The sequence below is a fragment of the Lepus europaeus genome, chromosome 14 (genome assembly GCF_033115175.1).
Source record: "Lepus europaeus isolate LE1 chromosome 14, mLepTim1.pri, whole genome shotgun sequence".
Taxonomy (NCBI): Eukaryota; Metazoa; Chordata; class Mammalia; order Lagomorpha; family Leporidae; genus Lepus; species Lepus europaeus.
Genome location: NC_084840.1, coordinates 14,451,044 through 14,523,132, shown reverse-complemented (window position 1 = coordinate 14,523,132; position 72,089 = coordinate 14,451,044). Strand labels below are relative to the sequence as shown.

Sequence of the window (72,089 nt, the reverse complement as noted above, 5' to 3'; positions counted from 1 at the left end):
GGCAGTAGCTTTACCCATTATACCATAGCGCTGGTCCCATCACTTCATTTTTAAACTCTACATATGAATGAGATTATGTGATATTTGTCTGTTTGTACTTGGCTTATTTCACTTAAAACAATGACTCCTTTTTAAAAAAAATTATTTACTTTTTTGAAAGTCTCCTGTTCCATCCATTTTTGCAAATTATATGATTTCATTCTTTGTATGACTGAGTAGTGTTCCCTTCATCAGTGAAAGGTCTCTCTTCTTTACCCATTTTCTTTTATGTATTTATCAGTAGTGAAAAGCAGCATCTTTGTCTTGTTCCAGATCTTAGAGAGAAAACCTTCAGATTTTCCTATTCAGTATGATTTTAGCTATTGACTTGTTTTATATGGACTTTATTATGTTTAGCTATATTCCTTATATATCTAATTTTCAGAGTTTTATCATGAAGGACTGTTGAATTTTATTACATGCCTTTTCTGCATCTATGGGGATGATAATATTGTTACTAGCCTTCATTCTGTTGATGTAGCATATGTTGAACTACCCCTGCATCCCTGGGATGAACCCCACTTGATCATGGTGAGTAGTTTTTTAATATGCTGTTGGACCGCTTCTCAGCCTTTTGGCTAAGATCAAGTGTAAGATGCTGTTGGATTCTATCAGTGAATATTTTGTTGAGGATGTCTATAGTTACATCCATCAAGTATATTAGCCAGTAGCTTACATATTTGTGTTGTGTCCTGTCTGGCATTGATATCAAAACAATGCTGGCCTCAGCAAACGAGTCTGAAAGAAATCCCTCCTTTTCTATTTTTGAAATAGTTTAAGAAAAATTGATGTTAATTCTTTAAATATTTGTTAAGATTCAGCAGTGAAGCCATCAGTATTTAAAATTATTATTTCCTCTTACTGGACTGGACTCTTTATCATTCCTTATCTCTCTTTGCTGTTTTTGAGTTAAAGTGTATTTTATATGATATAAATATGTATGCTCCTTTTTTCTTTTGGTTTCCATTTGCATGGAATATCTTTTTTTTTTTTTAAGGGAAAGGGCTTATTGGGGAAAACCCAGCAGACCGGAGGGAAGGGGTAAAGAGGGCAAAAGAGAGAGAAGGAGAGTGTAAGAGAGAGAGAGAGGGAGAGGAGAGGAGCTAGCAAGTAGAGAAGAGAGAGACCAGAGAAGAGAGAGCAAGCAGGAGAGAGCAGAGAGCAGGAGACAAGGATCTGCATGGAATATCTTACTTCATCCTCCAGTTTCAGTCTATGTATGCACTTAGAGGTGAAATGAATTTCTTATAAGCAGCATACAGTTGGGTTTTTTTTATAATTTACTTATTTACTTGAAAGGCAGAGTTACAGAGAGGCAGAGAGAGAGAGAGAGAGAGAGCGAGTCTTCAATCCACTGTTTCATTCCCCAAATGGCCACAATGGCCGGAGCTGCACCGATCCTAAGCCAGGAGCCTGGAGCTTCCTCTGGGTCTGCCACGCAGGTGCAGGGGCCCAAGGACTTGGGCCATCTTCTACTGCTTTCCCAGGCTGTAGCAGAGAGCTGGATCAGAAGTGGAGTAGCTGGGACTTGAACCGGTGCCCATATGGGATGTCGGCACTGCAGGCAGCAGTTTTACCCACTACACCACAGCACTGGCCCTACAGTTGGGTTTAATCCATTTGGTTACATTTAGTTGGAGAATTTAGAAAGTTTACATTAAGGTAATGATTAATAGGAAATTTCTAACTACTACTGTTTTGACACTTGTTTTGTGTTTTCATTTAGTTACTTTCTTCTTTCTCTCTTACAATCTTAATTTGTGGTTAGGTGATTTTCTCTAGTAATCTACTTTGATTCATTGCTCATTATTTTTGGCAACACACTGTAGAATTTTGCTTTGTGGTTACCCTATGGCTTACCAAAATTTTTTTTCGATTGTAACAAGCTATTGGAAATTATTAACAATATAACATGGATTATCACAGAGATAGGTAAAGAGACAAACAAAAATCAAGGAGATAAGAAAAAATGCTAAAGGCCTCTACACTTGGGTTCCATTCTACCCCACATATTGATTTTTTTTTTTTTTTGACAGGCAGAGTGGATAGTGAGAGAGAGAGACAGAGAGAAAGGTCTTCCTTTTTGCCGTTGGTTCACCCTCCAATGGCCGCTGAGGCCAGCGCATCTCGCTGATCCGAAGCCAGGAGCCAGGTGCTTCTCCTGGTCTCCCATGTGGGTGCAGGGCTCAAGTACTTGGGCCATCCTCCACTGCCTTCCCAGGCCATAGCAGAGAGCTGGCCTGGAAGAGGGGCAACTGGGATAGAATCCGGCGCCCCAACCGGGACTAGAACCCGGTGTGCCGGCACCGCAAGGTGGAGGATTAGCCTGTTAAACCACGGCGCCGGCCTGAATTTTTTATATCACATTTTACCTCTTTCCATATTCCTGTGTTGACATTTTAATGTAGAAATTATGATTTGTTTAGTCTTTGTACTAAATATGTGAGTGGTTAATGTACTATGTTTATAATATTAGAGCATTCTGAATTTGTATAGATACTATAGCTACTCTTTTTTTAAGATTTAATTTATTTGAAAGACAGAGTTATAGAGAGAAGACACAAACAGAAATCTTCCACAGCTTGTTCACTCTCCAAATGGTTGCAATGGCTGAAGCCTGAAGCCATGAATTTCATTTGAGTTTTCCATGCGGGTGGCAAGGGCCCAAGCACTTGGGCCATCTTCTGCTGCTTTCCCAGGCCATTAGCAGGGAGTTGAATCGGAAGTGAAGCAGCCGGGACTCAAACCAGCGCCTATATGGGATGTCAGCATCATAGGCAGCAGCTTTACCAGTACACCACTACAGCTCTCTTGCCAGTGAGATTTCTATATTAACATTTTATTTTTACTCACTAGCCTCCCTTTCAATTTGAGAAAATCCCTTCAGCATGTCTTGTAATACATGTATGGTGGTAATAAATATTCTCAGCTTTTGTTTGTCTGGAAATGCCATATCTCTGCCTCATATCTGAAGGATAGCTTTACTGGATATAGTATTCCTAGTTGGAAATGTTTTTCCCCCTTATTATAAAAGTCTCATCTCACTCCCTCCTGTCCTGTAAGATTTCTGCTGAGAACGCTGCAGTCAGATGAAATGAGAGCTCTGTAAGTGTTTTTTCTTTCGTCCTTTCTCTTGCCGCTTTGAAAATCTCTAACTTTGAAGAGCTTGACTATACTATTTCTCGCAGTTGATTTTATAAGTTGCATCTGACTGGTGACCTTTGGCTTTTCTGTACCAGGATAGCTGTGTCTCTTTCTAGGTTTGGGGAGTTCTCTGTTATCTCTTTGTTTGGAGGAGATGAAGTTGGGAAGATGATGTTTACCAAGTTCCCACACCTTTTGCACATGCCCCCCTTATCTCTGCACTCCCGTATCTCTGTCTGTGATAACAGGTGTCATGGTAACCAACACGTCCTCCTGCTTGTCTAGCTGCCTGTAAGCCTGTTATGTAATGGTTTGGCTCTGGGCCACGCGTGTCTGTAAACCCATATAAGCACCTGGAGGCATGGCTGGGCATGGTTGCCTGTAGATGGATGTGGCCATGAGTGTGGTTGCCTAGGTATGGATGTGTGGTTGTATGCAGCTATCTGTAGATGTGTGTGGATGTCTGTATGTATGTCTGTCTGCTGCCTTCGGCACATTTTGTCTCAAAGTTTCTGTAATCTTTCTTCATGCTTCTTGATTCTTTTTCTTTCTTCTCCTTCCAATTGTGTTCTTCCAAATAGCCTGTCTTCAAGCTTATGGATTCTTCCATTTCACCTGTTCTGCCATTGATACTTCTAACACAGTTTACATTTTGCTTTGTGTACCTTTCAGTTGAAATTCTGTTTGATTTTAATTGCTTTTCCCTATCCATTCTCTCTGTAAGAATATTTAAAAATTTCTCAGTGTTCCCTTGAAGTTCACTGAATTTCCTTCAAATATCTATTTTGAAAGCTCATCTAAGAATTTGAAATTTTCACTTCCTACATGTTTGGTTTCTGGTATTTTATTTTGCTGTTTAGGTGAGGTCATGATTCCCTGGAAGTTCTTGATTCTTGTTGTATATGATGCCATCTCTGTGTGAAGTGTTTGTTCTAGTAATCTGGCTTCATTTGTGGTTGTCATTCTACAAATTCCAGGCAGCTGTTTCTTTTTTCTGAGCCTATGGATATTTCTGCCATTTCAATACTAGATAACATCCTAAATCATGGTTTGTTCCAGGTCTGCTTTTCAATTTTTCTTTCTTTACTGATTCAGTTCTATAATACTGTCAAGTTCAAATTTGTCCCAAATCTGCAGTTTATGTGTTGCTCAGAATGAACTGAGGAAGTGCCTATAAAATGGTTAGTCCATCTGTACAGGACTCCTCCTGGGCCTGTGGCAGGCTCAGAATCCTTGCCCTGTGACCATCACACATGGATCCCACTGCTCATTGATATCACCATAGCTTGAGTCACCATAGCTTGGTCTACCTGTTGCTAAGTTACACTCAATGCCTGATGCTTCTCTTCCCAGCCACTGGCAGTGTGGACTGGGGCATGAGACTTGATCATATGGGACCATGAATCTCCACTTGGTACTGAAGCAGGTCCAGAGACTGGGAACAGAGACCAGTAGAGTCTCCTCAATGTTGAGCCTGGCACTGAGCCCAGAAACAGCCCTTTCTTTCCTTGTCAGCTGCCCACAGTTGTAGGAGAGTGACAGAGGCAGCTCTTCATCCACACAAGCAGGTACTACATCTTGAGGGTACACACTACTGCCTGAGGTCAGCAGTGACACATGTTGAAGTGGGTCGATGCCACAGAGCCCTGGTCTCTGACGCCAGGCAAGTCTCTAAGCTCGGTCTCTGAGCACAGACGGGGGACAGAGTCTGACCAGTGCTAGGTTTCAGGAGGTGGGCTGTCCTCTGCACACCACGGTGTGGTCCTACGCTCTCTCTGCTGCTCTCTCTGAAGCAGCTGAAATCCACCTGCTGAGGGGTTGGAATAAGAGTGTGTAAGGCAGGCTAGCTGGGAGGCTCCCAACTCTCAATCTGCAGGCAGGGGCCTGATGCAGAGGCCCAGGGGCTCAGTCTGACTCTGAATTTATTGAAGTGGGACTGGCACTGGGATTCGGATCCTTCTCCCTTCCCCAAACAGGAGTCTTCTATCTCCACATCACAATCCTTGGAGCTGAGAGAGGGGTGACATGGGCAACTCTTTCCTTCTTGCTTTCTTCAATGCAACTTTTCTTATTCTACTAAAAAAGTCAGTGTGGTCCCTCAACTGGCTTCCAGAGCTCTTGTAAAGGGTGCTTGGTGCAAGATTCACCCACGTAGGAGACCTGGAGAAGGCTTCTGGCTCCTGGCTTCAGATTGGCCCAGCTCTGGCTGTTGCAGCCATCGGGGGAGTAAGCCAGCCAATAGAAGACCTCTCACTGTGTCTCCCCCATCTTTCTGTCTATAACTCTGCCTCTCAAATAAATAAATAAATTATTTAAAAAAAAAAAGTATTTCTTCAAAGTAGTTATCTCTTACTTGAAAACTACAGGGAGCCTTAACCTAGCTGGTAAGATGCTGATTAAGACACTATGTACCCCACCAGCTCCTGGTTCCAGCTCCCCACCAACTAAGACCATGGGAAGCCATACGTGATGGCTTAAGTAGCTGGGTTCCTGCTACCCACGTGTGAGACCATGACTGTGGCCCCAGCCCCAGCCATTACAGGCATTTAGGGAGTGGACCAGGGTTGGGAGCTCTATTTATCTGCCTTTCAAACAATTAAAAAAAAAAATCCCAACTTCATCACACCTCATAGACCTTGGCAAGCTAGCACACTATCCAAGACTCAGTTCGTCCATTTAAACAGGAGAATGAGTAGTGCCTGGCTCGCTAAAGTAGAAAGTAAACTAAGAGCCTTGTTGAAAACTTGCTGACACAGCAGTGTCTCTCCTACCTCGGCTGGACTTGCCCGCTATTTATTTAAGACACTCCACAGGATGCTGGCACTTTCTCCACAGTCTATTTCTGGAAATCTTTCAAACATCTTCAGAATGCCCTCGTCCTCAAGTCTTCCCTGTGTTTCACTTTGAAAATGTCAAGTTCCTTGACCCTCTGTTCAGCTCTTCATGTATCTTTTATCCTACACTCTGCCATCTTCCTTATCCTGTCCTTCCTTGGATTGTCAAGTGTCTCTCTCTGTTGAAAACATTTGTTTCCTTTCAATAGAGTGCTCTGTTTCCACTGGTGTTGTCATATAGGAAATGGAAACCAAAATTGGACCCTGACTTGCTGAGTTGCTCTCCTTTCTTAAAGACGCATCACATTATATCAAAAAGCAATTGGATGTTAGACATTCTCACTATCCCCACCAAATATGTGCTGTCTTCTTACTGAGACACTCTATGGCTATACCACATCATCAAAAGGTCCACAGTGGTACCCCACACAAAACAACGGCAGGAGCCTGCATAAGGCAGCCTACAGGGAAAGTGCTAAAGCAAAGCAAAACAATCTCATTCTATTTTGTAATGCAAAGTTCTCTATCATTTCATTTCATCTAGTGTTCTTTCTTTTTGCTGTATTCGTTGAATATTGTCTTTTAATCTTTTTTGTACTAAAGAAATAATATGCGCTGCCTTTATTTCAAGTTCCTAGTTTCCTTTTGTGTCTTATTTTCCTGTAATTTAAATAGTAAGAGGTCTCATTAAATGCCTCCACAGATATCTGAGCAGCATATATCCATCTCCCCTTTTTCCAATCCTTTAATAGTACACTATGCAATGTTAAGCACCATGTATAACTAATGATGTTTTCATTTATACATTGACTAGATTTTATCTTCTCTGAACAGACTTACATATCTTTTCATCTATTTCTTGCTGATGAAATATTACCCTTTTAAGAAATTATTCCATTTTGCATGTGAAAAATTAAGATTCCAAGAGGTTATATAATTTTCTCATGGTTTCAGAGCTATCAAACTTGTGGAGTTGAAATTTAGACTCATGTAAATCAGTTGCCTAACAAAGTACCCACCACAATAGACAGTATCAGAAACGAATCCCTACCTGAGTTCAGCCAGGGGCACAGGGAAAGAGGAATACTGCTCCTGAGTGTCCACAGTGCAAGGAAGACTGTGCCTCACCTTATGTGAGCCATCATTCATTTATCAAGTCAGGCTTCACGGCCAGGCACAGCAGTTTCTTGTTGATACTTTTAAGAAACAGCTGAAGTCATTTTAACAGGAAGTAGCAGGTACTGTCAAAACAGATGACAAGAATATGGCTCTGGTTAACCAACTATGAACCTTAGAATATTCACAATTCTGGACACATAAAATGTGGCTTTTAGAGTCATGTGAGGAACAATCCTCATCTCTTTTTGACTTAGGCACAATTGAATTCATGAGTATTTCTTGCGATCTTACCATTGCAGTAAACTTTTGTTTAGAAATTCAACCTGAAGCATGAAGTATCACAAACAAGTTTCGCCATAAAACATAAAGTATCACAAACAACTATCATAAACTCAAATGCAATCTAAATTTAGCACTCTTGCTCATTCTAAAATCCATTTCTCCATTGTTCAACAGATATCCCCAGCTGCTATCACATCTCCTTGACATACATTAGTGGAAAACAGCCCTGGGTCTCTAATCTCATTGAGTTTATATTTTAGCAAGAAGAAAGACAATTTAAAAAACCATAATAAATAACTAAATTACATTGCAAAGCTAGAAGGTGTTAAAAACTATGAGAATTCCTAGAAGTTGTATTAACTATAATAGACCTAATCGTGTAGATGAGATCCAAGCAAAACCTGAAGGAGTTTAGGGACTTGGTCAAGGTGATACTTGGCATGTCAAAAATTGCATTCTTGTCCAAAAAAAATGTCATGCCTTTCTTTTTGAGATTATAAATCTCTGGCCGGCGCCATGGCTCGCTAGGCTAATCCTCCGCCTGCAGCACTGGCATACCGGGTTCTAGTCCCAGTCGGGATGCCGGATTCTGTCCCGGTTGCTCCTCTTCCAGTCCAGCTCTCTGTTGTGGCCCGGGAGTGCAGTGGAGGATGGCCCGGGTCCTTGGGCCCAGGGGAAGCACCTGGCTCCTGGCTTCGGATACAGCAGCACATGGGCCGGCTGTAGCGGCCACTTGAGGGGTGAACCAACGGAACAAGGAAGACCTTTCTCTCTCTCTCTCACTGTCTAACTCTGCCTGACCAAAAAAAAGAGAGAGAGAGAGAGAGATTATAAATCTCCAACCAATGGCAACATGATTAGTCACACATTTTATAGCTAATGAAATGAGAATAGAATAATTTATTCATTTCTAAGAAGGCTTAGGAGCCATGGCCTTTCATAGTCTTCCATATTGTCTTTTTGTCTGCCACAAGTCAGGTAACATTTTATCTTTTGGCCCCAGGTCCAAAAATAGCACAACTTGAAATAAGCACTTGACACGTAACACTTGAGTATACATATTTGTTTTTGCAGACCATACTGATCTGGAATTATCCTAGGCTTACTGATTCATAGGAAAGATCTTCCAAAAAAAGGAAATAGGGGCCCGTGCTGTGACACAGCAGGTTAAGCCACCGCTTGCAATGCTGGCATCCCTTATAGGTGCTGATTCAAGTCCTAGCTGTTCTACTTCCAATCTACCTCCCTACTAACGTGCCTGGGAAAGCAGCAGAGGATGACCCTCATGGGAAACTCGGATGAAGCTCCTGGCTCCTGGCTTCAGCCATTGGAGACTGAACCAGTGGATTGAAGATATTTCAGAGGAAAACAGCTTAAGCAAAGGCCCTAAGACAGAGCATGCTTAGTGTGAAGGAGAAGCAGAAAGAGGTTGGAAAAAAAGAGTGAGACAGCAGAAACTAGAAGGAGGGAGGCTCAGAAACAGGGCAACGTCACAGGGGACCTTAGAGTCCATGGCAAGGTATATTTGGCTTTTACGCTGGATGAATTGGTGAGTGGTTGCCAGATTTGAGTAGAAGACTGAAATGATCTAATTTCAGTGTTTGAAGGATCATTTTTGCTGCTGTACTGAAATAACCTAAAGCAGGATGAGGAGAGGTATAAAAAAATCACAGGACACTTTCAGAAAGAGATGATGGTGGAGGCTTGGACCAAGGCAGGCATAGTGGAGGAGGTCATGATGAGAAGCCGTTGAACTTAAAACTCCTCATCTATTCAGGGGAGGTTTGGCAGCCAGAGATTCTGGGTTACAGCCATCTTGTTCCCAGGGATCTATTGTTCTGAAATGAAGCAGTACCCTATTACCTAGAGCAGATATACACAGCGAAGAGATATCAAGGACAAGACAGTGACAAAGACTCGGGACAGCACTATGGCTTCAAACAAGGATAGCTGTCTAGGATCTGAATAGATACATTTTAGGAGATAAAAGAAAATCATAGGCATGTAGTTGCCCTAGGACTCACCTTACTTCTAAGACTCACCAGGACTTCCCTTGGCCTGCTAGGACTCACCTGCTCCACAGGATAAGATTCTTTAATTACACAAGCTCCGGATGCCACCTCTGCTGCTCTGGATCATGTCAAACACCTATACCTTCTCTAGTGTCAAAGCCAACTTGGTCTTTCTCTTGATTGCCTAACCTAAATGGAATAAATGCCCTTCTTAACCTCCTTTCTGGAAAGCTCTCGATTTCTGTTAAAGTAATTCATTCGGTTAACAAGTATTAAGCCCCAATGAGACATCTCAGTCTAGGGGCTGGCATTATATTCATAAACAAACAAACAAACAAAAAGCTGCATATCTAGAGAAGTTCTGCTTCCAAGGTGAAGCCAGGGAACGGGCATGTGGCACAGCTGTTATGATGGTGCTTAGAACATCTACATCCCACACTGGCATGCCTGAGTTTGGATCCTGGCTTTTCTTCCTGTTCCAGCTTCCTGCCAGTGTATACCCTGTGGGGCAACAGCCACCGCTGAGGATGAACCAGACTGTGCTCTGGGTTCCTGTTTTTGGCCTAGCCCAGGCCTGGCTAGGCTGGGAGTGTTTGAGGAGTGAGTCAGCAGATGAAAGATCTCTGTCTCTGTTTCTCTGCCTTTCAAATAAATAATGAATTTTAAATATTTCTTAAAATTGAAACCAGTACAGGAATGACAAATGACAATACAAAATGACAGAAATATAGGATGGCTGTGGGCAGAGTGTCACAGCAGTGGAGAGGTGGAGACACATAAGGAAGCAATTGCATCTCAAGGAAGATAGCAACTGAGCAATCCTCAGAGGCTAAGGATGAATCTACCACTGAGAGGGAGGGAAGATGTGTCAAACCCAAAACCAGAATAAATACCTAGGGTAGACCTGATCATCCTACTTGCTCTACTTTGTAGAAAATTTATAAGCAAGATCCAACAGAAAACTGAAAATCAGTATTTCATCATGGTCCTGACACCTTATTTTTGTATTTTCCTCATTTCCTCTTAGAGGTATCAGTGTTTATCAATTGTGCCAATCATTTCACCTTTCCTCATTTATCAACCAAAAGTTCCCCACTGGTACTCCAAGTGCGTAGAATCTAAAACCAGAACTTAGAACCAGAAAACCTACCTGCTCCATGAATCCCTTCATGGCCCTGGGTTCTGGACTGTGTGTGTTGTTAATGGATTTTCTTCTCCAGGCATTGATGCAGCATCAACTCCTATTCTTTCTTCTTTCTAAACAATTCTTTCTTGCTCCTTAGAAAGGTTCTAAAGAACTTCCCATTATTCACAGCTTCTTAATCTGTTATGTTCTTTAAAAAAATATTTTCTTATTTATTTGAAAGTCAGAGTTACACAGAGAGAAGGAGAGACAGAGAGAAAGAGGTCTTCCATCCGCTGGTTCACTACCCAATCAGCCTCAATGGCCGGAGTTGCACCGATCCAAAGCCAGGAGCCAGGAGCTTCCTCCAGGTCTTTCCACACAGGTACAGGGCCCAAGGGCTTGGGCCATCTTCCATTGCTTTCCCAGGCCATAGCAGAGAGCTGGACCGGAAGTGGAGTAGCTGGGACTCTAACCGGCACCCAATATGGGATGCCAACACTGCAGGCAGTGGCTTTGCCAGCTACTCCACAGCGCCAGCCCCAATCTGTCAGTTTTAATCCTGCAAACTAACTACAGCAAACTTCCAGGGTGCTTGGAGGCTGTGGTTTTATCCTTGTTTGAATTCTTCATCTCCATATGCCACCTCAACCTTGTCTCACAAGTACTTACCTCGTTTTGCTACTGCTGAACAATTTATATGTGAGTGTTTTTAAGCAGTGCATTTTAGTTATTACTTTAGCAGCTGCAGGTTAATTTTGTTCTTTATCATTCACTTTCATCCTTTTCAGAACAGTTCCTATCTTCATGTTTTACATGGTACCAAGAAGAATGAGCAAGATTTTGTATTTCTGGGTTATTTATTTTTAATATCATCATCTTTTCACAGTGATTTATTCATCTTCCCTACTGTAGTACCAAATCCCATGGTTTTGAGACGTTAATCTCTTTGTTTAGTTTTTTTAGTTTTCAACAAGTCCAATATAGTTCATAGATACAATTCTAAGAATATAGTGATAGTTCCTTTCTCCATTCATCCTTCCTTTTCTCCCTCCTACCCTCCCTCCCACACCCATTCCCCTTTCTCTCCTTCACTTCTGAGTTATCATATCTTTAATTTGCATTGCAGATCCTCGCCCAGTCTCACCTGATCTTGGAAGTTAAGCAGGGTTGGCCTGGTTAGGACTTGGATGGGAGACATTAATTTCAGAAAAGGAAGAATCTTCCAGTATGTTTACTGAGTCTCTTCCTCCGGCCCACTAGTCCTGTCAATTACATAGGTCCATTTTTCTCTCGAGTGAGAACAGCTCTCAGTGTTGCACTGTAAAACTTCGTGTTAGCATTCCTTCATGTGCCAAATATCAAGTTTTCCTCTACTCAGTACTTCACTTTAAAGCACAATGCTTTATTGGAAGGGGAGAGGGAGCAGGAAAGGGGAGGGTTGCGGGTGGGAGGGAAGTTATGTTGGGGGGGAAGCCATTGTAATCCATAAGCTGTACTTTGGAAATTTACATTCATTAAATAAAAGTTAAAAAAAAAACCACAATGGTTTATCGAAATGTCGTGAAATACTGAGTTTTGGTGTTTTGTTTTTTTTTTTTTTTTTTTTGACAGGCAGAGTGGACAGTGAGAGAGACAGAGAGAAAGGTCTTCCTTTACTGTTGGTTCACCCTCCAATGGCTGCTGCGGCTGGCCCAATGTGCTGATCCAAAGCCAGGAGCCAGTGCTTCTCCTGGTCTCCCATGGGGTGCAGGACCCAAGCACTTGGGTCATCCTCCACTGCACTCCCGGGCCACAGCAGAGAGCTGGCCTGGAAGAGGGGCAACCAGGACTAGAACCCGGTGTGCGGGCGCCACAGGCAGAGGATTAGCCTACTGAGCCACGGCGCCGGCCTGCTATTGTGTATATGTAATGAATCACAAAGTTCAGCTCTGAGTTCTCCAGTGTGATTTGTGTAATCTGAGATACCAGGGATGTCAGTGGGTATCTTGTCTTTCAGGTTTACCATAGATACAGATAAAAAGATGAATCAGAGATGCTTGGCTTAGGGACTTAAAAAAGCTTTCCTTCAAATTGTAAGGTTTGTCAAGAGAGTGGAGAAGACCCCAAAGGACGACGGAGGCTACAGTTCTCCAAGTGCTGAAGTGAAATGAATATTACTAACTTCCTAATAAGCAGAGGCAAATGGATGTTGAAAGTATGCATCTGCCTTGTAATAGCATTTTACATAATAGTTCTCTTCCTGTTGCTTTGTTCTTTAAAAACTTAGAAAACTGGACAAAATTGCATTGTCTATTTTTCACAATTATGGTGTATTTTGCATATGCCCCTCCTCCACACACACTAAACTGGAGAGAGGGAAGGAATACCATTATGTTCTTAGAACTGTATCTATAAAGCACATTGAATCTGTTTAAAATTAAATAAAAATTAAAATAAAAATATTTTTGAAAAGAAAATGTAAAATATCAAGGAAAAGATAACAAATATGAAATGGTTGGGTAATTTATAATAATTTATAACAATAATACCGCAAACTTTTAACATACAGATGTAAATATATGATCAATTATACTTCACACATTTGAACATCTTTTTTTTTTTGTACAGGCAGAGTGGACAGTGAGAGAGAGAGAGACAGAGAGAAAGGTCTTCCTTTTCAGTTGGTTCACCCTCCAATGGCCACCTAGGCCGGTGTGCTGTGGCCGGCGCACCATGCTGATCTGAAGCCAGGAACCGGGTACTTATCCTGGTCTCCCATGGGGTGCAGGGCCCAAGCACTTGGGCCATCCTCCACTGCACTCCCGGGCCACAGCAGAGAGCTGGCCTGGAAGAGGGGCAACCGGGACAGAATCTGGTGCCCCAACCGGGACTAGAACCTGGTGTGCCGGTACCGCAAGGTGGAGGATTAGCCTGTCGAGCCATGGCACCAGCCACACATTTGAATATCTTAATATCCACAGATAATGTTTTGATTACTTGTAGAATTATTCCTGTTACCTTTTTCTATCACTCACTTGAAACATCTTCCTGTATCTTTCAAAAACAAAACAAAACAAAACAAAAACAAAACCTACTTACATGTCTTTCAAGAGTCTGACATTCTCTCATCGTTAAATCAATCACAGCACATTTTCAAGACAGTTTGCATGTTTAGCTACCCAGCTTGGTAGAAAAAACCTGGAAGAAGGAGTCTGAAGTTCTAGGTCCTGGTCTGACTCCATATGTTCAACGATAGTCGTAAAACAGCAGCAATATCACCATTCCACACTTTAGATCACTTACTGTTTGCCAGGAGCAGGACCAGGTTCTTTGCATGCATTATAGCTTTCACTCTTCATGTCAATCACATAGAGAAAGTACCATTCTCCTTATTTTTGAGTGCCAGTAATAAACCCCACAGAAGTTAAATAATTTGTTCAGTGTAACAGAGTCAGTAACGGGAGAAGCAGACTCAGACACAAGTGCACATAACTGCAGAGACTGTCACAAAGTGTTGCATTGTTTGGGATCTATGCTAGCAGTTGGAATAGCCATTCTGTCCTCTTTTGAATGCCTTTTACAAGCACATCCTGAAAATCCTTATTTGGATGGTAATTTCATTTTTGGACATTTAGAAATCCTAAATCCAAGACTTGGGTCTAAAACAAATTCTACCCCTTGATTCTGGCCTTCTTCATAGGAAATCATGACCATGTTTTTCTGCTTTCTGAGTCGGGCCAGCAATATCAGCAGCTGCTGTCACTTGACTATTAGATGAGATTCCTGCTTTCAGCCATCCTGGCTCCATATTCATAAAGTTTCAGGTCAATTCTGCACGGACTCTTTCCCTTTGTACACCTTAGGTGTGAATATTCCCCCCCTGGCCAAGCTCCGCCACCCTCTCCTTCCCTCTGTCTCGGGCCTGGGTCCCATCTGCAGAAAGCCCATTGTTCTCATTGTCCTTTGCTTTCCCTTCCATTCAGTTCTGTGATGCTTTGCCTCCTCTTGGCTTTTCATCGTGGGCCTCTCACAAAGCTCTGTCTCCTGAAGTGCTCTCCGTCATCATGGCCATCCCCTCTCCTGCTGTCTTGGTCCCACCTCACATTCACCATCAGCTGTTGTATCTCTTGTCCTTTGTTTGCCCACCACAACCAGAGTTCTATATCCGTTATTCTTCTCGTGCACTTCAAAAACCTTCCTCTTCCTGCCTTCTTCCCCCTGCCCCATCCCCACAGCCCCTGGAGCCCCCTCGGCATTCAGGGGGGGGTGACATGACCTGCTCCGTGTTTTCTCTCAGACCCTTTCATTCCAAGAGGGCACAGCTGCTTCTTAATCCTTCTCATTATAACAAGCTATGGGAGCATTTGTTCTTTTTCACCAGAAAGCTTACAAACAGCATGTACTATGTCCTCACTCTCCATACCCGGATTGCTTCCTCACTGAACAGCAACTCAAATGCTGACAATCTCTCTCACAGCCAGGGCAGATTTTTGGCACCTCTGTAAAAGGCAGAGCCATTCTGTTTTCTTAATTGGAAAATTACTCAAAATTACTTATTATGTGTCTGAACCATTTTCTCTCCCATAGTTTTTGCTTTTCCTGCTCCCTCCCTTTTTTTTTCCTTTTGTTGAGTGGGGACATTCATCCTTATTTTTTAAAGTGGGTCTCTTCTGAGATGGGCAGGGAGAAGGAGAAAGAGAGCACTCCCCAAATGCCAAGACGGTCAGGGAGCTAAAGGCAGGAGGCAGGAATTCAAGCCAGGTGGTGGAAAGACTCCAATTACTTAAGCCACACTGCTATCTCCCAGGATCTGCATAAGCCGGAAGCTGGAATCAGAAGGCAGAGCCAGGATTTGAACACAGGTACTCCATTAGGAACCTGGGCATCCCAATCAGTGTCATAACTACTAAGCCAAACACTCGGCCCTCCTCTCTCTCTCTCTTTTAAGATTTATTTTTACTTATTTGAAAGGCAGAGATACAGAGAGAGAGAGAGAGAGGGAAAGAGAGAGAGGTCTTCCATTCACTGGTTCACTCCCCAAATGTCTGCAATGCCCAGAACTGGGCCAGGCCCAAGCCAGGAGCTTCTTCTTGGTCTCCCACATGGGTACAGATTCCCAAACACTTGGGCCCTACTCCTCTGCTTTCTCAGGTACATTAGCAGTGAGCTGAATTAGAAGTGGAGCAGCCAGGGCTCAACCAGTGCCCATATTGGATACCAGTGGACCCCAGCCCTCATTTCTTGCTTGAGACCTGCTCAACCTGATATTATCTCACCCTGATACCCAACAAGCCAAGAACTTTATTCCATGGAAATTTCTTTATCTTTTAAGACTTGCAATCCTACTGTAAAATTTCCCTTTGCGATCCTTGGTTATACCTGATACATACTATTTATTAATTGGATTTAATCTATCTTGTGGCCTTTTAAACTCTAAAAGAGGTACAGATTGGCCATTGTCTCTGCAATCCAGAATTAGAGCTGTTTTAACAATGCTTTAGATTTTGGTGCACTGTCTTGTTACATACTCTGCCAAGTAGGGGAGCTGTAGCATCCACAGGTTTTACTTTTTCTTTTTCTTTCTTTTTTTTTTTTTTTAATCATCTACCCTATATCCCTTAGGACTTGGCTGGCACAGAAAATAAGAAAAAGATTTGAACCAAGAACTGTGACTCATCAAATACGGAGCCTAGTACTTGGGGAAGGAGAGGCGAAGAGAGCAACAGAGAAGCTGAAAGATTAAACAGAAATTCAATTTTTTTCCAAGTAAAAGAGATCTCTATTGTGTCTGAAACCCAAATTTATTTTCTGATAATCTCATTTAAAGTAAATATTTTTTGTTTTTATTTCTAATCCCAAAATGTTTCTGGATGTTATGGTAGTGGGCAAAGATGCAAATATGACCCCAAAATACATTCTTCTGCAAGAATATAGTAATTTTCAGTAAGTTAATTTATTGAAGAGACTACATGTCAGGAAACCAAAATTTAACATCAGAAGTTTCTAGTATTTAGCATTTAGTTGTTGAACTGAGCAACAACTATTAAAACATAAAACATTGGTACCGGCCGGCACCGTGGCTTAACAGGCTAATCCTCCGCCTTGCGGCGCAGGCACACCGGGTTCTAGTCCCAGTTGGGGCACAGGATTCTATCCCGGTTGCCCCTCTTCCAGGCCAGCTCTCTGCTATGGCCCGGGAAGGCAGTGGAGGATGGCCGAAGTCCTTGGGCCCTGCACCTGCATGGGAGACCAGGAGAAGCACCTGACTCCTGGCTTCGGATCAGTGCGATGAGCCGTCCGCAGCAGCCATTGGAGGGTGAACCAATGGCAAAAAGGAAGACCTTTCTCTCTGTCTCTCTCTCTCTCACTATCCACTCTGCCTGTCAAGAAAAAAGAAAAAAAAAAAAAAACTGGTACCAAAATTTGAAAATATTAGGATTACATAAAATTTAAGCTACTTTTCCAATTTGTATTGCAATGTTGACAATTATTTTGTGTGTGCTTTTGTGATTTTTTAAAATAAAAACTATTTATTATACTTTCAAGATAAGATTCTGGCAGACTATTTTGGAATAGCCCTGATTAAAGGACTGTTTCTTAATAAATGCCAAGATGTGGTTAATTAAAAACTTAGTAGTCATGATAATTTAACATGCAAAATATAAGTGGTATAATTCTCTGAAATAGTTGATTTAGCAAGTCGATATCTAGCTGTAGTCAGTCTCATTCTGAAATTCCTATTGAGGCAAATATGCTGAAAATACATTAATTAGATGCTTCATTTCATACGTGAAACATTTCAGTCATTTAAGCTTTGCTTTGTGATGTAAATGACACACATGATTAAATTTCATGGTCCGACATGTAAGAGTTAACTGTTGGCACTAATCAATTTTCAGGCATGTTATAGTTCAGTCAGTGTTCTCAGAACTCCTGTAAGACACTAACATCTCCCTATCTATCACCCTGTCTGCCTTCCCCTCACCTCCCGATCTCTGTAGATGGATATGGTTGAGGGAAACCCTTCGGCTCCAAGGTTAGAGAAAATAAGCCAAGTCAGCCAAACAGTGCTTTCAACACTTGGCCAGATATCAAGGGGGAGGTGGTCACGTGACCTAATCCTGTCCCATCAGAGTGACTCTTTGAACAGTGTGTGGTGCAGCTGACATAATGCCTCAAGTCACTACAAGCCCTTGACAGCCACAAGGCAAGCCTGCCTGGCTGAGAATGATGCCACACACAGAGGCGAGAGAACCCTGGCACTTCTTAGAGAGGCTGAACAGAACCACTGTGGATCTGTGTTTATGTGAACCAAGAGATGCTTGGGAACATTTGGATTTGGTTTCTCTTATTTACAAGCAGCAATTTCTTTACCTGGGATCTCCCCAGTGTTCTTAGAACTCTGCAGAGGAGATGACCAGCGGCTACGTGGTACTCCGCTTTGGAGTGCCAGGCTCCGGTTCAGGCTCCTCCTCTTCCATCCCAGCTTCCTGCTGCTGTGCACTCTGGGAGGCAGTACTTGCGTCACTGCCACCCACATGGGAGACCCAGATTGAGCTCCTGGCTTCAGCCTGGCCCAATCTTGGCTGTTGTGTGCATTTGAGGAGTGAACTAGAGAGTAGAAGATCTCTTTCTCTCTGCCTCTCTGCATTTCAAATAAAATGAAGATAATGGCCACCACAGCCGGCGCCATGCCGCGCCAATCCAAAGCCAGGAGCCAGGCGCTTCCTCCTGGTCTCCCAGGTGGGTGCAGGGCCCAAGGACTTGGGCCATCCTTCACTGCCCTCCCAGGCCACAGCAGAGAGCCGCACTGGAAGAGGAGCAACCAGGACTAGAACCCGGTGCCCACATGGGATGCCGGTGCCCCAGGCAGAGGATTAGCCAAGTGAGCCATGGCGCCAGGGCCCCAAAGATAAACATTTTTTAAAAGATAGCAGTGCGGGGCTGACCTTGTGGCGTATTGATGCTGGCATTCCATATGGGCATCGGTTTGTGCTCTGGCTGCCCTACTTCTGATCCAGCTCTCTGCTAATGCACCTAGGGAAGCAACAGAAGATGGTCCAACTGCTTGGGCCCTTGCATCCACGTGGGAGACCCAAATGAAGCCCCTGGCTTCTGGCTTTGGCCTGGCCCAGCCCTGGCCATTGTGGCCATCTGGGGAATGAGCCAGTTGATGGAAGATCTCTCTCACTTTGTTTCTCCCTCTCTCTCTGTAACCCTACCTTTCAAATACAATGCATAAATAAATCTTTCTTAAAAGATAGCAATGTAAATGTAGTAATTATTTTAATAATAAAAGATCTTTTAAAAGCAATGAATTCCAGTAAAATTATGCAGATGCTGCACAGTTAGTTGTAAGAGGCATCACATTATGACTTCAAATTCCTAGGGAGAACATTTGATGCTTGTGAATAGCCACGCCCAGTTAGAAATGACTGTATTATCTACCACAATGCCAACCTCTACACTCGAATAAGAGTTCTTCTCACCCACTTCCACCACTGTTGCTGTCTGACCTTTGGCGCTGACTGCATCTTCAGGGCTGGTGTCACCCTAACCACCGAGCACCTGCCTGTGTTTGTGCAAGTGCTGCATTCAATCTGTGTGGGCAGCAACCACAGCCATCTTTTTCACAATTTTATTCTCTGCAACTACCACAACCCCTCATGCAAGCAAACTTTTCTCTCTGTTGCACAATGGAACGGTCAGGAAACAATCGCCAATTGTCCGCTTTGTCCAGGTCCCATGTTTGGCTCCAGGGAAGCAAAGGTCCTTAAGAGCTGAGTTTCCAGGGTGGTTGCGGCAGAGAAAGCAGCTGTCGTGTCGTCCAGCGCAGAAGGCACGGCTGTGGAAAGACTCCCATTGTGGAGCAGACGAGGAGCAAGCAGTGGAGGGGGAGACAAATGTCTAGTTTGTTCCAGATACCACCTTAACTTTGGCATCCACTATTTAACAACACATACCAAGAATCCACACCCGTGGACTTCAGATGTGCTTATCCTGACCCAGAATAAAGTTAGGATCTTTTCCCTGCCAGGGTGAAGGGATGATGCTTGTACTCAGTTCCACACCAGTGATTGAATACAGCTCTCTAACCTTCTAAAATTCCCTGGAGAAGATGCTATATGTCTTGATTTACCTCTCACATCAGCAATATTTTTCGCAGGCATGATGGATATTTTGTGTCCATCATTTTTCTCACCTCCCCTATGCCCACTTCAGCCAGAGTCCTGAGGCCAGGTTTCTACCTCATTATTCTTTCAGTAAATGTTTCTGAGCCCTTCTTGCATATAAGCATGTGCAGAATTGAGGCAAGCACTGCCCAGGGCACTGAAAGGAATTGTATCCCTGATCAATCGCATCTTATGGGGGGCTGGCCAATATGCAGGCTAATTCCAGCAAGCGAGAAGAACTATGAGTGCTGAAGAACATTACAGTGTCTGCATGCAAGGTTTGGAGAAGCCAGAAAAGGAACCCTCAAAAAATCGAATTTGGATCTCTAGCCTCAATGTCAGAAGGATCCAGTCAGTGAGGATTTGGAGAAAAAGCAAGGGCAAAAGCAAGGAGCTGAAATTGCTAACTTAGCTGCTCACCAGCCAACAAACCAAGTTACAGGGCACCCGATCAACATGTACAATTAAAATAATTTTTAAGTGGAAAATAAGAAATAAAAAATTCATGTCAGGAACAACAATGGCATAATTGAGTGTAGAAATAGCATTGATGTGGATGTGTTATGACAGAGAGAAGGGGAAGGAGGTCTGGAAGTAGAGGAGAGAGGGGAAGTGGGAGAGAGGAGAGAGAAGAGACCAGACTATTTTTCTTATCTCAAATTCAGCAATGCATACGGCCATCTCATTATGTCCACGTACTTGATCCCTAACACTTGGTCTGGTATTCAGTGAACAGTGTTAGGGCAGTTGTGGTGTTGAGTAGAAAGGACAGGACATTCATTTAAAAAAAAAAAAAAGTCCACGCCTTCATCTGCTCCTCAGTAGCCCGAGTTCAAGGTCTTCAAGACAGCCTCAGATCCGACTCTCTTCTCACTTGTCCCTCATGAAAGGGTGGGAGTCATCAGCCTCTTGTACAGCCTGATGAGGCATGGCCAGGGATTTGATACTGCACAAGGCCCTTTCTCACATCCCTTAACTTCACTGGTCACATTGGCACTATGGCTGAAGAATGATTGAGACCCTGGGCACAGCCCCCAGTCACCTGTGGTCGAGGGTTCTCCTGTACACTCGGGTCTCCACTTAGAAAGTGGGGTGCTGGGCTCCTCTGTGATTAGATTCCTCCAGATCTATCAGGAAGGCTTTGCTCTATCCTAGAAAATCTGCAGGAATTGGGTAAAGCACAGGCGGCCATCTTTATCAAAAACCCACAAAATCAGTGTTTCCTCTTTTGCTGCTTCTTTTTTCTTCTCTTGAGGTACCTTGTCTTCTCTTAGTGATATGCATTGCTCTTAAGTAATTCCACAGAATAGTTTTTGTGGTCTTTGTCTATGAGTCCTATCTGTTTCTGTTTCTAGCCTTTTTTTTTTTTTTAATTTTGAGAGAGAGTGAGAGAGAGAGAGAGAGAGAGAAAGCTCTCATCTGATTCATTCCCTCAAATGCTTGCAATGGCTGGAGCTGAACCAGGCTGAAGCTAGGAGCTCAGAACACAATCCAGGTCTCCTCCATGGGTGGCACGAGCCCAAGTACTTAAACCGCCACCTGCTGCTTCTCCTGGTGCAGATTAGCAGGAAGCTGGAATCTGTAACAGATCCAGGGCTCAAACCCATTCATTTCAATATGGGGTGGGGGGCAAGTGCCAGCTGGCCCTGTGGTCTTCTCTTCTAAAATTCAATAGCCAGGTAAAAATTTCAGAGTTAGTTCTGTCTGTTGTATTATTCTTTCCTTGACTGATTCTGTAAAAGACCAGAAAAGTAAAATATTAGAGAAAAAATAATATTTCAAACTATTCTACTATCATATAGAGAGATAGGGGAACCACTAATGAGTACCTCCCTCTGAAGTACCTGTTGGAATATTTTAACAGCTGCTCTTTGAAGAAACAACAATATTTTTATCTTTCTTTCTTTTTTTATTTTTTTTTTAACAGACAGAGTAGACAGTGAGAGAGAGAGACAGAGACAGAGAAAAAGGTCTTCCTTTTCCGTTGGTTCACCCCCCAATGGCCACTGCAGCCTGCGTGCTGCGGCCCTTGCACCTCGCTGAGGCCTTTGCACGGCGCTGATCCGAAGCCAGGAGTCAGGTGCTTCTCCTGGTCTCCCATGCAGATGCAGGACCCAAGGACTTGGGCCATCCTCCACTGCCTTCCCAGGCCATAGCAGAGAGCTGGCCTGGAAGAGGGGCAACCGGGATAGAATCCGGTTCCCTGACAGGGACTAGAACCCAGGGTGCCGGCGCCACAGGTGGAGGATTAGCCTGTTGAGCCGCGGCACCGGCCCAATATTTTTATCTTTCTATGCAGAGATGCAGAGGAGGAAGGGAGATAATAATATCAATCTCTAAAACATTATATAAAAACATGACCTCACACTGCCTTATTTTCAAAATATCTACCCTGTGTTCCACATGCAACTCACAAATTGCTTTAGAGAATAGAATATAATGCTCTGATGTAGAGTTAGTAATCCACTAATGTTCTCTTGGATTGATTTTCTTAGCTCCAACTCTTCATATAGCCAAGCTAAATCTTTCATTTGCAAAGATTAATTTCCCTAGGTTCTTATCAGAGATTTGGTGTGCAGTCTCAGGCTGTATTTTGTTGTCGTACCAGAGAATGACCATTAATGCAGTTGGCTCACCCTGCTGTTGCTTGTTTTCTCCTCTCCCATTGATTGTCAGGTTTCATCATGAATAATGAATGCGATTTATGTAATCAATCTGGCCCAGGCAGTCAACAAACTGTCTTGGGGTGAGGCAGGTCCACACAAAAGGGAACAGCACTTACCTGGACCTTCCCCTCTACCTGGCACCAGTCTAGCAACTCTACACGAACGTTTTCCATTGTAATTTTGATACCATATTGTTGGTTAGTTATTTTGATACTTATTTTAAAGATAAAAGGAACTGTGTCATGGTCTCACAATTAGGAAGGACAATAGCATTGGAGCTTATTTTTCCTTTTTTTAAAAAAACAAGATTTATTTATTTATTTGAAAGGCAGAGTTACAAAGAGAGAGGGAGAGAGAGAGAGAGAGAGAGAGAGAGAGAGAGGTCTTTCATCCACTGATTCACCCCCCAGATGACCACAATGGTGGGAGCTGAAGATAGGAGTCAGGAACTTCTTCCGGGTCTCCCATGTGGGTAGGGGTCCCTGCTTTGCTAGGCCATTAGCAGTGAACTGGGTCAGAAGTGGAGCAGCCAGGACTCAGTGGACGCCCATGTGAGATGCAGGTGCCTCAGTTACCCGGTACGCCATAACTCTGTGCTGGAGTTCATCTTCTAACACCAAAGCCTGCATTCTTCCTCCTCACGGAAAGGCTGCATTTTTGTGAAAGAAATGACGAGATGACCCCATGTGGTATTTGCATGATGAAGAGAGGAGAGGGTGATCCAAAGCCAGGAACCAGGAGCTTCTTCCAGGTATCCCACATGGATGCAGGGGCCCAAGCACTAGGGCCATCTTCTGCTGCTTTCCCAGGTCATAGCAGAGAGCTGGAGTGGAAATGGAGCAGCCAGGACTAGAACCGGTGCCCATATGGGGATGCCAATGCCGCAGGCAGAGGCTTGGCCAACTATGTCACAGCGCCAGCCCCTCTGACCTCAATGTTGTAGTTAACTTTTCGTCCTCACATTCCTTCATAGTATCCCATATTTTTGCTAAATGTGGGAGCCTCTCCTCTCTTTATCATCTAAATACCACGTGGAGTCATCTTCTCATCATTTCTTTCACAAAAATCCAGACTTTCTGTGCGGAGGAAGAATGCAGGCTTTGGTGTTAGAAGATGAGCTCCAGGCCAGAGCTGTGGCGTACCGGGTAACTGAGGCACCTGCATCCCACACGGCATCAGTTGAGTCCTGGCTGCTCCACTTCTGACTCAGCTCCCTGCTAATGGCCTGGGAAAGCAGCAGAAGATGGCCCGAGTGCTTGGGCCCCTGCACCCACGTGAGAGACCTGGAAGAAGCTCCTGGCTCCTGGCTTTGGACCAGCCTAGCTCCAGCTGTTGGGGTCACCTGGGGAGTGAACCTGCAGATGGAAGATCTCTCTGTTTCTCCCTCTCTCTGTAAAGCCAATCTTCAAATAAATACATAAATCTTAAAAAAAAAAAAAATGACAACTTGATGTCAGAGAACTCCAGAGAGCTTCAGAGCTTTAGTGATTCGCATCATATTGTGAACAATGGAAGGTAAAAGGGGCCTAAGCCCAGGAAGTGTAATGGTAGGAAGAGAGAAAAAGAAAAAGATTCCAGAGACACTAATGCCATGGACTGACAGGAGGATGCTGTAGTAGGAATTGTAATGTGTGCAGCAGCCAAGGATCCTTGCCAGCTGGTGTTTCGACCCTGAGTGCGAGAGGTTTTCCTGAGGCTGCCAGCCGGATCCTGCTGGGATCAGGGCACTTTCTTAACAATGTACCTAGACATTCGTTTTTGTTATTTGGTAAATCTGAAAATTGTATAGAGGTCTTGTGTAGACAACTTCATTGACACTGGTATGCCTAAGTATAGGCCCATATGCTCTATTAGTTCTGCTGCTATAACAAATTACCATTGACTGGCTGGCTTGGGCAATAAACATTTCTTTCTCACAGTACTTGAAGATGGTTCAGTCCAAGATCAAGGCACCTGCAAATCTATGTGTGGGAGGGCCTTCTTCCCAGGTTACAGAGGGCTGCCTTCTTGTATCCTCGATGGCAGAGGGAAGAGAGAGACTTATGCTGCTTCCTCTTTTTAAATTTGTTTCTTCTAATGTGCTTTTCATTGACTCATTTTTAGTGGAAAAATAATAATTGTATACATTTATGACATACAATGTGATCTTTGGATTCACACACACACACACACATACATATATGCATTATAAAAAGTTAAATCAAGCTAATCAACATATGGATCACCTAGCCAAGTTATGATTTTTTCTTGTGGTTGATGCGAACCCTTAAAATACATTTTTAAAAAATTTTTGAAATATACTGTATTATTAACTGCGGTCACCCCACAGAGCATTAGATCACTAAAACTTCTCCCTCCACTCTAGCTGAAACTTCACACTCTTTGACCAACATCTCCCTTTCACCACTTCTCTCTCCCAGCATCTAGTAACCACCTTTCCACTCATGTTTGTGCTTAAACTACACAGATAAGTGAATTAATACAATATTTGTCCTTTCTCTGCCTATCTTATTGCATTTAGCATAAATACTTCAGGCCATTAATCTCATCATAAGGGTCCTACCCTCCTGAATTTATAGAGCTAAGTCAACTCCCAAAGCCTTATCTCCAAATACCATCACTGTGGTAGTTAGATTATCAGTATCTGGCCTTCAGGGAGACACAGATATTCAGTCTGTAACATATTCTAACCAAACAGCACTTATATTTTGACTAATTGTTCAGCTATAACTACATTGTACTGCTCTTGAATGCCAGTCCTTCCTCAATGAGGTGAAACCCTGGCCAGATGTATTTAAGAGAAATGTCTTGGCCTTGATCTAGTGCTGTTCCTCTTTTGTTGATGCTGTGTGTGCACTCACCAGTCTGTCCTTCTGTGTTTACGCTAGGCTATTTCCTGCAATGCCTCATCTCAGCTGGTTACTTTCCCATGTCTACGTGCATTCACAACAGAACACTGTTGATTTTTCAAACTGCTGTTATCCATATTTTACAACTGTGATATTCTCATAGCTTTAGCTTTTTGTTTGTTTTCCTACTTCCTACTACAGAGATCTATGCAAATGCAGGCAGCCTGAGAAGATGGCAAATTCTTCCAAACATGCACTGGGAATTACTTTGTTCATCCTACTATTTTAGGCAGGATGGGATAGACTGTCACGCATCTTGATAGGAAGAGAACAACTTCTTGGATTAACATTTCCTCCATAAATCCCTCAGTACAGAGAGAGAGAGAGAGAAAAGGTTTTCCAGGAGGAGAGTGGAGGGGAGGGCAGAGGCAGTGAAGGGGAGGAGAGAAGGGAAGAAAGAAAAAGATAACCCAGTGATGATCTCTTGGATTGTGCCATCAAATGTTTCTTACACTTATAGCACCTATAGTTAAAGCAATCTGTGGCTGGCACCACAGCTCCATAGGCTAATCCTCCACCTGCGGCACCGGCACCCCGGGTTCTAGTCCCGGTTGGGGCACTGGATTCTGTCTCGGTTGCTCCTCTTCCAGTCCAGCTCTCTGCTGTGGCCCAAGAGTGCAGTGGAAGATGGCCCAAGTGCTTGGGCCCTGCACCCACATGGGAGACCAGGAGAAGCACCTGGCTCCTGGCTTCGGATCGGTGTGGTGTGCCGGCTGCAGTGGCCACTGGGGGGTGAACCAACAGAAAAGGAAAACCTTTCTCTCTGTCTCTCTCTCTCACTGTCCACTCTGCCTGTCAAAAAAACAAAAGCAATCTGTGCATGAATTCATTTTACTTTTTTGTTCAACCATTGTATACAATTTGTTAATAGGCAGTGAAAGCACATCCAAAACTAAGTTCCTTGAACATAATTAGACTTCAACCAATACTAATTTTTATTTTTCTTTCACAAATATTATCTACTTTTAGATTAGGGTTTCATTCTATAATGAAGAAAACAATGAAAAAAATTTTTAAAGCTAGAGTTGGCCATTATATTTTATAGAAAAACTAAAATGTGATTATAGAAGAACAAGTTGTTGGACATACACAGGCCCAAAGCATGCATGGGTGGCCATGTTAATACTTACAAAACGTATGTATTTACCTTATTTACCTTCTCTATGCCCCTTCTAAAGGCTACTTGATTGGTATATAACGTCCTCCTTCACTGCCCTCATCTTAATCTTAATGGTTGTGTTATATTTCTAGCATATGTTATGGTTCCATTTATTCAGCAAATAACAATCCAGCAGGTATCGCATGCAAGCTTCTGTGCCGACCTCCTAATGAGGCGGCAGCAAGGAACAATTTCTGGAAACCACCGTGGAGATCAGAATGAGGTAAGTGCAAGCCAGTTTGAAATGCTCAGTGCCAGCGATGCCTTCTGATTACGCCCCGTCAAAGTCTGGACAACGCAGAAGGTTGTCTTTTCAGGAAAGCAGAAAAATAAAGCTTAAAATATGCAGGCATTTGCTCAGAGGCATAGAGGAATTACTGCTGTCAGCCCACTCTGAATCTCAAGTTCTTTCCGTCTCTTTTCTTGCGGTTGCAGCTCAGCTGGCATCAGCACACCTTTCCCACCTGCACGGCTCCGGTATTCCAGGTGGTCCCTGTCAGTGGCAGTGTGTGCCACACTGCTGGGCTGAGGCTCCAGGAAGAGGTGCCGGCAGATACCGCCTGTGCCACCGAACCCTAAAGCTACGTCCAGTGAAGGCACTCAGTAAATGAGAAGAGAACGCTCAGTCACTCAGATGCATTCTCACTGCAAAGGTTTGCTCCCTCCTGGCTCCCAGCTCCTCTGAAATCCGAGTCCCAAAGGTTTTTTGCCTTTGTTTAGGAGGATAAATTAATTCATGATTTGTGCTGTTAATAAACAAAGCAAAGCAAAAACAAAACAAAACAAAACAAAAAAGCCTATCTTTTTTCCCCAAGCCTCCTCAAAAATACCCACAGGAACTCACCCAATGGAATGGCCTGAAACGAAACACTTTTGTTCAAAGTCGGCAGAGCTGGCAAAGCTGCAAGCTCTGCCCATAGCTACCTGTATCACGGGGAGCGGCAGGGAAATATGCAAACTGGCAAACTGGGTGCATTTCCCTGTTTTACACAATATGTTTTATTGTTCTCTAGCTCAGCTCTTTGCCAAGGGCAAAGAGTACTGAAGTCGCTCGCAGTAGCCCAGTCGCAGCTGTCAGCATGAGCCTTACCACTTCTGGCATTGCAGTTTTTAGCCAAGAGGCATTGCAATTGCTTACCAATAAATTGTGATGAGTTGATAATGCAGGTAGATGAAATCATAAATATTCTAGCATTTAAGCGTGTTTTTTTCATCTACAGTGACAAAATACAGCAGTGGCCAACGATTTTCCCCATGATGGGCAATTAGGGATAGGTAGAAACAGTAATTAGAAACTTCATGATAAGAAGAAAACTTCTTTTAATTAGGTACATTAAATGGCTGATTCACAATGATTTAAAAGAAACTACATAAAGTTAAGCTTAGTGTCGCATTTAAGATCTATATTATTTGTTTTTAATGGCAAGGTATTTATGTAACACGGCTTTGCATCTCTGATTCAGAATGGATAGGAAAAAGAAAAAAAAGTTTGATTGTGTGTGATTACTTGTAATTGACATGAAATTGCTCAATTTGTTAAAAAATCTCCATAGTGAGTGTCCATCAACTCCTTATCCATTTTGGGGTAGTGTTTGGTAATAATTAAAATGATTAATATTCTGCCTAGGAGTACTTCATTCGAGCTGGATTTCTGATGGTATAATCATTTTTTCAGCATTTAGAGGACTATAACTTTGGGAAGTACACAGCCTGCATGAAGCTCTACATAAGGCTCCCAGCTTGCCTGTCTTGCATGTGATTTGAGCCATCCTCCCTCTCTGTCCACTGTCCCCTTGCACCTCCTCCCATCCCTGCTCCTTTTTTTTCTAATTTTATTTAATTTTTATTTTTAACTGATACATAAAAATTGTATATACTTATGGAATATCCTGTGATATTTTGATATCAGTGTATAATGTCCGATGACGGTAAACCTATCTCCTCAAAGATTTATCAATTCTTTGTGGTGAAAACATTCAAAACTCTTAGCTTTTCTTTGTGTGTCAGCTATTTAATCATCACTAAAAACCCTTGCTGGTGTTGGCTTCTGGGCCCCTGTCCTAGGAACCAGGAGGGGGTGTGGTCCTCACAGGTGCGGGGACTGGATTTCCTTCCCTCTGCAGGACAGGGGCTTAGCGCTGGGCTTGGGAGGAACTTGAAGGGGAGGTGCTCAGACCCTCCTGCCGGCCAGGAGGCTGCTCTGCACCTGCCACTTCCTCTGGGATGCCATGCCGGTCCCCACCCTTTCCTTGATGAACTTTAAGGCCCGTTCGTCCGGAGAGACCTTAAGCGGCGCTCCCGTGGGGGCAAAGCCCCACATCCGCCGGATCACGTCCCCCACGACCTTGGTAAGCCAGGTGAGGCGCGCTCCCCTTTCTGGTCACCTTGTGGCCCGTGGACGGTCCCGGGCACAGGTTCGCGCAGAGCCCTGGCTGCCTGAGATCCTCAGTGCATTGCTACCTGCAGTCCCCCTGCTGGGCAACAGAACAGCAGCACTTCCCACCCCGCAACCAACCTTTCCCCAGCCTCTGGAACAGCTGGTCCGCCCAACCTCCAGGAGACCAAGCGTGTGCCGGGCCCATGTCCCTCAGCACAAGGGCTTCCAGCAGCATCCGTGTTGTCCCCTCTCAGAGCTGAAGGCCATTCTGTGCTGGTTGCCCTGCGCCCTCCTCGCCCATCCAGCAGCTGGTGGACGGTGAGGTGGTTTCCATGTGTGGCCAAGCACCAAGCACGGGACTGCGCATGTCTCCTCGCAGACTGACGTCATTTCCCTTCGATGTGGACTCGGTAGTGGGTTTGCTGGGTCACGTGATTCCTCCAGTGCCAAGTCCAGGTTCCAAACTCCAGTAGGGAAAAGGCCCTGAGGTGGATGTGTTGCGTGCTGTTGAGGGTGGGAGACGGGCTGGGAATGTGAACTCTGCTTCTCAAAGAGAATGGGGCAAGGGAGAGATCACAGTTGCTGAGAGACAGTCACACGCACGAGTGCTTGAAAACTTTTGTTGTACAGAGAAACAGGAAATATTACTACAATTCCAGAGAAAATATGTAAATGTGTCCCATTTCGTGCCTTGATCAGAAATGCTTCTAAATCAACAGTGTCTGAACTATGCTTGTTATTCTCATGAATGTTAAAGTTCTGAAAATGTCAGTACAATTTTAGATGCAAATAGAGGACAACCAAGGCAGACACTGATTGGTACATAAAGGTTTGTTTGCTTACTTGAAGTAGAAACAAAGCGATTCCCTCTTGCCTGAATTACTTTTTCTCTTCAGTTAGCATTTTTCTTTTTGTATCTCAGTTCCAACAGCTCCGGGAACGATGGAATAAAGCAACATCTCTCCTTAGATCCTTGTCTTTACTCCACCCTGTTTCAGTGGGAGGAGATTGATTGCTCCAAGGTTGTCATTCTCATCATTTAATTGGTGCAATGCTGTCTGGTTTTATTTTTTTATCCTTAATGCTCTTTCTTAAAAAGAAAAGACACATACGTTTCTGGTGATGCTTTGAGGATTCTTTCCAAACTAAATTGTAATCGATGATTTCTCACACCAGGAAGTGTGCCACAAGATCAATATCCAATAAGCCGTGAGTAATAACCGAAGAAAGATTTCCAACCTGACTCAGCCAAATGACTCATTTAGACAGAATTGGGGGTATTTATTGTTTTTGCTGCCAACGCTGGATTTCAATTTTCCGCAGGGTTGCTGTCACCATTCTGGTTCGCAACACTAGATGGCACTATGAATTCACTCAACTTGGAACCAAACTAGCCCATCAGTAATTTCAAAGAGAAAAAAAGATGAGAATTTCCCTTGACTGGCTTGATAGTCTGACATATATTCTTAAGGAAGTGAATTTATATGATGTAACAGTTATTTCATTAAGTTTCAGTGAAAAAAAAAAGCATCCTCTTTTGGCAAGGAAAATGTGACTGTTTCTGCAAACACAAACCAGTCGAATCAGCACTCAAAAGTCTAGTGGGGGGGGGGGGGGTCAGACATGCTTGTTGGCTAACTTGACTGTTTTTTGACTGAATTAAATATTTTCTTGACTACTTGACAGTCAAAACAGTCAAGGCAGTTTGTGTGCGTGTCAATACAGGCTAGACTTTATACGTTACAAAGCGAACGTCTATGTTGCTTGGATTTCTTTCCTGCCGCCTTTGTAGTCTGGCTGGTTAGCTCGGTTGGTTAGGGCAGTCTGCTAATGAGGCCAAGGTCACCCTGGTTTCCATCCCTGCCTGGGGGTGGAAATGGTCTCCTCACAGGGAGAAAGGCTGGTCCTCAGCTGGGAACTGAATTTTATATCCAGCCTGGCATCTCACTAATGCCTGATCTTGAAAGATCACTGTGCCTGTAGAAGTCTAGGTGATCAGAATAAGCACACCATTATAATAAGTTTAAAAAACAGCTCAACTACCTCCTATTAACAGCAGCTCCATAATATCATTTTGCTTAAAAGTAATCCAAGAGAATACTTCTAAAATCAACTCTATTAACCAGAAAGGGGCATACTCCTCACCCATCCATCCCAATGTATGTCTGTGTCAGGCAAGGAGGTAGATACCAAAAGATAGGGAAGTGGGTACATAGTAGCAAGCATCAGAATAGCATCACGACACACTTAGGAAGATAAACAGACAAGCAGATTTTAGATAACATATAAATATCACAATAGAGGTGTACATGGGCTGCCAAAGAAGCAAGACACAGTCTAACTTCCAGCAGTCATAGGAGCTAGCTCTCCAAGGACTGCCATGTACTCAATTATGGAATGCAGACAAGGGCACTGGGGTGAAGCAATAGCAGTGTGTGTAGACAGAGGGAGGCATGAGAAGGAGGCCTGTGCAGAACAAACAAGTGTTTCCTGTGCCTAGGATTTGGGGCATGTGGTGGGGAGTGGCAGGAGCAGAGTTGGCAAGAAGGAGGGAATCTCATTAAAACCAAATGAGTTTCCCATAATCTGAAAATCTATGAATTACAAAGCCTAAAGTAAATATCCAGGAATCTTCACTATCAAAGGAGTTGAATACGTAAGTCAGTGGGGGAGATGAGGCAAGCCTGTCTGGAAGAACCCTGAATTGTTTGTGCAGGTACTCTTTCTCCCCCACTTTACTCCTGGCTCCTTCCCTGTGGGCTGGACGGAGTGACTTCCTGGCGAACAGCACAGTATACAAAGAGGGGGAAAGAGTAACTTTACCACGGAAAACTTAACAAACATGCCTCAGCCAGGTGATCAAGGGTAACATCAATAGTCCAGTATCCCTAAGACCATCCTCAAAGCTGGCATAGCCATGCCATCAGATGAATCGTTGCTCAAAATATTCATACTCATCACCAACAAACTGTGACAGTCAAGAGCAGCCTAAGGAACCATGACGACTAAAGGGTGTGTGATATTCGGGATGGGCTCCTGGAGCAGAAAAAAAAAAAAAGTGGGTTAAAATCAAGGAAATCCAGATAAAGTATGGACTTTACTTAATAAGAAAGCGATGCTGGTTCATTAACTGTGACAAATGGACCACACTAATAAATGATGATAATAATAGGAGACATTAGGCATGGGATGTATATGAGATCTGTCAACAATGTCTTTGCAATTTTTCTACAAATATAAGGCTATTCTAGAAGAAAAGTTTTAAAAATCTACAAGTTATAAACTGTCATTTGAGTAAGGCTATGTTTTAATTTTAAAACACTTCTTGTAAATGAAGTGATGCTAACTACCTATATATACCTTATAAAAGGAAAGGAGGGAGGAAGAAAGGAGGGAAGAAAGAAGGAAGGTAGACATAGAGGGAAGAAGGAAGAGAGGAAAATGGCAGGCTTTAAAAATATACATACCTCGTGGGTGTCACAAAACAACTGTGTAACACAATTTAAGTGATTATAGCATAACTAAAGGAAAAAAAAGCCACTATCAACCTGTCGATGGACAGACATGAGGAATAGACACATGCAATAGTTACCAGAGAATGTGAACTGTGTACTCCAATTTTGCCATGGGGGAGAGGGGTGATTGAAATGGCACTAGTAGAATTCAATTAAGCTCTCCAGAGTCTTATTAAAATATAAGTAATCTCTCATTCATTGAAGGTGGGAATGTAAAATGGTGCCATCACTTTGGGAGACAGTTTGGTTGTCTCACACAAAACAAAAGCCTTAAATACAGTCTGACAGTCATACTCCTTAATTAACCACAAGAGCTGAAAACTTATGTCCACACAAAATCTTACACAAGATGTGTATAGCTGCCTTATTCATAATCGCTAAAATTTGGAAGCAACCAAAATACTCTTCAGTAGGTAAATGGATAAACTGTAGTACATCCAGACAATGGAATATCATCCAGTGCTAAAGAGAAATGAGCAACCAAATCATAAAAAGACCTGGAGGAATCTTAAGCACATATTACTAAATGAACGAAACATCTGCACCTGTGCAACTCCAACTCTATGACAGCATTAAAAAGGGCAAAACTGTGAAGACAATAAAAAGATCGATGTTTGGCAGGGATTCAAGGAGAGAGAGAGATGAGAAGGCAGAGAACAGAGAATGTTTAGGGCAGTGGAACTACTGTGTGTGATACTATAATGGTGGATCACTTTCAGTGTGCATTTGTCCAAACTCATAGAATGTACAGCACCAAGAGTGAACCCTCATGTAAATTACAGACTTTGGGTGATGATGAGGTACATCATCAACTATAGCAAATGTGTCACTCAGGGTAGGGGGGGAGACATGTTATTGGGGGAAGCTAGGCATGTGTTGGGGAACAGCGTTGTATGGGCATTCTCTGTACCTTCTCCTCAATTTTGGTATGAACCTAAAACCTGCTCCAAACTTTTAAACCAGAGACAGGGAAGAAAGATAATGGAAAGGGAAATTGTGAAGGTTCTGAGAGTGATTGCTTGCTTCTTCCTGAGCTGCCAGCCCATTATATTTAATGAATACATTTGGGGAGTGAACTAGCAGATGCAAGATTTCCCTCTCTCTGCCTCTGCCTCTCTGTAACTCTGCCTTTCAAATAAATACATAAATCTTTTAAAAAAATATATCACCTTGAAAATTAGTTCACAAAGCATATCTATGACACTCTAAGCTAAAACACTTTAAAAAAGAAAAAGTTATTTTTTATTTTAGGACTTACACTAAAATAATTCTAGCTATAAATGTAGGCTGCTAATGTATTTTGTTGAATAAACAGTTGGCCACTCACTTTGGTAGCCAACCAAGTAATATTAGCATGCCTGAGATGCTGTGGTGTCATCTAAAAATCACATTAAATATACCATTAGCTAATTTTTTAAGATTTATTTATTTATTTGAAAGTATGAGTTACAAAGAGAGGGGGAGAGACAAAAAAAGAGAAATATCTTCCATCCGCTGGTTCACTCCTCAAATAGCCACAATGGCTGGGGTTGCATCAGACCAAAGCCAGGAGTCAGGAGCTTCTTCTGGATCTCCCAAGTGGGTGGCAGGGGTCCAAGTACTTGAGCCATCTGCTGCTGCTTTCCCAGGCACATTAGCAGAGAACCAGATTGGAAGTGGAGCTGCCAGGGCTTCAGCAGATGTCCATATGCCAGCATCACAGGTGGTGGCTTTACCCACTATGCCACAACACCAGCCATCAGCAAAATTCTTAAAAATGGGTAAGTTTTAAAAAGTTATCTTAGTCTTAGACAGTAATATTTTACAAAGTGCTTCAAAATATCAATACACTAAAAATTTTAAAATATATAAAAATAAGAGTATATATAATATGTGTTTGTTAATTTTGATCTTTAAATGTCATGGGTTTGGTGTTTTTTTAACTTTTATTTAATAAATTTCCAAAGTACAACTTTTGGATTATAGCAGCTTTTTCCAACCATAACCTCCCTCCCACCCGCAACCATCCCCTCTCCCATCCCATTCTTCATCAAGATTCATTTTCAATTATCTTTATATACAGAAGATCAATTTAGTACATACTAAGTAAAGATTTCAACAGTTTGCACCCACACAGAAACACAAAGTATAAAGTACTGTTTGAGTACTAGTTATACCGTTAATTCACATTGAACAACACATTAAGGACAGAGATCCTACATGGGGAGTAAGTGCACAGTGACTCTTTTTATTGATTTAACAATTGACACTCTTATTTATGACATCAGTAATCACCCGAGGCTCTTGTCATGAGCTGCCAAGGCTATGGAAGCCTCTTGAGTTTGCCAACTCCGATCTTATTTAGACAAGTGGAAGCTCTCTCCTCCCTTCAGAGAAAGGTACCTCCTTCTTTGATGGCCTGTTCTTTGCGCTGAGATCTCACTCACAGAGATCTTAATTTAGGTTTTGGTTTTTTTGGTTTTTGGTTTTTGGGTTTTTTTGCTTGTTTGTTTGTTTGTTTTGCCACAGTGTCTTGGCTTTCCATGCCTGAAATACTCTCATGGGCTCTTCAGCCAGATTGGAATGCCTTAAGGGCTGGTTCTGAGGCCAGAGTGCTGTTTAGGACATCTGCCATTCTATGAGTCCGCTGTGTATCCTGCTTCCCATGTTGGATTGTCCAGCTTCCCATGTTGGATTGTTCTCTCCTTTTTAATTCTATCAGTTAGTATTGGCAGACACTAGTATTGTTTATGTGATCCCTTTCACTCCTAATCCTATCATTATGATCAATTATGAACTGAAACTGATCACTTTGACTAGTGAGATGGCATTGGTATATGCCACCTTGATGGGATTGAATTGGAATCCCCTGGCATGTTTCTAACTCTACCATTAGGGGTAAATCCAATTGAGCATGTGCCAAACTGTACATCTCCTCCCTCTCTTATTCCCACTCTTATAATAACAGGGATCACTTTTCAGTTAAATTTAAACACCTAAGAATAATTGTGTGTTAATTAAAAAGTTCAATCAATGGTATTAAGTAGAACAAAAAAATACTATAAATAATAAAGTTTTAAGTCATTTCTCGACAGGACAAGGGCTGATCAAGTCATTGTTTCTCATAGTGTCCATTTTACTTCAACAGATATCCTTTTAGGTGCTCAGTTAGTTGTCACTGATCAGGGAGAATATATGATATTTGTCCCTTTGGGACTGGCTTATTTCACTCAGCATGGTGTTTTCCAGATTCCTCCATTTTGTTGCAAATGACCAAATTTCATCTTTTTTCACTACCATATAGTATTCTATAGAGTACATATCCCATAATTTCTTTATCTAGTCTTCTGTTGATGGACATTTAGGTTGATTCCATGTATTAGCTATTGTGAATTGAACTGCAGTAAACATTGAGGTGCAGACAGCTCTTTTATTTGCCAATTTAATTTCCTTTGGGTAAATTCCAAGGAGTAGGATGGCTGGGTTGTATGGTAGGATTATATTCAGGTTTCTGAGGAATCTCCAAACTAACTTCCATAGTGGCTTAACCAGTTTGCATTCCCACCAACAGTGGGTTAGTGTCCCTTTTTCCCCACATCCTCACCACCATCTGTTGTTGGTAGATTTCTGTATTTAAGAAATGGCATGGATTTGAATTAGTATGCTTTGTTTAGAAATGTATAGTATTGTGAAATGGTCAGAGAGACTAGCAATTCTGATAAGTAAGTATAGTATAAGTTATAACAAATTATAAGTGAAAGTTATACAATTCTTCTCATTAACATAATATTAAATCTTGGTTTTCTCATTGATGAAATTTCCAGAAATTAATGCTTTCTAGTTTCATGATAACAACATGTAACTTCTTTCTTTTGTTCTTTCTCCTCCTCATCTCTTTTCAGTTTATCTTACCTTTCTTCCCTCTTTCTCCCCGCACACATAAATCCAACTGCAAAGGGCCAGGTAACCTGCATGTAGTGGCCCAGTGTGAGATCTTAGAGCTGGCATCCTGGAAGGAAACATGCATGATGGCAAGAGGGTGATGGTACCCTCAGAATTGGCCTTGGGGAGATGTCTAGGTCTGAGAGCATGGATGAGGACCAGCAATAGGGGACTGGTTATGTGAACAAGCCTATGAAATGAGTAAATAAACTAAGAATAATGGGGCTAATATGGGAAAAGACCTTAAAGAATGGAAGAGAATAACAATAGTATGAAAACTGTAGCATTGAGTGGGAATTGGCAATACTAAGTGACCTCATGGTTTTTCAGTATATATAGTCAAATAAAGAACAAAGACAGATATAAGTGTGTGTACATGTATATATGCATGTATGTATTCACCTATACTTACTCCCTTGCCCTGTCTATCAAGACGGCAGTGAGATTAGTAGTGTCCTTGGTAGCAGCCATGCCTTGGTTTCTGAAAACCAAGCTCCTCCACAGCTCCCTGCCCCAATGACTGATTCCAGGATGGGCAAAGCAAAAGTAGCCAAGAAACTGGGAACTTCTGATTTGCCACAAAATAAGGAACGGCTCAAGGAATGACAGGGACTTGTCATAAGGACACAGAAATCATCCTGAAGCTGTTCTCTCTGGCAAAAATCTTAGATAAAACGAACATGAAGAGATGGCAGTAGCAGATAATAACCATTGAATAAAATGATAATTCATGAAATCGCACTGATATTAATCAATTAATTGGAAATACTGATGAGGAATGGGTTACTACAGAGTCTCAAAATGTGGCCTCACAAAATCCTTGTAAATTACAAAGACCAGAATGCAACTGTGAGAAGACTAGAAGCTCCACTTTGATCAAGGGATCAAAATCAACATCACTTTTATGGGGCAAACATAGGTACAATGGATTCCCTGGTAGGGTGCAGGAAGATGAACCCATGTCATTTCTGCTTCATTCCTGTCAAAGATATAAAAGTTGAATTAGTCATTAGAAGAATGCGGTATATTTACTTATTTACTTAATTATTCTCTTCAGAACCAATCTCCCACCTGTGCTGGCCATAGGACTGCTCCTAGCCCTGCCACACTCTTCTCAGCCCTGTTGCTCCATCTGTTCCCAGGAAAGGAATCCTCTCTACCCCCTTGTCTAGTCATTAACTAAAGCACTTGCTATGTTTAAATATTTACCTTTTGATACCATTTTCCCACAAACTTTATATATATATATATATATATATATATATATATTTGACAGATAGAGTTAGACAGTGAGAGAGAGAGCAGAGAGACAGGTCTTCCCTCCGTTGGTTCACTCCCCAAATGGCCGCCATGGCCAGCGCTGCGCTGACCTGAAGCCAGGAGCCAGGTGCTTCCTCCTGGTCTCCCATGCGGGTGCAGGGCCCAAGCACCTGAGCCATCCTCTACTGCCTTCCCGGGCCATAGCAGAGAGCTGGACTGGAAGAGGAGCAACTGGGACTAGAACCCGGAACCCATATGGGATGTCAGCGCTGCAGGTGGAGGATTACCCAAGTGAGCCACGGTGCCAGCCCTCCCCACAAACTTTTAAAAAAGATTCACTGGTTTACTGAAAGGTAGCCTATCATAGAGAGGAGAGACAGAGACAAAAGAGATCTTCCATCCACTGGTTCACTCCCCAGTTTCCTGCAACAGCTGGGGCTGAGCCAGGAGCCAGTAACTCCGTCCAGATCTCCCATGTGGGTAGCAGGGTCTCAGTCTCATGGATTGCTACCTTCTGCCTCCCAGGAATACTAGCAGAGTAGCTAGGATTCAGACCAAATATTCTGATATGGGATTTGGATGTCTCAAGCAGTGGCTTAACTTGCTGCTCCACAATGATTGCCCCTAGCAATTGTTATTTTAACTTTATTAAATGTTTCTCTTAACATATGGAGAAATTTTGCAAAATGTGAAAAACATCTTCCCAAATTAATTGCTGCATCTTAGTATATGATCAATACTTCTGCATTCTTCTGATAGGTGGGGAGATGTTACAAATGGGATCATAGTGCCCATATCTTACATGAGCAAATAATGTCTTATAATAGATACCTCATGTTTTCTAAATTTTTATGTCAGTGGACATTCTTTCATGGTACCATTTTCATGTCTGCATATTACTTCACAAATTAATTTATTTAAATGTTCTTAAAATTTTGGATGTTGAGGGTGTGTCAAATGTTCTCTCATTATAAACATTACTACATACTATACTGCATCCATGATGAATTTCTAATGATAGGGAACTTCTGGGACAAAACAATATTTCTAGTTTTAGGATCATAATATTTATCCCCATTTTTACCATTTTTATATTGTAGCCAGTTTCACTCTCACAACAGCAGGAAGAATCTCTTTCTGAACCTGTTCCACACAAGCTGCTAAATTACTTGAAATATTATAATTTTTATTTTTATTTCATAATAATCTTTGAGTTATGTCAGATCAAGCATTTTAAACATGTTTATGAACTTCTTGTATTTCTTTTATTGTGAATTGTTTATAAGCTTTCTAAGCATTCTTTAGAAAACTGTCTCTCTTGAAAACATATGTTCGCGGCTGGCGCTGTAGCGTAGTGGGTAAAGCCACCGCTTACAGTGCCAGCATCCCATACGGGTGCCAGTTTGAGACCCAACTGCTCCACTTCCAATCCAACTCTCTACTGTGGCCTGGGAAAGCAGTAGAAGATGGCCCAAGTCCTTGGGCCCATGCACCCCCGTGGGAGACCTGGAAGAAGTTACTGGCTCCTGGCTTCAGATCGGCACAGCTCTAGCTATTGCAGCCAACTGGGAAGTGAACCAGCGGATGGAAGATTTCTCTATCTGCCTCTCCTTCTCTCTCTCTCATAACTCCGCCTTTCAAATAAATAAATAAATCTTTAAAGAAAAAAAAAAGAAAATGTATGTTCATTTTTAAAGATTTATTTATTTGAAAGGCAGAGTTACAGAGTTCACTCCCCAAATGCTTGCATTGGCCCTGGCTGGGCCAGGCAGAAGCCAGGAGCCAGGAGCTTTCATCTGGGTCTCCCATGTGTGTGCAGGGGCCCAAGCACTTGAACCATCTTCTGCTGCCTGTCCCAGGCAATTAGCAGGGAACTGGATGGGAAGAGGAGCAGCAGGGATTCATATGGGATGCTGGCCCTGTAGGCAATAGTTTAACCCGTTGTACCACAGCCATGCGCCCCACCCTGAGTTCACTGTTAATCCTAATGGATATTGTATTTCTCTGCTGTAGTACATCACAGTGATAGTCTGGGGACTACTGTCTTGTCCTGGAGAAGCTCATGGGATACTGGGACATGCAGATATGCAACAGATGCAATGTAAAATATTCTCAGATGCCTGTACAATTTTGTAGAATATATCCATGGCACTAACCCTCACAAGAAGGGCAGAACAGACTCAGGAAGAAGCCTACATGTGAGCTGGACTTTTAGGGCAAATGAGAGCTTGCCAGAGGGACAAGCAGAGAAAACAGCCAGAGCTGAGGGAGAGCCAGGGCCGGACACAGGCAGCCCTGGGGAACAGCCTGCCCTAGGGACTGCAGGGAGTCTGTGACTAGACCTTGAGATATATGTCTGGTCCAATACACATGCATCCCTCCATCTGTTTTGTGTACTCAAAATTTCTCTCTTGGGAGTGGGAGTTTCGCCTAGGCTTAAGACACCTGTGGCTCATCTCAGAGGACCTGAGTTTGATTTCTGGTTCTGACTCCTAATTCTAGCTTCCTGGTGATTCAGACCCTAGGAGGCAGTGGGATATAATTAGCTTCATGCCACCTGTGTGGGAGACCTGGCATGAGCTGCCACCTCAGCTCTGACCTGATCCAGATCCAGCCACTGAGGAAATCTGGTGAGTGAACCAGCTGGTGGATTCTCTCTCTCTCTCCCTCCCGCCCTCCCTCAGCTTCTCTCTTCCCCTTCTTCCCTCTCCCTCTCTCTTTTCTGTTTCTCTGTGTATCTCTGTCTCTATCTCTCTTTCTCAGCCTATCAATTAAATTATTATAAAACTGAATTTGCCTTTACAACCATATACATACATATACTTACATATAAATATGAGGCTTATGTCCTTATTTATCAAATAATAGATTAAAAAGAATTAATAAGAAAGAGATGTTCTGTGTTCTAACTTCCACTGAGAAAAACACTTTAAATTGAGTTGTGCTGGCCAGCGCCACAGCTCAATAAGCTAATCCTCCACCTGCGGCGCCGGCACACCAGGTTCTAGTCCCAGTCGGGGCACCGGATTCTGTCCTGGTTGCCCCTCTTCCAGTCCAGCTCTCTGCTGTGGCCCGGGAGTGCAGTAGAGGATGGCCCAAGTGCTTGGGCCCTGCACCCGCGTGGGAGACCAGAAGCACCTGGCTCCTGGCTTTGGATCAGCGCGGTGCGCCGGCCACAGCGCACCGGCCGCAGCGGCCATTGGAGGGTGAACCAACGGAAAAGGAAGACCTTTCTCTCTGTCTCTCTCTCTCACCGTCTACTCTGCCTGTCAAAAAAATTTTAAAAAAAAGAAATTGAGTTGTGCTTTCTACATTTCAGCCAAACCTTAAAAGTGATTATCCAGAAAATTAATAATAATCAACTCATCCCTTCATTTATTTTTGACATGCATATAGGGAAACTACAAAGTGTCAGAAAGCGATTTTGAAGTATTGGGTCACTTTACATTAATTGTTTAATAAATGTGTGAGAGACTATGAATCCATTAATACTAAGACGCGGTTATCTGGGGCAATCATGAGGCACAGCGGTAGTCTCTACTCGAACACACACATTCCATATTGGAGTACCCGGTTCAAGTCCTGACTGCCTCCTTTTGATCCAGCTTCTGGCTAACGTGCACCCTGGGAAGACAGTGGCTGAAGTACTTGGACATCTGCCATCCACGTGGGAGGCCCCGATTGAGTTCTGGGCTCCTCACTTTGACCTGCCCCAGCCCTGGCTGCTGCAGACATTTGGAGTGTGAACAAATGCATGGAAAATCTCTGTCTTCTCTCTACCTTTCAAATAAAATGAAAACAAATAAATAAAATTTTAAAAGATGCAATTATCCAAGGGAAGCAATAGACAGTCCCTACAGTTCCTACACAAAATTTACATGGAAACAACAGTAATTATGGAAATGGCCAATTTTTAGCAACCTAAGTCTTTTGTCCTGTGTTTTTATTCTTTAAGCATGTCATATGATTCCTGTTCTCTAAACATTTGGTTAATATGTTTAAATAGGATTTTAGTTTTAATTAAAAACAAAGTAGCCAAAATGTCCTTTGAAACACACAGCTGTGTCAGGTTACACAGGATTTGCTGACCACACTACTGACTCCACCATTATGGCTGAGTTAAGTTCCCTATCAGTTTGTTCGAATGGATGCATTACTGAAATGCCTCACTCCTGGGTATACACTCAGGTGGGAGCCTCTGGGTTTCCCTCCCGTCGCCCCCTATAGGCCACGACCCCAGCACACCCCTGCCTCTGCTGCTCCCTACAGGAAGCCTCTACGGTAGGGAAGGCAGGCCAGTTCTAGGTTTCCAAGTGGCATCCTGCCCGGGCTGGAATTTTTTCAATTTAACTCCTTCCCAGTGTGAATCAGCCTCCATGCCTATTACCTTAATTATAATTTGCATACATTTCCTCTTCTAGATTAATTATGTGCCCAAAAAAGACCATAGACACATTGTGATTTGAAAAACAAAGAATCTTAAAGAATTCTTAGAGTGATAATTGCATTAAAATCAAATTTTATCAGTTTGATAATTACATACATTGAATCCTGAAGCAAAATTTAGGTTTCCTTTGGAAGTCAACATTGCTTGTTATATGCAATACTATAGTGATGGACATTTGGGGGATTTATTTTTGAATATTTATATAGCTATGTTCATGAGTGAATATATATATGTTTGTGTATGTGTATAAACCAGAACGAAATATAGTCCTTATAACATTATTGTACTGGATCCTTGCGCTAAAGGGGGAAGCATATTTTGAAATCAGGGGTTCTGCTCTTCCAGATGTCTAAGTAACAGAGGTTGGCGGATGTTATTCAATTATATACAAAGCCAGGGAAATTCATGCAGGCAGGAATTTTATTAGTTAAAAGGTTTCTCCTTCTCATACCGAGTAACATAATACACTTAGCTAGGCCCTGTTTGCAACATAATGTAATGATGGAGAATTATCCACAGACCCACACGGAAGGTTCTGAAGAAATTCATCAACAAAGGTAAGCATAGGATAAGCTAAGTATTCTGAAGATGAGCTTTCATGAATTTAGTGGCCACTCTGTGGAAAGAAGAACTAAATGCCAAGTCACCCATCTCCTAGATCTGTGTTTAGCTGGAATGTAGTCCCACGTGGCCAGCATAAACTGCACCTCAGTTTCCTGGTCCTGGATGTGTGAATGAATGACTGCTGTGGGGAATGGTGGCATTCTTGTGAACTCCTAGCGGCTGGTCAGGAAAATTGTAATTTTGTTTCTGTTTTATAGACTCATGTGGAGACTACAGTTAAAAAAAAATCAGAATGTTAAGCATCAGTTTCCTTATTAACATTAACTGGACATCATTTCTGCTCTTCCCTCCAGCAGTGTCCCAGATGATACAGGGTTTTCACTAAACATGCTGCTAGTGAGATAAGAACAATGTGCCTTATTCCTAAAGCATTTCTCTTGGTATTAGTTTTGTAGAATTTTAAAAATTATTTTTGAAGTTAATTTTTTTTTTGTATTTGAAAATCCACAGACTAATTTCAAGACCAAAGGAGAACTATTTCCTAGTGTAGACTGTTGGCCCCAGTAGAGAGAAGCCTTGGAAGGTATAGAAAAGTGACTCCACCACAAAACACTGGGGCAGAATTTTCCTCCTCAATGAGGAAAAACGCAGGTTCAGAATCATTACAATAAACTCACAGGGAATGCTCAGATTCTATCATTGTTCTGAAACCATCAAGTACTAAATGATGCCTAAAATGTGTCACAGAGTGAGACTCAAAATTTCTCATTCTAAATGTTAGAAAAAGAATGAAGGAACGAAGCATTTTTTTTTGGACAGGCAGAGTGGACAGTAGAGGGAGACAGAGAGAAAGGTCTTCCTTTTTGCCGTTGGTTCACCCTCCAATGGCCGCCGCGGTAGGCGCACTGCGGCCGGCGCACCGCACTGATCCAATGGCAGGAGCCAGGTGCTTCTCTTGGTCTCCCATGGGGTGCAGGGCCCAAGCACTTGGGCCATCCTCCACTGCACTCCCTGGCCACAGCAGAGAGCTGGACTGGAAGAGGGGCAACCGGGACAGGATCAGTGCCCCGACCGGGACTAGAACCCGGTGTGCCGGCGCCGCAAGGTGGAGGATTAGCCTAGTGAGCCGCGGCGCCAGCCACGAAGCATTTTTTTAAAGAATTTATTTAATTATTTGAAGGCAGAGTTACAGAGAGGCAGAGGCAGAGAGAGAGAGAGAGAGAGAGAGATCCTCCATCCGCTGGTTCACTCCCCAAATGGCTGCAATGGCCGGAACTGGACTGATCCAAGCCAGGAGCCAGGAGCAGGAGCTGGAATGAAGCGTTTTTAATAACTGGGTAGAATCTACTTTTAATCATACTATTTTTGATTAATTATCAATTAATCTTGTACCTATTACCTCAATTCCTTTCATAACTTACTGTAGAGTTGATCCTAAAATTTTTTAAACCATGAAAAATGAAAAGTGCTAATGAAATGCACATTAAATGAAAGAGTGTTAGAATCCAATAGGCAAATAAATGTTGGTTTGTAAGAAACGATTGAGAGAGGCAATCATTTGATACATGAATATCATCAAATAGTTTTTAAGTGGTTTGTGGTTGATGGATTTTCCTCATTAAACTTGAAATTGTCCAAAAACATCTTTTTCATGTAGCTTTTCTCAGAAGTTTTATTTTTAGCCTCTCATAAAGTGAAGACTGTTCTTGCTCTTGGGGCCCAAGTACTTAAACCATCACCTGCTGCCTCCCAGTGTCTTCATTAGCAGGAAACTGGAATTGGAAACAAAGTCAAAATTTGAACCCAGGCCCTCTGATGCAGCATGCGGGTGCCCCAAGCAGTGATTTAACTGCTACATCAAACTCCACCTTTCAGTTTCCTTTTTAAATCAGTAATAGTAGCTACTTCACAGAGTCAGGGAAATAATCCACAGAAAATACTAGCATATTTTTGAATGTTGGTAAGTACTTAATAAATTAGACCTATGCCAATGTTAGACCTGTGCCAGCCCTCCCCTCTCCCTCAGAAAGACTTGGTTCCCACAATAATTCTTTTTGGAACCCTTCAGTTAGCATAACTGTGCTCAGCTTATGTTTCAGCAGTTTGCTGTTGTTGAATGATTACCATAGTCCTTAACCACTAGGATTTTCTGGTTACTATCTGAGGATTCCAATTAGCAATTGCACTAACTAGGAAGTTGCCTGAGTTACTGGAAGTGTTTAGTTCCAGTAGCAAAATGTTAGTTCCAGTGTTAGCAAAATGTTTACCTTGTGCAACATTTCAGTTTTGTGTTAGAACCTTTAGTGCTTAGTACTTCCCAAGCACCATCTGTAAGGCTACGGCAAAAAACTGAGAAATCACCTAAGTTTCTAATGGGTAGATCCAATACATGTAGCCAGCAATGACTGTGGTTGCCTTTCATCACATTTACAGAGCTGCCCGGAACCGTGGTTCGTCCTGGGTGTGCCTGGCTTCCTTCCTAAAGGGGCCATTATGTAAAATCTGCAGGAAACGGCTCCCCCCAAGAATCAAAAGGAAGAGTCAAACGCCAGACAGTGGATCCATAGCTTTACAAAATCTACGATTCAAGCATCTTTGACAAGAGCCACCCCAATTGTTCTGAAGCACCAGTTTGACCACTGAGCTGCTGTCCGAGCATGTGGTGTTGCCTTTGTAACCAGCCAAGGAGCCTCATAGAAGTTCCTGAGTCCCCTGTCTCCTCTCTCCATCCTCATGAGCAGCTTATTCTTGTCAAAGATCTGAAGAGGCTACCTGTGACTTGTGGCTACTCTACATGCTTTATGCAAAAGCTGTGTCTCTAAATTAGTGTCTTCAGGAAGGTCTTGGTTGTACTCCTCAGCGATGTCAAGTGCACACCATAATTCACTTCCCAAAGATGAGGAACTCCATAAGCTACAACAAAATCATTGTTTCAAAAACTTCTCTGATTGGAGGGCGGCACTCTGGGGTAGCAGGTAAAGCCACTGCCTGCAGTTCTGGTATCCCATGTGGGCACCCGTTGGAGTCTCAGTTGTTCCACTTTCGATCCAGCTCCCTGCTAATTCATCTGGGAAAGCAGTCCTTGGGCCCCTGCACCCACGTGGGAGACCCAGAAGAAACTCTTGGCTGCTGACTTCAGATCCACACAGCACTGGCAGTGGAGGTCATCTGGGGACTGAACCAGTGGATGGAAGATCTCTGTCTTTCCTTCTCTCTCTAACTCTACCTTTCAAATAAATGAATAAATCTTTAGGAAAAAAAAAAGAAACTTCTCTGATTCCTCCTGTTAAAATATGTGATTCTAATTGAGTGTTTTCACCCAAAATAATTTGTTTTACTGTCTCGATTGCAATATGTTACCAATTCTATCATACAATGTAAATCGCCTAGAAGTCTAGTTAAGACATGTCTTGTTCATCTCAATAAAAGCACATCTCTCAGGAGTGGGGGGTTTATCCTAGCAGTTAAAGAGCCCATGTCCCACGTCCCACGTCAGAGTACCTGAGTTCAGTTCTTGGCTCCAGTCCCTAACTTCAGCTTCCTGCCCATGCAGATTGTGGGCACTGATGGCTCAAGTAATTCGGGTTCTGTCTCCCACAGTGGGCGACCTGGATTTCATTATCAGCTCCCAGATTAGGCCTTGCCCAGCCCTGGTCATGGCAGGTATTTTGAGAATGAACCAGTGAATAGGAGCGTTATTCTCTCTCTCTCTCTCTCTCTCTCTCTCTCTCTCTGTCACTTTCTCTCTCTCTCTGTCTCTTTCTCTCAAATAAATAAGCAGTTTCTAAAAACTACATCTTTTATATGTAGCAAAGTCACTATAGTGTAAGCTAAGCCTGCTCACACAGATAGTAAAATTGAATTCAATATTTTATAGGATTTTTAAAAATATTTAAAATTTTTTTTAGAACTTGATTAGAGTGCCATTCTGTTTTATTAGGATGTTTTAAAATTATATGTGCATGTGAGTTACTGTGTGGCTGTCCCACCAAGTAACTAGAAGCTCGGACAGATGCTTTTCTGTCCTGGGGTTTTGCTACTCTTGAGGAGTTGACTTCATCCTTGCGGTCAGCACCAGGTCCTTGTCCCTACTAGCAGGGAGGGGTCAATAAGAAGGGGCCAACACACCACACTTCTAGAACTTGCCTGCATTGTGATCATTTACATCTCCTTGGCCAGAACTTTGTCACATCATCACTCAGTCCATTATCAGCTCGCTTTATTAATAATTTTAGGATTAATGTTGAAGGTCCTTGCTGTCTATTCAGGTAAGAATTCTGAATATCAGCTTGCATTAAACAGGCAATATGGTAAGGTTTTAGCATTTATTCAGTGAAATACATGGGAGAATGAGGGCTTATATTATAAGAGGTAACAATATATGGAAAAATTGTTATCAAGCAAAGTATAAAAAAGGAAAAACAGAATATGGAAGGAATTAAATATCTAAATTTTAAAAGCCAGAGGAAGGAAATTAAAATCGATTAGATAAGGGGGAAGAATGTGAACAATGGTTATACACTTTTCTGAAAGAACAACAAGAATTAAATTTCAGGACTGGTAAAAACCTTCTTGATTTCAGCAAAAACAGCTTTCTCCAATGTTACAAAAAACAAAATTCTGGAACTATCAGTTGTTAATGAACATTCCATTTGTTCATTCTTACGCTTGATAAAGAAGTTGAAAGTTCTATCCACTATGTCTGATAACAATAATATTGAGTCATTTTTAGAAGATAGAAAAAGCACAGACCTACACATGCACGTAAAAGGATTTTTCACAATTGTTGTCTTTAGAGTTCTAATGCTGTGTTTGGTTTTTTTCTTGCCAAGTCAATGTTTTTTAATTTTCATTTTTACTTCAGAGTGGAAGACAAATGCTAAGGGTGTGGAGAAAGGTTGGCATCCTTATCACATTCCTTTCACCTGAACAATGCAGGTGGACAAGGTGCGGCCTCTCACCTAGCAGGCGGGAAGAGGTGTGGTACCCTCCACTTGACAGGTTTTCAATTCTTGGGTTTTTTTTTTTTTTTTTTGGTTTTGTTTTCTTCATTTTTTTCTTGTTGCCTTCCCGCTGACCTTGAGAAGAAATTTCACAACCATCTAATTTTTTTTCTTTTCTGAACATATGTTATTTCTTGTGCTACACAGTAGCATACTTTCCCATTAGTTATAATGATGCTGTTTTCTGGTTTGTTTGTTTTACTTTAAAATAATAGCCTTGCTCCACATTAGGCAATACCATTAAAAGGAAAAAACAAAATGAGACAGTCACAGCATTCACTGCATAACCAAAATCAAACAGTCTAAATTTTGATCTTTCTTTGATTATTTTTGAAAATGGGCATTGAGAACTTTTTATGCAAAAAGCACTATCTTAATATGTCCCTTTGATACAAGGATTAAATCAATTAGATTTGTGAACTGGAGACCATGCCTTCACTCTGCCCCCTTTCATGACCTCACGCCCCCATCTGACCTCACCTGTATGCCCACCTGCCAATCCGAGTACGTAACCACTCCCCATTGGAAGTGAATAAAAGGTCTGGAGCGCGGTGGACCCTTCCCTTTTGCCCTTGTTTGGGCTGAAATATTAGCTCCTTTAACTCACCATCTTAGCACATTTTGAAGTTTCATTTCCCCTCTGTAAAAGGTATATTAATATGAAACGTATGAGTTACTTGTAAGAATTAGTATCATATGTGTACCTACAATGTAGTACCTATTTCCTGGGTTTGTTTCTGTTTTAATGTGCTTCTTTTATTCTCATATCAGACTTCCAAGGTACGCTGCTTACCTATGTTGCAGTTGCTTCTCTGAAAGCAGCAGCCAGTTTATAACACACGGCTAAGTAAGGGAGGATAGCGGTGTTTCCCAGTTGTTGTAGTAATAGGCATTTATCAAAGCCACCACACCCAGTTCAACTTCTATCCTGAATCACACTCAATATTCGGCATGAATGAGAGTGAGAAAGAGAAATAGAAAGAAAGAAAGAGAAGGAGGAAGGAAGGAAGGATGCTAAAGTGCCTTATTGAGTGGTGTAGCATTTTAAATACCAGATAGTAATTAAGAATGTGCTAGTTCAGTACTCCAACAGTATTTTTTTTTCACTTTGTGTTGCTATATGGGGGCAAACTGTTGAAATCTTTACCTAATATATACTAAACTGATCTTCTGTATATAAAGAGAATTGAAAATGAATCTTGATGTGATTGGAAGGGGAGAGGGAGCGAGAAAGGGGAGGGTTGTGGGTGGGAGGGAAGTTTTGGGAGGTGGGAAGCCATTGTAACCCATAAGCTGTACTTTGGAAATTTATATTCATTAAATAAAAGTTTAATAATAATAATTTAAAAAAAGAATGTGCTAGTTCAACTCCTGTCTATTCTTCTTCCAATCCACCTTCCTGCTAATGTGCCTGGAAAGCAGCAATTGATGGCCAAGTACCTGGGCCCTTGCCATCCATGTGGGAGACTTGCATGGAGTTCCTGGCTCCTGGTCTAGCCCCTGCTGTTGTAGCCTTTGGGGAGTGATTATCTACAGATGGAAGACCTCTCTCTCTCGCTCTCTCTCTTTGTCTCTCTCTCTCTTTCTTCTCTCTCTCTCTCTCTCACTCTGCCTCTCAAAGCTTTTTGTGTTGTTTCCAAAAAAAGAATGTGCTTGTTTATGTATTTATTCAACAATAAATTGGTTCACCAGGCACTACTACAGTGCTACAAACACTGCATTATAACAAAGATAAGATAAAATCCTCTGACTTTGTGGGTCTCGCATCGTTTACTGTTTCACCTTAGAAATAAATCACAGTTTCATCTATTACCTGGCACTCTTTATCCAAAATGATACCCTTGGGGTCAGGGGACTTGGATTCTGTTCCAAGCTCTAAGTTGTCATTTACTATGTGGTTTGGGATTAGTGACAGCTTCTCTAAGCCTTAATTTCCTGGGCATTGTGTGTGGTTATACCCATTAAACTAAATTTGTACTTAGAATGCTTCCATAATTTGAGGAACTGTATTAAGAATTGCAACCCAACCTGGTACATAAACTAACTGAAAGTTGAACTTAATAAACTTTTGAAACCAATAAGTGAGCCTCAGCCAATCACAACAGCCTAGCTTCATTCAGTCGCAGTTGGCCAATGAATCAGATTACGTTCAAATACAGTAAGCTCATTGCCATAACCAATCGGGCTATTTCTGAGCCTCACTGGCATTACATTTTTTGTGCATAAATACTACCTGCCTAGGATGTAGACTAGAGTGTTGTGAACCATCTAATTCTGAGGGCTGCCTGACTTGTCTGTCATTCCTTGCTCAAAGAAAGTCTGTTAAATTTCTTTGCCTAACATTTTTCTTTTAACATACCTATGGTTTCTATAGCTCCAAAACACTGGGATCCCATAATGATATGAAATACTACACCATCCTGTTATGTCAAGTATGTCATCATTTTGCAACTATTTGTTTCCCTTGTTAATATTTAAAAATTAGTTTAAAAAGAAGAAATTTAAAATCTGTTTGAAAAACAATTATCTTAGTTCTGTTTCTTTTACTGTATGCAAACATCTAAGATTTTTTTCCACTAAATTTTATATTTGTTTTTAAATTGTTTAAATGTCAGTGTGCACGTCTTTGACTGACGTTGCAATGCCAAAAGCTTTCTCTCTCTGAAATACAACCAAGAGGCACTCCTGTAAGGTCAGTTGTTTGGGTCCAAATACCATCCTCATTAAAATAAATACTATTTTGCCCTCAAACCTACACCTGTTCTCATCATTATGATCATCTGCATTGGCTTCAGAGGACTGATTTTTATACAGTTCAAATGCATTTGCCACCCATAGAGATCATTGTCAAGCAGGCGCCATGGCTCACTCTCTTATAGCTAAAGAAAACAATTTTCTTTTCTTTCTCCCTTTTTTTTTTTTTTTTTTTTTTTGGCATTCACATGGTATCCAGGTTACATCTGATAATCACTTTAAAACTGAGAGTAAAAAATGGCAGATGGAATGTTGTTGTTTTTCTTTCTCCTTCCCATCTCCCTTTATTTCCTCACATTGTCAGGATGGCTCCATCCATTCAGATGGCCACACCGCTCTGAATGAAGGCAGCCTTGCACCTCGCTCCAGTTCAATGAGGGTGCTTTCACAGGGCTAATTAGCATTCCTCAGAGCCGGGGCTCTTTGAGTGACAGGTAACCATGGAGAGCCACACTCCTGTAGGTGATCAGCAAGCATCTAGCTTTTCTTTTTAATTAAAAATTAGAAAAGCCTTAAAGAAAAAGCATAGCATTTACTGTGGTATGCTGTGAGCCTAAGGTTGCCCTGCTGGAAGGAATAACAATAGTCAGAAGAAAATCGGTGCCATTTCAAAAGGAAGAGAGGAAAATCTCAGGATAGTCAGACACAAGGAATATGTTTATTGTCCTCCCTGACAACAGATTCCAAAAAGGGAAACACAAAAAGGCAAAAGATCATCTGTTCCTGAGAGTCCATTTCAAAATTTGAAAAATGTTACTGTTTTTATTCACAATAGATTTTTGCCATTTAGAACGCATTAGGATTAGGACTCTGGAATAGTATTTGCCATTTTCCTGAATGATACATATTCAATAAATGTTGACTGTCAATGACGAGATACACAATAACAAAATGAAAAAGTATGCATTTTTTTACTATTTCAATCTTACATAATACAGGAAACTTCCTCAGAGTGCACAGATACTGGATCTGATCTTCAGAACTGATGTCAGTAGGCAGCGTCTCTCTTCCCAACAAAATGAAGCTCATGACAAGCTCAGAGAGGTCAATTAAACACTGTCACCTTAGCCTAGTAGCCCAGGTTCAGAGAGACAAATGAGCAGCAATTTTGTGACATTTGGAGATCATGTCAGGGTAATTTTCGTCTTCAAAAACAGGTTACTAAATAATCAGAGTCAATGTTCTCTCACAGCAAAGGGAAACCCTTCTATTTTCTTTTGATTCTGTTCATTTTTTAAAAAATTTAGTTTTGACATGCCTCTCCCTTTCCTGTTTTTTAACACCAAAGTAGAAGTATTATAAAAGCACTCAGTGGTGTTATTTCTGGCCGGCATAGAGCCAGGAAGCTCTCACAGTCAGTGGAGTGCCTAATCGCAGGAGCGTGCCAGTGTTATTGCAACCAGGAGGGCGGCAAGGGAGGCAAGCCAAGCCGCAGCGCATTCTTCAACTATCATCTCAATAATTCTCATTACAGGAATACATTAGCAGCACCGAATGACAAAGTCAGCTATGTTATTCTGTAGTCACACTGTTCCTTGTTTCACATTCCAAACACTAGGATTTTTCTCCTAAGGTATAGGTTGAATGAAGGAACAAACTTTAATTGCAAAAAAATTATCTCCCAAACTATGTAAATTACAGTCACTGTCTAAGGCACTCACTTAATTCTGTTTATTTTAATGAGCAGAATTCTTCAACTTTTAATTTTAAACTTTCCACAGGAATTTTCCAGAAAACAGATTCTCCCTTTCAAATTCCATAAATCGAACCTCAAAAAATTTAACTTGCTAACTCTAGTTGAATTTAATTTGAAAATGCAAAGAACAATTGTGTCCTGAGAATCTCAGTTTTTTTTTTTTTCCTGAAATCCTTCCACACCCAATAGAATGTTGCTAAAAGAGTAAGAACCAGCGCATTGTGGCACAGTGGGTTAGACTCTGCTTGCAATACCAACATACCATGTAGGATTCCTGGCTCAAGTCCTGGCTGCTCCACTTCCCGTCCTACTTCCTGCTAATGCACCTGGGAAAGCAACAGAAGATGGCTCAATTACTTGGTCTCTGCCACCCGTTGGGAGACCAGGATGGAGTTCCTGGTTCCTGGTTTCTTACTCAGGGAGTGAACCAGCAGACTGGAAGAATGTGTGTGTGTCTGTGTGTGCATGTGTGTGTGTGCATGCGCATCTGTCTCTCCAACCCCCTCATCCCATCAGCTCTGCTTTGAAAAGCAGTTACAGAGAAAGAAACACACGCACACACACACACAGATATCTTCCATTCACTGGTTCACTCCCTAAATTGCTGCAAGACCAGAGTGGGGCCCAGACCAAAATCTATTCATGTCTCCCATGTCAGTTAAAACAGAGAGGAGCTGGCGTAGTGGGCTAAGCATCCACCTGCGGCACTGGCGTTCCATATGGGCACCAGATGATGTCCTGGCTGCTCCTCTTCTGATCCAGCTCTCTGCTATGGCCCGGGGAAACCAGTAGATGTTGGCCCAAGAGGTTGGCCCCTGAAACTGTGTGGGAGATCTTCAAGAAGCTCCTAACTCCTGGTTTTGGATAGGCCCAGCTCCAGCCATTGAGGCCATTTGGGAGTGAACCAGCTGATGGAAGACCTCTCTCTCTGTCTCTCCCTCTCCCTGTCTAGACCTCTACCTCTCAAATAAATAAAGAAAATGGTAAGAACCATTCTTGTTTACTGAGATGAGGAATTCTGCTCTGAGCATTTGTTTTGAAGCACACTGTACTTGCACCATAATGGAAGGTGGTAGCTGCAGGTTCCATGTGTCACCTCCTTCAATTCTCTTCCTAGCAGTGAAACTGAATCAATTAGATATTCTAAGTTGAACAGAGAACTTCACACATTTTAAAACAAGTTCATTAAGCATCAGAGTCCCAAAGTACCATATGGATTGGGAATACTGACTTTCATGACCATTTCCAGTCATTTTTAAAACATTGAACTATCCGCTACTTGGAACTCTTTTCATCCATTTTCAACACTGAATATTTAAGGGTTGATCAGTTTTAGCTCTTTTGCTACGCTTTCCTACAGACACTGAAAGAAGAGAAATTTTGCAAGTCTGAGCCATTCAATATCAAAGTAATCTTCATTAGTGAAGGGAAGCAGATATGATCTCATATTCTGCCCTGTTGACACAGGTGATCTCCAGTCATCCTTTTCCTATGATGGCCTCTTTCAATTGCCTTAAAGCACTTTTTGCTTCATGACGAACTCCTCCCCAGCATGAGAGAGACCAAAATCAACTACCAACAATGGTATTAACACTTTTCAGAAAATGTCAATAACCCAGACTGTAGCATATTTTGTCTTGTTTTCTTCTTGGATGTTATCTTTCAGATTTCCCATGGAGATTCCCTGCAATCACAAAAGGTCAGAGCATAAAGCCTGCTTTTGATGTAGATTAATCTTCTCATTGTACAAATGAAGAACCTGGGAAGCAGGGAGGTTATGGATAGTCACTCAGCTAATTAGTTTCTGTGGTGGAAATGGAGCTGAAACTCAAGGCTCACAATTCCTTGCCCAACAAGCTTCCGTTCCACAGGGCTTTCTCATCAGATTCCACATAAGCTTGTCATGTGTTGACTCAGAGTTGAGTCAACGTCTTTACATAGCACCGAAGCCATGCCTGGCAGTGTCTGGCCTCTTGCACTTCGCCAGTTCCAGGACTTCGCCTGCTTCAAGGTCGTCAACTTGCAAAGATGTGGATGTCCTCACCTGATCTGCCATTCTTTACCTTTGTGACCACTGCGACGTTCCCCTACTGCTTCAGGAAATACTCTTCACTTGCCATGACGTCACCACAAAGCTGTAGTCTTGGGGAGGAGGAACTCAGAAGAGAGAGGGAAGCAAGTTCTTGGCCCTCTACGATGCTATTTCAGACATTTCAACATCACCAGAGGGGAAAATTGAAAAATTAAAGTGGTCCAATTTTAAAAATTTAAAATATGAGATGCTTCTTGAGAAAAGTAGATTTTCTTTATTATAAAGTAGAAAAATCATGTATTTGAAAAATAATAAATATTACTTAAATGCACTTTTTTACTCTGTTATGTTTAGAAGAATAATATGCTAGACTTTTTTCTCTGTGTAGTCAGGATAGGTCAGAAAAACCAACATAAAAACAAAGATCATATCTCTTCAGTTCTGGGTAGAAAGTAATTATTCTATTCTTATTTTAGACTTCTCTCCTACTAAAATCCTCTTTTATTCAATTTTTAGTGGCTGTCATAATTTATTTAGTGCATGTCTTAGGGCTGGATATGAGCTATGCCAAATATTGTGTACTAAATATTGCCTAATTTGAAAATATGAATAGATATGCAGATACCTGTACACATATTAACAACGAAATCATCATCCAGTCCATCATTTTGGTTACTTTCTGGCTGCCATACTCAAATATCTTTCAAAAGGAATTATTAGAGTATGAGCCGAGAAAACAAGAAGGACAAAGCAGGGCCTAAAATAACTACTGAGTGAGACGACATTGAGAAAACCATAAATATTTGCGTTTAAAAAAGAAATAGAATAGATAATTATTTTAAAATAATTATTGCCATTACTAAATTAAATTAATGCATATACTTTAAATCCAGTGTGAGTCTTAGTTTCTAGAACTATCTTATCTCTCAATCTCCACACGTTGTGTTTAATCCCACTTCATGAAAGTAGTCATTTTGAAAAATTTTTGTGTACCCACTTAGGACATTTTATGATAACATATTTAAAACAACTGAATGCTTTCTTTCTTTTTTTTTTAAGAGGGAGGGATGGCATTGGAGCAGTGATTAAGGTGCTGCCTCGAACACCACATCCCATACCCCACTGCTTGGGCTTTTGTCCCAGCTCTGCACTAGATTCCAGCTTCCTTCCAATGCACACCCTGGGAGGCAGCAGGTAATAGCTCAAGCAGTTGTGTCTCTGTACTTACCTGGAAGGTCTACATGGAGTTCCTGGCTCCTGGCTTTATGTGGAGAGTGAACCAGAGAATGGAAACACTTTAAGTCAATCTCTCTCTCTCTCTCTCTCTTTTTATTGTATTTTCCCACCCTAAGGTCCTATAGAAATCGAAGTATTCAAATTATTTGTATACTAGGAAGAATGTTTGAAAGCCAGTGCTTCATTTCTACAATTTTTATTGGGATTAGTTCTTAAAAAACACATTTTTTCCAGACATATTATTTGAAAGCTTAAAGAAATCCAAACTATAAAGAATTATTACCTGATTTCTTCAAAAAAAAAAAGAAAGAAAGAAAGAAAGAAAGAAAGAAAAGAAAAGAAAAGAAAGAAGGAGAGGAGAGAAGAAAGGATGAACCAAGGCTACAGGAAGAAAAAGGGAGTAGAGGGGACTAGAGAAAGAAAAAGAAAAAAAAAGCCAAAACAAAGTTGTTTTTCCTTATTTCCAACAGAATTAATGCTAAGTAAGAGCTAAGTGTCATCGATCCAGGCCAGAGTCCCGGAAGTGGAGGAGGAGGATGACTTCAGAACAGATAGGGGTAGTTAGGAAGCAGAAATTGAAGGAAGAGAAAGGAAGGGAAGGCGGTGGTGCAGCTCAGTCAAGGGTCCTGTAACCGACAGCAGGGCAGCAGGGGCCAGGGACATTCTGACAGATAACACAGACCTTGGACAAGTCGTCTGCAAGAGTTGTCCCCAAACATTTACTGTTTAAAATCATTTGAAGTACAACATTTACCAAGTAATGGCAACTGCTTTACTTTCTTCCAGATCCCAGCTTGCAGAATGTAGAATATTGTTTGGGAGTGTGAAAACACCTACACGTGTTGGATCATGTTTTTATTCTGATAGATTTTTCCAAACGCTCTGAGAATATGGTTATGATTATACAGATCTGCTGAAATTGAAGTGTCTAAATTACCGTACATGGTTAAAAACGGACCAGACTTTTAACCTACGAATGCTTTTTACCAGAAGTGGAATAACGTCAGCGTCTATGAAACTACTGAGTGCAACTTCTTAATCTCTCTGCTGCTGAACAGCTCACTAAACCTGTCTGCTAAACGCACACGTGCCCCATGCGTCTGCTGTGTCCTAGGGTATCCAAGAATGGATTTTCCATGGAATGCTACTGCCAAGTTCTTTTTCTTCTGGCACCAGTAGAGGGATTGAAATATACCTATGGGTTTGAATGATAAAATATAGTATGAGCTTCAGCAATGCCAGAAAATAGGGGTGGTATGTAATAAAACTTAAGATATAGAGACACTTAGGTGGATTGAATTTTATGAATTCATCAACAACAGCATTAGATTCATCCACCTTTTCAAAGTTGAGGCAACAGTTATGGAGTTACTGAAAATCATTCAATTTATTTTCCCCCACCCTATTCAACAAATTAGCTTTTATCCAAGTAAGACCTTTCTCTATCGCAAACTCAGAAGAGTCTGCAATTGAAAAAGAGGTTTTCCAAGATCCACTGTTTTGTTCTCACGACTGCACAAAAGGAATTGGAAAATTGTCTTTCTAACTGATTTATTTCACATGTTTGAAATACCAGAAATGATTCTTTCAATCTGGTGAGCTCCCTGAAAGATCCGTTAGCAGGACATCTCTTGATGATGCAGTGATCTTGCCTCCCTCAACCACAGCAACATCCAAGTACAAAGTACAGTGTTAGATGCTGCTAAAAGGAGAGTTAATGAAATGGACAATCCCGTTGTCTAAGATCCCACAATTCAGTAATAGGATTTAACTACGTATGTACATACACACTTGCCCACATACATGCATTATGCATTATAGATGTTCAGGTATGTATAGGATACATGATGTACATGTACACATGCATATGGAAACACATGTAGACTCTTATAATTCAAGTAAGAAAGTGATAAATGCTGTGAGAAAGACAGAAAAAAGTATTTTAAAAGCATGACTGAGAACGAATATGCTTCCTCTGGGACCAGGATGGAGATGCAATGAGAATTAGAAAACCCTTTATGGAGAAGGTGAGTTATCTAATACAGGCATAGCTCTGATAGGTAGAAATGAGGAGGGGGCAGATTCTAGGCAGGGGGCACGGTAATATCGTTGTAGAAACAGTGATTTGAGGAGTATGCCTCACCCAAGGAAAAGCATGGAATAGAAGGTTTTCACTTTGAGCTAAGGGGTCAGGTTTTATTTTGTCCAGGGAAGGAATCATCAATAGAATATTTTAGAAAGGAGCGAGAGGGTATGGGCCTATAATTCGAAGGGAGGTTACAACATGGGAGACAAAGCTTTGTATGCGTTCTCGCCCCACCTGGCTGGCTGCCTCGTCTGTGGCACTGTCTACAAATGCTCTTCTAGAGCTACCTAGTCTTCTGGCCAACTCTACAGCTTTTCCCTTCTGGAAAGTTCTGGAAATGGGCAGACAAGACTGACCTCTTTGTAAAACATCTAGGCACATTTCAAAAGAACGAATAATGAACATTTTATCTCATTAAAATGTCAGCTATAACTAGGCTATTTGCCACATAAATTCTCTCTCAATATACATTTGTGAAATCTGTCATTATGTGTCACAAATGTACAACTTACATGAAATAATTTCAAGTTTTCTTCTACATGATTGGATGGTTCTGACAAACCTAAAAGTGTTTTTGCTCGATTTAAATGGCAAAAGGCTGAACTGAGCAAATCTTTTGTTTTCAGAGAAGATAAGAGATTCAGCTTTCGAGACTCAAAACTGGTTTCAAAACCAACCTGTTTTCAGTAGTCATTAAAATAAGCATTATCTTATGTTCATGAGACCTTAAAGACATCATGGCAAGCTAATGATGATCAGAGTGTGAGTTTGATAAAAACCAGGTAACAACTCAAAAATCTACTTAAAATCCTTGCCTCTCCTTCCTATTCCCCTTTTTATTAGGTGTTTGTGGAGAAACACTGTCTACACAAAATTCTCAAGAATTTGAAGGGGAGAAGGGAAGAAATCAATGATTAGGCGTTCCAGATTTCTCAAAAAATATCGTTTTAAGCTTGACCCATTCACACAATGCTATTATTTCTCCTATCCAGTAAAATCTAAACCTATTTGAATAGCCTCTCTCTGTCTAATCTTCCCACTTGATTGGAAACTGGCATTTTATAAACAAAATGGATAAATATTTGATTGGAGTGCTTGTATTAAGCAATTGTGGAGGTTCCACAAATATTCAGAACTCAGGGAGTGGGACCAATGAATCCAACATTCTCCGCATATCTAAGAGTACACAGCTGTAAAACCAAAAATTCTCTTGTTGCCTACAGATGCATTCCGTAGCATGCAACATTGCTCGCAGACTATCTAATATCTATTTTTTAAATAAAGTTTTCAGAGAATTTTTCTCTCTCATCCATATGAATTAGGGAGGATTTGAACTGATCCCTGGGTTCCAGAAATGGACCTGTTACACAGATTTAGCTAATGAGAATAATCTACTTTCTGGCCATGGTGATTGGTTCATGGATAGGCCCGTGGCCAATGTCCTGTGAGTGAGAATTAATTCTAAAAATTTTGTTAACTATTTAGAAGAGTAACAGAATTCTTCCTAGGCAGATTGCCTTCCTTAAGATGTTGTAAGTCACCAGCTTATCCATGTGTGCGGGCATCATACAGAGGAGTCTAGCAAGGGGGCCAAAGAGAAGCATGGGGAAGATTAAAGGGGTGGAGGTGATGGGAGTTCATGATTCAAGGGAGAGGGAAGAAGAATGAAAAAGAAACAGCTGATTACATAATTTGTGCTCCTGGATCTAGCCATATCTAAACCTATCCTTGTATTTCCGATAGTATCAGATTTTGTCTACTGTCATTTGCAGATGACTCAGTTTTTTAGAAACAAGCATCAAGCAGAAGACAAAATAGCCCTGATAATTATTTTGACAGATGACGAATCTTCTGGGTCTAATCATATAGATAATCATAAATGAATATAACCTGGTGTATTGATGAGGATGTAAGTCAATAAGAATTTTATAAGCCATATACAATTTTTGTAGAATATTTGGATTTTACTTAACAATGGAGAAAATCAGTTAGCACATATTTATTTACTTATATCAGTTTTGAGCTAAAAAAATTCTTTAGAAACTCAATCACTGAAAAGCACATACACATTAATACAAATGTCTAGCAACATATCATATTCATATTTTGTTTCTAAGAAACCAAGTTATGGCACTTTTCTGTACATTTGTATTATGTTAATTTGGTCTTTGCCTGAATGTGTGGCTATGCATGTTAAAATGCAATAGAGATAAGGTAAAATAAAGAATGGGTGTCTTTGGTGGGAAAGAGGAAGGAACAGAAATTGAACAAATGGATGTAGAGTGACAGACAATGAATCTATTTTAACTCTGACTTTTCTTCTCCTGAGAATCTTAAATTATTTGACAGGTACTGATAGGAAATTTCATTTTGCAAAATTTAAAATGAATATGAAAGTGCTGAGTTGTTAACATTTTAAGACCTGTGTTCTTTGACTATGGAAACAATGATATTTCATTCATTGCACATTATTTTATTCCTTCGCAGTTCTCAGTGTAAATAAATTATTTTCAAAGGAGAAACTGCATCATTATGTGCCCAGCTATCTTTTCAACAGAAATCACCACAACAAAAACATTAAGACTTTACATAGATAATATTGCTATTATTATTTCTATTATAATATCAGTCTCTTTAAATTGAGAAGAGTAAAACATATGCAAAACACAAGAATGGATCCATGAAGAAATGCTGTCATATTTTCCCTCAAGCATTTTGGACTACATTTCTATCCAATAGGGAGGTCTGGAAGGTAAGGAAAAAAATGAAATAGAAAGAAGAGAACGAGAGACTCTTCCCTTGAACAAGTGTCAATTTCAGATCTGCTTGGGCAAAGGAGTTATTGTGGAAAAAACAGTGAGAAACAGGAATAGGGCCTCCTGTGCACTGAAACACCACAGATGATATCTGAGTTTAGTGCTGGTAAGGTAAAATCTGGGTAAGTATCTTGTCAGCGAGCCAGACTAGCAGGCAGTGGTCAAAAAACAGGATTCTTGGGGTAACCACAGGTACAGCTGGCTGAGCTGCCATTTGGGATGCCCACATCAACTTTCAGAGTGCCATCTCAAGTCTCAGTTTCTCCACTTCTGATCCAGGTTCCTGCTAATGCGCCTGGGAAGGCCAGTGTAGGATAGCCCCAGTACTTGGGTCTGTGCCACCCATCTACCCATATAGGGGACTTGGATGGAGATCCTGGCTTCCGGCTTCAGCCTGGCCCAGCCTTGGCTATCACAGGGCATTTGGAGAGTGAACAAGCAGATGGAAGCACTCTCTCTCTCCATCTTTCAAATGAATAAATAAATCTTAAAAATATATATATATAAAAGAGTAGGATGCTTGGAATTGGGGGTGGGGCACCTGGACTATGGATAGCAAAGCTCAAAGATTGGTCAGGGAAGATAGAAACTGGAGTGTGAGAAGAGGCTTTTTGAAGGTGAAATTCAGGGACTGAAAATCACTTGACCGTCTTGTGCATATGAAAACTGAAATTCTTACCAATGATAGCATCAGAAGGTTTTTAAAAGGCAGTAGAATGGGAGGCCACATGTTTCATGGTGGTAGCAGATGAAAGCAGTGAGAGGGGATGGCAGAGAAGAAAGTCATGGGCTTCGAAGCAGCTGGAGTTTTGAGAGGGAAGGGGAGATAGCCATGAAATGGCAACTAGGGATCAACATCCAAACCTACACCACGTCCCGTCCTTGAAATAATGAGATGCAGGAGGAAAATGCCCTGTCCTTGGCCGATTTTCCAGAGAGGAGGATGTGCGGGAGACAACCAAGGTTCAGTTAAAGCAAGTCAGTGAAGGAAATATTCCGAGAGGAGTGTGGTGAGTATGGATGGGTACCCATCTAGGAGTTGGGATGCCAGAAGGTTTAGGGGACACGGAGGGCAAAGTATGGGGATTCATTTGGTTAGTGGGGTTGTTGAGAACTTCAGTGACCATGAATGCCCAGTGATAATGCTTCGATAACTTTACCAGCAGTCTTCTGAGCACAGAGATGTAAGACTTATGGCACATCCAACCGCAGAAGCCTGCAGAAGTGATTAAGCAGATGAGTTCTTGCCAATGAGAAATCTAGCCGAATCAACATCTAGCAGCTGATTGTAACTTGGTCCCAATTGACATGCACTTCTGGCATTTTCTGATGGCAATCTCTTAGTCTCTTCAGCTTCCCAGAGTTCATAATATGCCTTCTGTCCTAGTTTATTCTCCCTAAAATTTATGCCATGGGTTTTGCATCCTACCAAGGTTTATAATGTTTCATACCAAAGAACTTCTCACCATTCAACTGGCTCCTTCTCCTTGAAGGCATTGAGAGGGCCTGTTAAACTGAGGTTGTAGCACCCAACCTAACAGTCTTCCTGCGCTTTTGTGGAAGAAGTCAGTGAAGAAGAAACAGACAACGCATGGGTTTTACTTCTAAGTCCACAGAGAGAAAATTTCCACCAAGAGTGCATAGTATTTTATGGGAGGACCAAAGAGCACAAAATGAGATTTCCAGCATCAGCATGAACCCCAAGGGCGGGGGGTGGTGTAGGTTTGGATGTTGATTCCTAATTGCTGTCTCCCCTCCTCTTTCAATGTAAGTCAGGTAAAATCTTTGCTCAAAGGGCACACACATGACTCAGCCATCCAAGTTCTTCAGAATCGTAAACTGAACAGCACCCACCCACAGTAATCTTAACTTTCAGCCTCCAGTATGCCAGGAACAACTGAAAAAGGGAAAATTCGGCTACCCTGACTCACATTTCATCCTTACAGATTTTTCAAACTTCCACTTACTAGAGCACGAAAAGGGTGATATTCTGGGGGAACACACACATGTGCACACACACATGCAAACACACACACACGTACACACACATGCAAACACACACGCGCGCACATGCACACACACAAAATGCCGCTGTTACCTCAAAGTTGAGTGACGTACTTTTCTTCCCAGTTTCTCTGTGATTTTTGGCATCCTCTCTGGCTTCTGTATTCTATGGAAACCATGTCTGTGAAGAATGGTAAGATGTGGAGCTGTTCCTCTTCTTCAGTTATGTTTAAAGTTAGTTCTGGAAGGCAGCCCTAGAAAAACAGTAACATCATTCTGGAATACAGTCACTGTGCTATGATGGATCTTGGGAAGTGATTTGCATGAGAGGAGACTCAATTATTTTATCAGCTTTTAGGGCTTTTCTCGTTTCACTATGCTTGTGTTTTTCTTAGTGAGCATTTTTTCCTGACACTTTTCCTCTCTAAAGGTAGGATCTACACTAATGTACAGAAACAAGAGATCTGAAGCCATTGAGCTTTTCCCTAAGAAAGACAAGATTTTTGTTTGCTCAGCTCATAGCTCATAGGCCCTTTATCCTTTCACTACAAATCTAAGACCCTCAGTAAATGAAGTCCATTTTAAGTGGAAAATGGCTAGAAATTATAATACATGGCTCAGAACTTATTTCTATTTAGTGTTGTCTTGATGTCATTACAACTGAAATTTTCTCTGCTGAGTTATGCACTTCAGTAACCTCACTGAATTCACAAAGCAGGGCGGGGTTTGCTACAGCTTCACTTTAGTAGAGAAGACTGATGTTTTTAATGGCCACAAGTTTTAACCACTTCCACACACAGAAGCTGGAGCTCGGACCCCTGGATACACCCCCAGGACCGTGCACTCAACCCCAGCACTCCCCCATGACGATGACTAATGTACTGTTCACCGCTCGTTTCGTTCAGTAACTGTATTACCCAATACTATGTATTCTTTATATCTTTCATTCTAGAAAGCCTAAGCTTAGGACACTGTATTAATTTCCTGATTCTTCAGTGCCAAATTACCATAAAGCCAGTGCTTTTGAACCATGCAGATGTGTCCCGTCACACTGCGGAGACCTCAGATCCACAGTCCAGGTGTCTGTAGGCCACGCCTCCTCCAAATTCTTCGAGAGAAACCCTCCCCCGCTTCTTGCAGACCCTGTGGCTGTCCGCATTCTCTGCTTCCCTTCCCACATGGCCTTCCCTGCGTGAGTCCTCTCTTGGATTCTTAAAGGGACACATGTCACTGGACTTTGGAATCACTCTGACTCGGAATGATCGCCTCACCTCCAGATTCCTAGCTTACTGATATCTGCAAAGACCTATTTTCCACATAGAGTCACAATCATAGCTTCCAGGATATGGACTTTCACTTTCTGGGAGCCACCATTAACCCACTATAGATGCTTCTGCCTGAAGCATTTGTCTGAACGTCTAAGTTAAGACAGAAAATAAAGTTGACCAATGTAATTGGCAAATTCTGAGCAGCTAATATTTTAAAGCTCACATTTTGATTATCAGTTGAAATTTGGATCAGTTGACAATAAAAACCATTCTCAACACTTCATTCACTGAAAACTTCTAAACACTTTTAAGAGTTAATACTTACACAAAGCTTCTTAGCTAGGATTACAGTAGTGACTACTTAACAGTCAGAATAAGGTGCTTATAGTGGTAGGGGCGGGGAGCTACTACCTGAGCTGCTGCTCCCATCATCAAGTCACGGAGCTGAGATGTCGGCAGACATGAGTTCAGTTCACTGGTTACCGGTCCTGCTCTTCCTCTGGGTATGTGAGAAGGTGCATTCCTGCCTCCTAGAAGTATGGCACAAATGTTGGTATCATTTCCAGGAAAGATCATTTTCTTTGCTGGTATTCCACTCTGTACCCCACATTTTCTCTCCATGGCAACTAGGACATCACATTGCTAAGGAAGGACCATGCAGGGGCATCCCACAGGGGACAGTCCAGCTGCCTTGAGAGTTCTCTAGGCTCATAGTGGACATGGTATGAGACAGAAATAAATCTTTTTGCTGCAAGCTACTGAAATTTTAAGTTGTTTGTTTGTATAGCTTAACCTATTCCAGACTGACTGTAATAGTTATTTATTCTAGGACTGGATGCTGCCATGACAAATACTCTAAAATATGTGGCATAGGCTTAGTGGTTGATCCTACGTGGGGTGAGGGCTGTGGATGGCAACTCCCTGTGGAGGCTGTAAAACAGTAATCAGCCATCTGCAGGGGTAAACCGTTTGTTGATATTATCACCTATGATAGCTAATTTATGAGACAGAGCTTCTGCAAGATCGAATTGTTGCTCTGGAAGAAAAATTAAAAACAGGAAATTTGTGTCTGCTGAGTGAGATTGGCTGAAATTGGCAAGGTAGCATTAAAAAAAGAGAAACCTCAGAAAATAACTTACTGATTTGCAATAAGGAATAAAAAGAAAGCATACAAAGGGGGGGGGTTTAGAAAAATCAAGCTTCTCAGCTACAAAAGAGTAAAAGATAAAATTTAGACGGATTTTTTTAGAAAACAAGACAATGACACCAAGGTCTCAACACAAAGATCAAATCAAGGGTATCGCTACTACAACGCCAAGTTAAAACTTGGGCATGCATTAACCTGCTTCAGAATAAAGATATAATTAAAATGGAGCATGCCATCTATTACTTCAGTTGGCCAAAAAATAGGTAAGGAAAAGAGGCCCTGTGTGTGACTGTCCTGAAGAACATCAGTTGCTCCAATGACAAACAACTCAAGTATGGAAAGGGAGAAAGCAAATACCCCAGAGATCAGGTCTCGGAAATCTTGTGGGCATGGGGTTGGTATGTGAACCTTTGCATAATCAAATAGATAGCAATTCTACACGCTTTTGAGAGAACTGCCTCACTAATGGAAGCCCATGACTACTCTCAAAGAGACTGTGGCTATTTGTAGGGCAAAATCATCCTTGGCATCTCTGTTCCATTTCTCAGGCAGGTGATGGAGTTGTCTTCAAGACAGATTTTTCCCTACAGGTTATTCCAAGCATAAAGAATGGATTGAAGCCTCCGAGGCGTGAAGCTAGGAGTCACTGAGACAAATAGACCAGACTCCCATGCCATGGGACAAAAGCGAGGTCCCACTGAGGAACATTCCCCCAGCATAGAGGCTGCCATAATGCTTGGCCAGTGCATCGTCTACATTATCACACTTCAGAACTAAGCTGCATTCCCCCTTACTCCTTCATGGTCTATTGATTGTGAAGGGAGAAGAGCAGCTTTTCGTTTAAGTTTGTGTGTCTTCATACCAAAAGAAGCCATGTGCTTCTCTAACTCTGAGGCTGTAGAAGACCCTGGACTTCACATTGTTTGAGAATCCTGTTAAAGCCCGTTGAATCATCGCTCTCACAGAGGGGTTGAGTGTTGGCCTAGGGATAAAGGAGGAAAGAATTTTTGGTTATGGCAGGCTCTGTGACTGTTTCCCAATGCCAGTTCCTTCTTTCATGTCCATAGGATTTGCTCCGGAAGTTAGGTGTAGCCCTGTGACTTGCCCTGGCTACCCATATTCAAGCAGTAAGGATGTGCGTCACTTCTGAGTAGAAGCATTTACTCGCAGAAACTTGGCTCTCTGACTCCTGTTGCCTGCCATGCCAATTCTGGAAACACATGCTGACACTGAGGTTGCATGCTGAGCATCAAGTGGAGGAAGGCTGTACTCTGCCAGACCCGGAAAAGAGGGAGGGAAGTGAAAAGTCTTTTCTGTCCTAAGTCCCTGGGATGCCTTTCTTTATCACTGTGGCATAATGTAGCCCATCTGGACCAACCCAAGGACAATACTAAAATTTGAATAGGTGTATTCCCCAATTTACTGCTCGCGATTATTGACTGCATTTTCTAAAGAACTAATGTGTAACTTTTTTTTAAGATTTATTTATTTATTTGAAAGTCAGAGTTACACAGACAGAGAGAGTAAGAGGTCTTCCATTCGCTGGTTCACTCCCCAACTGGTCTCAACGGCTGTGCCAGTCAGAAGCCAGGAGCCAGGAGCTTCTTCCAGGTCTCCCATGTGGGTACAGGGGCCCAAAGACCTGGGCCATCTTCTGCTGCTTTCCCAGGCCATAGCAGAGAGCTGGATTGGAAGTGGAGCAGCCAGAACTTGAAACGGCGCCCACATGGGATGCTGGCACTGCAAGTGGTGGCTTTACTTACTACGCCACAGCGCTGACCCTAGAACTATTGTTTTTTTTTTGTTTGTTTTGTTTTGTTTTGTTTTGTTTTTTTTTTGACAGGCAGAGTGGACAGTGAGAGAGAGAGACAGAGAGAAAGGTCTTCCTTTGCTGTTGGTTCACCCTCCAATGGCCGCCGCGGTTGGCGCGCTGCGACTGGCGCACCGCGCTGATCCGATGGCAGGAGCCAGGTGCTTCTCCTGGTCTCCCATGGGGTGCAGGGCCCAAGCACTTGGGCCATCCTCCACTGCACTCCCTGGCCACAGCAGAGAGCTGGCCTGGAAGAGGGAAAACCGGGACAGAATCCAGAGCCTCGACCGGGACTAGAACCCGGTGTGCCGGCGCCGCAAGGCGGAGGATTAGCCTAGTGAGCCGCGGCACCGGCTAGAACTATTGTGTTTTAAAAGAACTCATCTAATAGATAATCTACCAAATTGAAGTTTTATACTCAGTATAGTATATATATTGAGTAATACTCAAATAGTATATTATTTTATATATGGATAATCTTCCCTTCAAAGTAAGAGTGATTTCAACTACATTAAGAGCATCTGAATAATTTAATTAAAAAATAATAATTGTATTCTAAATCCTCCAGATCCTTTTATTAAGTAGTGTTCTCCATCATAAAAAAATGGTAATTGAGGGTAGCTTTTTCTGGTGATTTTTTTTTTTTTTTTTTTTTTTACTGACCACGCTTTGGAATTTTAATGTCATTTGCGTCTCCTTTTCAGCATGAATCCATCTATCTGATACCCCGGGCATTTTGCTTGATCTTGTGAGTGAAAAAAGTTCTTTAGACCAAGAAGATTACTTAGCTATAAAATATGTGAGAAACACTGTGACAGTTCTTCCCTATCTCTTTCCCTCTAGCTATAAAACACATTTCTTCTCCTCCCCAACTCTGCTGTCACTTGAAAACCATCCAATAAATTGGTCATACCTATCACAGTTCCCCGTAGGCAAAAGAGACAGAGAGAGACATTGTTTCATGAGTTGACATTAGGGTACCTGTACCTTTGCCTACAACCAGTAGATTCTTTAAAGCCACATTTACACTCTCTGAGGCCAAATAGGAAATGCAAAATCATGTCCTTCCTGGAGTGACTATTTGAAACAAACTCCTTTGCAAATTCATTGTTGTTGGAATGTCCTATTGCCAGAAAGGGTCAATTCCACCAAGTCTGCCAACAAAGCAAACTCTCCCATAATGTCATAACGTTGTTTGTGGTAGACAGCTTATGAGTCACTGTTACTTAGCTCAAGCCAAGAGATTAGGCAATTACCTTTTAGCTTATCCATGGGCATAATCGATGGTCCATGTTTTAGTTACAAGTCTGCTTTTAGGCCATTCACCTGTGGGAGCCACAGTAGGTACCTGCTAGTCAGGATTCGCAAGAGCCCCCAGCAGTAAACCCGGAGAGCTCCCGGCAGATGGGTATTTCCTGTTTTAAGGACAGCCTTACCTTGAAGGCTCACATCTGGATCACAAATTGCTAGGCATGCATGCGTGTGCCGGGCCCAGGGTGGACTGTGCAGAATCACATCCCAGGCCTTTGATTATGTACTGTCTTGTCCCTGTCTGGATGACTTTTCAGAGGCTGACAGAGCTTTTACAATTTAATTGGTGTTGACACCTTTTGAAGCCATGCCTTGAGGCACTAGGGTCATTGTGTGCTTTCTCTGTTTCTCTCCAATGCCTCCACTTGGCTACCTCACAGCCTGTGGTGCCTGCCTGGCCCCTGCACTTTTAATTCATGTTCATACTTGTTCTGGGTCCTGTTACAAGAGCCCTTGTTAAATGCCCAGCAGGCAGCGGTGAATGGAGATTTTGACTATGTGGGATTTGAGGCCTCTGGCAATAATGGGGAATAAAATAAATATAAAAGTATCCCTGTTGTGGACTGTGTTGTTACACCAAAGATTTATGCCAGAGGACCTCAGACCTAAGTTCCTCTCTGTGCACGCTCGGGGCTGTAGGTCTCACAATTAGGCTTCTGCTTTCCATTCTTGGGATTCTCTCACTAGGACTTTTCCTCTTTCGTTTTTTCCAATGTGGTATCTTCTTCCTTCTTTTAGCAACACTCTCTCATAGCAGTCATCGGGATTTCATCGATTCTGACTTGCCTTCCAACTTTCTCGCAAGTTTCAGAGTGAGACAAAAAAGACAGTGAATCGTACATTGTCTTTCAGGATCGATTCTGCCAAAGGGATTCTATGCCCCACACACACACTCACAACCAAGGGTCACCTCTCACAGGCGATTTGGGATTTGGGTCCCAAGAGTGACAATCATCATTTTTTTTTTTTTGCTTCGCTTAACTTGCAATACTAAAAAAGCAAATCAAGATTTCTACTTAGAGTAATCAACTGCCTATACACTTGCAAACTATCAAAAAAATTCTTGTCCATTAACTTCATTAAAATTTTTTTCCTATGAAAGTGTCAAGATCTCTTAAAGCTTTTTTTGTTTCACCTTACCTGACCATTGAATTTATATGGTTGACAGTGAGTGTAAAAGCTGAATTCTTTGAATTTTGAAATATATCAGAAATGGCTCTTACCTTCCACTTTAACTTGCTGTTCTAGATGATAGCATATCTTAGAAGCAAAGTGCATCTGAAAATATTTGCTTGGATGATGCCACAAACAATGTGGACTAAGTAAAACACTACCTTAAATATTCATATTTCATATAATATAAATTTACTGACTTTCCAGGTCACTGTAATAATCAATCCACAAACAAATATAAATAGGAGCATTATCAGAAATAGCAAATAACCTTACAGTGAACTACTTTCCTCCCAATATAAACACATTGTAAGAAGAGTCACAACAGATTCAATTTGTTTATCTCTTATACTGCAAACACAAGATGTTTCAGTAAGAAATAACTTACCTTTCTCAAATCTAAAGAGACAGCTAAAAAAAAAAATAAAACTGCATGATGACTAAACTGGATGAAGAGACACGAAAGGCAACCTGGTTTCTTTCAATGCACCAAAGCCAAGGAAAGATGAAACTATTTCCAGTTATGCTTAGTAACAAGGAGCAAAACTAAAAACAATTGTGAACTCTCTAATAACAAGCAGTTAATGGTGTTAGGATATACGGGGCTAAACGCAAAAGTGTGGTTCAGACAGGAACAGTAGGTCAGGTGTAGAGGCGACAAAAAAGAATCACCTTTGTTATTCTATGTCCAGGGCCAGGATTGCACTGTCCACTATGCCATGTGTGAGTCCTGTGACCTCAGGGGACCCCTCAACTTCTCTGAAGTCCAGTGTGTGTCTGGAAAACAGAACCTCAAGGCTTTTGGGAGGAACGAGTAGAAAACAGGTGAGCCGGAGTCTGGGATACGCCAATGACACAGCTTCCTGGGGACACATTAGTGTTCTGGGCTTTATTGGTTTGGGTGTTTCAATCTTTGTGTATTCATCTTTTAACATGTGACACAATGTTTTGCTTTTTAAAGAGAGAGAGAGAGAGTTTCCATTTGCTGGTTCACGTTTCACTGTCCACAACAGCCAGGGAAGGGCTAAGTTCCAAAGCTGGGAACTGGGAACCCAATATGCGTCTCCCACATAGGTCACAGGGACTCGGTCATTTGAGCCATTGCTTTTGCCACTCACGGCCTGCATTGGCAGACAGCAGGGCTCACTCTGATGTGAGATGCAGACATTTTAAGGTTGCCTACCTGGTCCTAGTTTAGATTTTGGACCAGAGAAGCATTCACGGGTCGTATCTTGCATTAAAACTTCAAAAGATTCTCCACAGTTGGATCTCCTTCCTGGAGACCTGCAGATTGGCATCCATCAAGAAAGGAATCCAGAATTAGACATTGACCAGTACATTGTTTGAGAGGAAAATATTTAGGAATTGCTTCAGTAGTATTCCTATAAATCCTAGTCATGAGGAAACTTGCGTGAAAGTGAACAGAAAGAACCTGAGAAGAAAAAAGCCAAGCATGCAGTTATGAATAATAGAACACTACGGGCTGATATTGACAGACATATGCCGTACCTGGAACAGTGCCATTGTGTACAAATAAACCAAACAGACAGGACCTGTGCTCGTCCCTGATCCAAACAGCAGTGTGGTGACAGTACACAGGCACCCATCATATGCCTTTGAATGCCTGTTTCCAGGTCCTGTAGCTGGAGACACGAAGATGAACGAGATGTACTTTATGTACTTAAGCTTACACTCTAGTGGTTCCTTCCTCTTCCTCACTTCCTCTACCTCCCACAAGGGGTCTGACAAAATGACAATACTACTTGATTGGCTTGGTTTGCTTAGTGACCCGCCTCCTCAAACCTTGAATGCCCGGGGGGTGGGGGGGGGAGGATCAGTTTCATTCATCTTTACCTCTCAAACATGTTAACAGTACCTAGTGTCTTTAGGATGTGCATAACTGTATAGCAAATAAATATTAATGAATGAGTGAGTAAATAAATGAATGGAAAAGTAGACCTGACTCTGCAGTTACTACTTCAAGTAACTCAGAGCATGGGGGTACACCATAATTTTTCAGGTCTCAGAGAGGCATTTCCCAAAAGCACAGAAATGGCCTTCCCTGGTTACACTCTACAGTGTAAATATTCCATGTGCTTTTACATGCACTTGTGTGTTCCTTGTCTGAGGTAACATAGGGACAGGAACATGGCCACACTTGTTCTCCACCCTACCTGCAGTACCTAGCCAAGAGCCAGTCATACAGAAACCTGAATCAATATGTATCACCCAGATAGATGGACTGACTATGTCAGAACACAAACATTTGGGAGCACATTTCAAAATTAGGAAAAGCTCAATGGCAGCTGTGTGGAATTTGAGATGAGAGCAACATGATCAAGTGGACCTACCCTACAAGAGAAAAACAAATTTGGGAGCAGTACCAAAACCTCAGTGTTTGACATGGTCATTTTGAAGCAACTCAGACATGCAAGGGGAGAAGGTGTGTAGTTATGCAGCAGTGAGTCTGGAGTCCAAGAGGGAAATTGGAACTGCCATGTAACACATTTGGGTGTCATCAGCCTATATGTCATGTTTAAAGCACCCAGGACCCAAGGTGCTCTCCCAGGGAAGGGATTTGGAGGGAGAATGGGTGCCAGGACTGAGCCCTGGGGTTGTCTGTCATAACATCAGAAAGATGAGGAAGCTACACAAAGCATACTGGGATTGCTTCGCTCGTCTGTCATGCGCTGCTGAATGGCTGAATGAGATGAAGACCAGTAATTTCTGGATTGGTAATGGCATAGCTGATGTTGGCTGGATTAATTTCAGTATTAGTAGCCATAATAGTAACAGTTATGAGTCCGTTTTGTTCTCCATTGTGTTCTTATGTTTGTGTTTTGATGTGCATTGTTTGGGACAGAATTCCACAAATTACAGTTCCAAGATTATTTTGTCAGCTGGCTCTCTGTTAGCTTCTTCCAATCAATCAGAGAGCGCTGGTAAGAGATCAGGGAGCTGGAGGGGAAGGCAGCACCCTGCTTCTGACTCGGATGGCATCGCAGTTGCTGACGGGAAGTTGGAGGCTGTTCCAGTGACACCGAGGGCAGGTGAGAAGGCAGGACCCTGCCTCGGGGTTCAGCTCTCCTGAGGGTTCTCCAGGGACTCTGAGAGCTGCACATCTCAGCCACAGCACAAACACTCCTGCAGGTTCCTTGCTTCTGCTCTCCTTTCCTATCAATACCTTCAGACACCTCCTCATTTTTGTTCTTTCAGCTCTTCTAGCA

At 42.0% G+C, this 72,089-nt stretch overlaps 1 long non-coding RNA gene across 2 annotated transcripts; it reads right to left on the bottom strand.

Moving 5' to 3' along the window:
* Window positions 1-36,193: 36,193 nt before the first annotated feature.
* On the bottom strand, window positions 36,194-64,126 carry LOC133773681 (uncharacterized). 2 transcript variants are annotated; one of them, XR_009867954.1, is made up of 3 exons: window positions 63,833-64,126; window positions 62,248-62,407; window positions 36,194-37,234 (listed from the first exon to the last, which is right to left on the bottom strand). It is a non-coding gene; the product is annotated as an uncharacterized LOC133773681 (long non-coding RNA). The 2 variants fall into 2 exon arrangements; XR_009867955.1 differs by lacking the exon at window positions 36,194-37,234 and adding an exon at window positions 52,237-52,305.
* Window positions 64,127-72,089: the final 7,963 nt, after the last annotated feature.